Source organism: Rana temporaria, chromosome 13, assembly GCF_905171775.1.
Source record: "Rana temporaria chromosome 13, aRanTem1.1, whole genome shotgun sequence".
Classification (NCBI taxonomy): domain Eukaryota; kingdom Metazoa; phylum Chordata; class Amphibia; order Anura; family Ranidae; genus Rana; species Rana temporaria.
Genome location: NC_053501.1, coordinates 43,630,088 through 43,702,176, shown reverse-complemented (window position 1 = coordinate 43,702,176; position 72,089 = coordinate 43,630,088).

Genomic DNA, 72,089 nt, shown 5'->3' with positions numbered 1-72,089 from the left:
ACGGGTGTCATCATTTTAAGTACACGCCCCATTGTGATTGACTAAATAGTCACTTCACCGACGGACGAATAAGAAGAACCATACACATATACAGCTATACAGGTATATTGACAAATTTATCTTTTATAGATAATCTTCATAAATATAACAAATAATATATTGTAATTAAAATTTGGTATTCTAATTCATCAAATATTTTATTTAAACTTTTTAAATCTTTATTTTAAATTTTCCCAAAATATATATCTAATCTAAAACTTTTAATAATATATATTTTTATACATCTATCTTTAAATAATATATATATATATATATATATATATATATATATATATATATATATATTAGTGCTGTATATCGTCTCCTGGGATATATCTGTATATCGTCTCCTGGGAATCATGACTCATAACTCCCAGGAGACACTGCGGACAGGTCCCAGCACACACTGGGGCGTCGGGGAAAGGGAGACATACGCCCACTCCCGCGGGGAAGAATACCTGGAAGTCAGATGTGGCCCTTTGCTAGCCTTTATCCGGCCCTTGGGGGCACAATTCCTCCCACTGACATGAGGCACTTTTCCTCCCATTGACACCAACAATGGGGCACTATATTATCCACTGATACCAATGATGGGATACTATTCCTCCTACTAACAGGGGGAATACTCCTCTTCCTTTTGACCACCAACCCTGAGGCCATATATGTTCTCACTGATGCCGGGCCCGTGACTTTTTCTTCCCTTGCTGGCCCCAATCCGGCCCTCCTAAAGTCTGAAGGGCAATAAAGTGGCCCTTTGTTTATAAAGTTTGGAGACCCCTGGTCTAGAGCAATAATATACACCTGATGCTGAAGTGAGAACATGTAGACAGGAATTGGCTGACAGAGCCTGAAAAAGATCAGCAGCAGTAAGACGAAAAAGGTAAGAAAAAAATAAATGATAAATAGTATTTTATGGAATAAAAAAACATGGCAACCTTTTATGATGCACGGTGCTGTGGCGAATAAAGCCTCGTACACACGTCCGAGGAACTCGACGGGCGAAACACATCGTTTTGCTTGACGAGTTCCTTGTGAAGCCGCCGAGGATCTCGGCGAGCCAAATTTTCCCATTCCCGTCGAGGAAAAAGAAGACATGCTTTCTTTTTGGCCCGACGAGATCCTCGACGGTTTCCTCGTCGAAAAGTGTACACACGACCGGTTTGCTCGGCAAAAAAAAAAAACCCAGCAAGCTTCTTGCTGGTTTTTGCAGAGAAACTCGGTCGTGTGTACAAGGCCTTAAATGTCTTCCACATATAGTTCAGATCCACAGCACAGCATCATCTTTAAACCACATGTCCAGTATTTCCTCCTGCACTAGGTAACAGGAATCACATCTCCAGATAGTCTAAAAGTTTCACAATGATGTGTTTTTAACAGTATTTGATGTAGTATCGCATATGGTGATCAGAAGTGGTGTTAAAGATCAATTTTAAGCAACATGTATTAGCATTCATTGAGCTAATAATGTTATCCAGTAAACTGTGCCTAAGTCCATAAAGTCACTCAGTTTAGCGGTATCTGAATTCTGTGTAATTTAATGCAGAGCACACAGCTCCATAAAAGCTCACTAGGAGGGCAGTAGGAATGTTTCTCCCGAGCCTTCCCTATATTCATCTTATCCCTTGCCTTCTGCATTGCCAATCATGTTCTTACTTTCAAAACAGAATTGAAACTGATTGGTGGCTAAGAGAAACTCCTTAAAGTGGCTGTAAACACTCATAAGCCCAATGAAGTAAGTGTCCTCAGATGATACACAGAGATGAAAAAAATCCTTCTACAAAAGTTTTACTTGAAAATCTGCTGTCTTCCTCTTTTTACGCTCTTTAGAAAGTGCAGATTGTGTTAAAAATCTTTCTTCCTCTTTCAGCAGTATGTAGGGAGGGTGGGGAGTCTGCACTTACACTGTGTGAGAGCTTATTGGAGGAAAGGCAGAGGAACGAAAGAACATGCAGAGCTGTAGTCTGAATAGACAAGCTCCCTGCTAATCTCCTTCTAAGCTCCCCCCTGACACAAATATTTAGCTACTGTTATTTCATGTGTCAGAAAACGTGTCAGAAATGAGAAACGCCACTTAGAGCTTTGGAGAGAGATAAGTAAACACTACAGATATACATGCTTAGATCACATTTTATGAATGTGGTTTACAACCATTTAAAGGCTTTTTTACATAAAGCATAGTCTGTGTGTGAGGCATCAGGAAGAGAGCGCCAGCAGATGTAGTCAGCAAGTTACAGGCAAAAGGGAGTAGGTTGGACGCATACAGTACATTTATGCTTGGTGCCACAAGATCTCGCCTACAGTGACTTGCTAACCATAGCAAGATCATTGTTTGGTGGAGGGGGAATGAGGAGAAAAAGCCTTGCAAAGGTAAAACAGGGCTGTGAAACAGCCTGCAATACTGCTACTTAACACTAGTGGGAGACTCACCCAAAATCGAGCTGGCTGTACATGGAGCTGGATACAAATCTTGCATTCAGTCTGGTGCACTCCAAAGCCCTGTACACACGGGCCGAATGCCAGGCGACATCGACCGGTTCAATAAATCCAAGCATGCTGGAAAATCAGCAACCAGACCAGGTCCCGATCAGCGTCTCAGCCAATGGCAGAGAGTGCTGATCGGAGTGTTCTGCAGGTGGGGGGGGGCACTCCCCTTGTCAAAACACAACAGCTCATTGGGGGAGATCGTGGTACTAATGTCAGATTGTTAGTACAGCGGCTCCGATAGGAGCTGATAGTTTTTTTTCGCTCAAACCTGCTGGAATATTCACAAAGAAATAATTGAAATTACAATTTGGGAATGAATATATGATTTTACATTTTGACCATAGATACTGTATGCTTTAAATTGCTACTATTAAAAATAGTACATGTTATAACGTATTAATGAGTGAAAAATTAAAAGATTAACCACTTCCCGCCCGGCCTATAGCCGATTTACGTCCGGGAAGTGGTTGTGAAATCCTGACAGGACGTTCACGAACGTCCTGCAGGATTTCATGCCGCGCGCGCCCGTGGGGGCGCGCAGCGCGGCGATCGGTGATGCGGGGTGTCAGTCTGACACCCTGCATCTCCGATCTCGGTAAAGAGCCTCCGGCGGAGACTCTTTACCACGTGATCAGCCGTGTCCAATCACGGCTGATCACAATGTAAACAGGAAGAGCCGTCGATGGCTCTTCCTCACTCGCGTCTGACAGACGCGAGTAGAGGAGAGCCGATCGGCGGCTCTCCTGACAGGGGGGGTTCGCGCTGATTGTTTATCAGTGCAGCCCCCCTCGGATCGCCACATGGACCACCAGGGAAGCCCACCCTGGACCACCAGGGTGGGCCAAAAAAAAAAAAAAAAAATGAAAAAAAAAAAAAAAATGAAAAAAAAAAATGAAGCATTAAAAAAAAAAGATGCCAATCAGTGCCCACAAATGGGCACTAACTGGCAACCTGGGTAAATCACCTGTGCTGCCCCACAGTGTCCATCAGTGCCACTCCAGTGTCCAGTGCCACCCCACAGTGCCCATCCATGCCCAGTGCCCACCTATCAGTGCCCATCTGTGCCACCCATAAGTATCCATCAGTGCCACCCATAAGTGCTGCCCATGAGTGCCCATCTGTGACGCCTATGAGTGCCCAGTGCCGCCCAAGAGTGCCCATCAGTGCCGCCTATGTGTGCCCATCAGTGCCGCCTATGAGTGCCCATCAGTGCTGCATACCAGCGCCGCCAATCAGTGCCACCTCATCTGTGCCCGTCAGTACTACCTCATCGATGTCTATCAGTGCCAATTCATCGGTGCCCATCAGTGCCACCATATCAGTGCCCGTAATTGAAAGAGAAAAACGTATTTACAAAAAAATTAACAGAAAAAAATAAAAACATCATTTTTTTTTCAAAATTTTCAGTCTTTTTTTAGTTGTTGCGCAATAAAAAAAAATCGCAGAGGTGATCAAATACCACCAAAAGAAATCTCTATTTGTGGGTAAAAAAGGACGCCAATTTTGTTTGGGTACAATGTAGCACGACCGCGCAATTGTCATTCAAAGTGCGACAGTGCTGAAAGCTGAAAATTGGCTTGGGCAGGAAGGTGCGTAAGTGCATGGTATGGAAGTGGTTAAAAACGAAAAAGTTTAAAAATTGGGTCATTTATATTTGCCTTGAGTTCAGCTTTAAAGGGTTAGTACACTTTTTCAGAAAAATAAAAGGTAAATTAACACCCTACTACCTTTTCACCCCCCTGGTCCCTTCTATACTTACCTCTGTGGGTGATGTGCTGTCAGTGCCTGGTATACTGGCCTGGGAATTTAAAAACCCCTCTCTTCTCTGTCTTCTTTCTGCAGCACTTTCAGGATGGATCAAAGCGATTTTTCTGTGATGGAGCTGACCAATCAGAACCTCTCTTATCCATCCTGGAAGCCCTGGAGAGAAAAGGGGTAGAAAATAGACATGTGCTTTAGTTTTCATCCGAATGCATTTCTGCCCGAATTTCTGGTATTTTCATTACCATTTTAACAAACGAACACGCAGAATCCGAAATCCGAAAGATCTTTATTTTATTTTTTGTTGCTACAACAGTTCAATATAGGTAGGAGATTCGACATGACAGTGACAATAGCGATCTGTGTCTATCGAACCTGTGGTCTAATGTGCCTATAGTCCAAGATTATTCTACATAGAGAGGAAAGATTAGACATTGAGAGAAAAGATTCGACATAGAGACAGTGTTGAGGTAGACCATTCGACATGAACGACGAAGATTCGACGAAGCAGCGAAAAACATACAAACGTTGAATCTTTCATTGAAGGCATATGGTGTCTGTCAAAAGTTCTAAGAAGATTCGGCGAAGCAGCTAAACTGTATGATGCTGTATTCGTACATTTCCGGTCAAATGCTTAGCCCATAAGCTATAGAAGAATTTGAATGTTGGTTGACCAGTAATAATAATTTATAAATATAATTATTACTAGTGTCATACAACATTAGAATTCTTCTATAGCTTGTAGGCGGAACATTCGACCGGAAATGTACGATTGCGGCATCGCACAGTTTAGCTGCTCCGTCGAATCCTCTTAAAACATTCGACAGACACCTTAAGCCTTCAATAACAGATTCGACCTTATTAATTCAGACGAATGCATTTTTTAACGAAACAAAATAAATAAAAACGAATATCGGGAGTAACTAAAAAAATTATTTTTTCTGACCAAAACGAAATTCCGAAACAAAATATTTCAGTGTGCACATGTCTAGTAGAAAATAGGGGATTTCAAATTCTCAGACCAGCATACCAGCTACGTTGGTGTAAAGGGTGCAGGTTCACCTTTATTTTTTTCTTAAGAGGTGAATTTACACTTTAAGTAAAAAGTGAATGCTTTGGCCGCTGGGACATAGAAGGTTCATAAGCCTAGAAATGACAGTCATGAGCGTACAACAATAATGCTATTGCAGATGTGTGCAATAAAATGTTAAATTGAATGCATAGGTATGTATACAGTGTTGTCTATAGTGCCAGAGGGCAAAAGCTGTTATTATGCTTCCCATAACTGTTCTGCAAGACTTCCTTTTAAGTGTTCACTTCCCTTCAAAAGAGGATTTTAATCAGTTAAGAGCCACTGAAATAAACCTCAATTTTAGGCTTTGTACGAGCGTTTTATCTCCAGTTTGTTTACAGGTCCAGCTTTATGGGAAAACAGAAACACCTTTCAGGATACTAAACATGGCTGAGATGGTATGGATGCTAAGGATGAAAATATATCAAATATTAAAACAACCCACATATGAGTTCATGTTTCATTCATATATACATAAGGAACCTCTCATATTCCATCTGATTATGGCGTGGAATTTTACTTATGTCACCGATTGTAATCTGTTCTGTGGTATGTTTTACAAAATACCCTCAGTCAAAAAGTATATATGTGGTGTTTTATAGAAAAACATAAGAAAAGGGTAACAGGATGGGAACAATAATATATAATATAAACCTACATAGGGATATACAGGAAAAACTGCCAAGGGCTTAAAGAAAAACTCTAGGCAACAAGTAAAAATAATTATGAATAAATCTAATCAAAAATCATGCTGAGTGTGCAAAAGTCAGAACGTCTACACAGTTTACCTGTTATTTAATTTTTTCATAATATTCTGCAGCAATTTTCTTGTTCAGTACAGGTATTTGGATTGGTATTTGGATAAGTATTCATATAAGTACTGTATTTATCGGCGTATAACACGCACAGGCGTATGACACGCACCCCAACTTTAAGAGGGAAGTTTCAGGAAAAACCTTTCCACAGCCCCCTGCGTATAACACGCAGGCACAGTTTACCCTCTATTTTCAGGGTAAAAAAGTGAGTGTTATACGCCAATAAATACAGTAAATGACAGGGTCATACTGGTGTAGCGGTACCCAGTGGGGCTGCTGAAAGTTGTAGTCCACCCGTCACTCTGCCCAGCCCTGCATTCACTTCCCAATTTCCTTGGAGACAAAGAACTGTCCATATGCTTCTTTTTGTTGCATTTATTGAGGGATGGGAATATATGGATGCCCAGTTGAATTTCTAAACAGTCAATTTAGGACAGAACTATGCACACTCTTTGTACAAGACACTTCTCCTGACTACTCCTGCACAACACTTGCTTGCAGACTATCTCTCCCTCTCTCCTACACAACACTTCACTTGCAGGCACAGCTAGCACATGGTTAGGAACAATTCTGACTCAGTCAGGCCACAGCAACTACATTTTGCAGGCAGGAACCATGGGTCCCTTTTCGTGTTGCAAAAGTGGAATAGGAAATCTTTAATGCTAGAGTGAGTGAATAATTTGTATAGCGCTACACATGCAAACTTAATCGCCTCAAGGCGCTTGTGCCATCCGTTGTCTTTCTTATGCTTCAGAAGAGGTGGGTCTTGATTTTTTTCCTGAAGGCCCGATGGTTTTCTTCCAAGCGGATATCTGTTGGTAGAGCGTTCCATAGCCGTGGTCCTTGGACTGCAAATCTTCGCTCTCCCTTTGATTTGTAATTGGACTTGGGGATGTAGAGGAGGTTTTGGTTTGAGGAATGGAGAGTGCGGTGGGGGGTGTAATGTTTTATTTTCTCACATAAGTATTGAGGAGCCTTTCCCTGTGTGCATTTGTGGGTGAGGCAGAGGGTCTTGAATGTGACCCGATTCTTTACTGTCAGCCAATGAAGGGCTCTCAGGGACATGGTGATGGATTCCCAGGGTTTCTTTCCTGTTACCAACCTGGCGGCTGTGTTCTGAACGACTTGTAGGCGTGAGATCTGGTATTTTGGTAATCCTAAATAGAGGGAGTTTGCATAATTGATGATTGTTCCGACTTCTACCGCTGTATCCTCTTTCGGGATGAAGGGGATGAGTTTACGAAGCTGTCCTATGGTGGACTACTGCTCTCAGCAATCCCTTTTGAGGCCCTGCCAGCCCTTCTGGCTGCAGCTGCCCGACTCCACTGCCCGTGACATCACAGTCCTGTCCCAGACTGCACACTCCCAGTCCTCTCAGACAAACGTCCCCAGTTCTCCCGACTGTGCCTGCCACTCACCAGCCCTCCAGGCCTCACGCACACCGGTGGATCCCTCCTGAAGACTTGCCCGGCAGTACTAGCTCCAGCTGTCCTCCTTGACTCCTCTCTGCGCCTCCTGTGCAGATCCTTTATGCATTCTTGAATGAATCCTTCCTGCACCCAAGCACCAGGCCCAAGATCACCCCCCCCCCCCAAATTGGGGAGTGGCCTCAATGGCCCCGGACAGCCTAGCACTCTATTCTCAGTTTTTCCACCCGACTAAAACCCCCCCAGCTCGGCTGACCTTGGGTATATCAAGGAGGCCTGCCCCCTGCCAATCCTAATCCTCTAGAAGCCTGAGGGAGGTAACCGAGAAGTGATGATAGCTATGAGTCACCAGCCTACTTTGAGTCACTCCCAGCCAACACAGTTCATAACAAACAGGCCTAGCTTTTAGCCAGGCCTGCCTAAATTTACCTGCCCTCTCACAAAAATCCTAACTTTAGCATCTATCTAAATAGTGGATGCTACACTGGTTACAATGGCACAAGACTTTTCCCAATGTTTTTTACAAGAGGGGAAATAGAGAAAATTGCGCTAAAAGAATAAAAAGGTTAGCAGCTGACACCTCACAGACATAGATAGTGACATTTTATTATATAAACCATGGTGTAACGCTAAGGGATTACAATATAAAATAGGGCTGAGGAAGAAGCAAGGTTACAATGAAATGCATTCTTGTTCCAGTTCCAGCATTTTCCTACTACATAAGGTGGCTTCATATCCAGGACCTTATGTTCCATCCATGGTGCTGGCTCTCCAGTGACAGTGGTTCCCTGCTTCCATTCCATCTTCACTCCCTTGCCAGCGGCCAAGGCAAGGCATCCTGGTTGCGTGTCTGATCTATGTCCCAGAGGCTACCTGACTGTCATGCTGAGCTTTATTTTATCTTTCGCAACATCAAACTGAGCTCAGGAGAATGAAGATAGTGAGGCCAATCCCTCAAAACCACTAAAACCAAGTCAGAGGCAGCGGCGCACTCTGCAACCATGAGATGGGAAGTTGACCTGTGAGTGCGGTGCTCATCCATTCCTGTCTTGGAGTGCAGAGAGACCTGTGTACATCTCTTACGGTTGAATTGAGCCTGTCCTCAATGGCAATGGTATATGAGTCCACTAGTTCTAGTAAGCGTTTGGCTATACATTCGGTAATGGATCACTGACCAGTTGTTGATCTTTGGAAGCATTACTTGTACACGTAGATATTCACCTAGTATTTCTCATTGGACTCACTTTATATAACTGTTATCACATGACTACATATATTTGTTTTTTGACATCTTGGATTATTTAATTGTTGTTGGTGTTCACTCACCCCACCTATTAATTTTCACTATTCACTTATGGTTGACTACATTAGCAATATATGTGTGTATTTTATATTGTAATCTCATAGAGCTACACCAGTTTATACAATATTGTTTACAACTTTACAAAATGTCTTCCTCCAGCCAATCAGTACTCATTTCATCTAACTGAACATATTCTTTGTTGATACCACTGGAAACAAGGGACATACACTTCATTTTTAGGAACTTTTACTGAATGTTTTTGAAATGCAGAACACAGCATTTTTATTAGGCACTCATTTCAACAGTAATAATGGGGTCCGTGGTAAGTGAGGCATATTTTAGGGGTCAATAGTAAGTATGTGGGGGGGGGGGAATTATTGAGAATTTTTGTGGTTAGGCAGGAATTCTACTTTAAAGTGGTGTTCTGGCTGAAATTATACTTTTATATAAAAATACCCCTATAATACACAAGCTTAATGTATTCTAGTAAAGTTAGTCTTTAAACTAAGGTCAGTTTTTAGGTTATTACTGCATTTTGTTACTTTATAAATTTGCAGCAGACCGTGGCCATCTTAAGTGTGGGTATTTGAAGCCATACTGTATTTCTTCCTGGATCTCATCCTTGCAGATCTCGCACATGCTCAGTGCAGCACAAGTAGTGTAATAGGTTTCAAGTCAGGTTTCCATAGCAATGGCAGTGTCAGAGGAAGTTGCCGCCCCTTAGCTATGCAAACCTCTCCTCCCCTCCTCCCTTAGGGAACCAGTAAATATACTGCATGTACAACAAGGAATATTATTAGCACATCGCATCGCCTCCAACACATCGCATAGCCACATTGCATTGCATCATCCCCAGCACATCGAATCGAATCAACCCTAGCACATTGCATTGCATCGCCCCCCCAGCACATTGCAGCGCATCGCCCCAAGCACATTGCATCATTGATGTTGCTGTAAAACTGCTCTGATATGGACACTTCCTGGTTGCCTGTTTCCTTATAACCATCATACTGGGAGCTTTTCACGATGGTCTAAGCTGTCATTACTGTGTGTCTAAAACTTAACAGAACCAATCAGATTCATTTTAAAAACAAAACACTGCCCTGGATTTGTTTGTTTTTGTTCTGTGGGTCTCTTTACTTCACAGAAATATGAAACCAGTTTAAAAACGAAAGTGAAACTGTAGGCACATTATATGATTGAATTTAATCTATTTTTAATCATTTTTAAAAGGAATCAGTTAACTTGTATGTCTCTATACCCTGTAAACAGTCATTTCAGCAAAAAAAAAAAATTTCCTTTAGTGACCCTTTAAGACAATACAGACAAATTATACAAACAAAATCACATTAAACAAAACACAACCCAAAAAAATGATCTGTGCCAGTCTGTGTGATGGAGAAAGAGACACCCGGGGCGAGGACCGAATAATATCATCACCTCCTCTGGGATAGAACCGATTTCTTTTTCCCAGCCAGACCTAGAGTGAATGGGAAAGTTCGGTAAAAACCTATCTAACAATACCCTATATGTAGCAGAGGTGAGACCTTTTGTTGACCCTGCCTGTACTATCTTATCAAGAACAAGGATAGGGTGAAAAAATATCCTAGCAGAAGAGAATTGGGCATGTAAAGCATGTCTTAGTTGGAGGAATTGATACAACCAATTAGATTGTAAAGAGAACTCTCCCCTTAGATCTTCAAAGGATTTAAGTATATAGTTTTCGTATAACTGAGCTATAGTTGTTATTCCGAATTTCCCCCATCTCTAAAAGCCCCTAAGGGAGAAAAATTTGAATAAATCTATGATTTCCCCATATGGGGGTGAATCTAGTAGGATAAGACACCCAGTATTTTTTTAACTGTATCCTATATTTTACATATTAACGTGCAGGTAGGCATATCGACAAACGAGGCACCCCCCTGTTGCACCATCTAGGACAAAGAGTGGTAACCGACCCTTAAATGCATAAGAAAATAGTCGTTGAGCAGGAAGAAGTGTCTGCTCAGACTCCCATCCAGCAAAGTGCTGTAGTTGGAATGCAAGTTTTTAATTGCAGTTGCAACCAATTTTGACCTCTTCTGTGTTGGCTCATACCTTATTTAAAAAGAGATAGGAACTCCTAAAACTTCTGTCTTGAAAGACAATGATATATGAAGATCCATTTCACCAGAGGACCATGCTGTCTTCGGGGGGCAAATGACAATGGTCAAATAATCAACGGTCATTGGTGTTTTGTCATTGCCAAAACTTCTCTTCCAGATCACCTTAGTACCATTGTGACATTTTTTTTTTACTTTTTTTCACACCATACACCAGCAGATTGTTTTACATCTATGCTGATATGTATTAATACTGTGACTATGTGAGTCTCTCAGAGTTATTTTTTGCAATTATTTGTGTCCTATACATTGTCAAATTGTGAAATGTTGCTGTTTGCATCAGGAGACTCCCAATGGCCTTTTAAAAGTATTTTCCTCTCTCTGTAAAACAGTGGAATGTTCCTCCATGTGTCTCCCTGATGCAAAGTAATATGGACCCTCCTGCTTGGGGACTCTCAGTTTAGCTGTCTGTAGAATGTAATAAAACGGTTTTTGTATATGTATAGTGGCTGGACCCGCTCATCCTCTTTCTGCACAACATAGCAGTTTCTTAAAAACAACTAGAATCTAGCTGCTATTTCTAGGCTTATGCCGCGTACACACGATCGGTCAAACCGATGAGAACGGTCTGATGGATCGTTTTCATCGGACCAAACCGATCGTGTGTGGGCCCCATCGGTTAATTATCCATAGGTTAAATAAAAGCAATCTTGTTTTAAATTTAACCGATGGATACCTAACCGATAGAAAAAAAACTATCGTTAGTAGGCACGTCCATCGGTTAAAAATCCACGCATGCTCAGAATCAAGTTGACGCATGCTTGGAAGCCTTGAACTTCGTTTTTTCAGCACGTCGTTGTGTTTTACGTCACCGTGTTCTGACATGATCGTTTTTTTAACTGATGGTGTGTAGGCACGACTGACCATCAGTCAGCTTCATCGGTTAACTGATGAAAACGGTCCATTAGACCGTTTTTATCAGATGGACCGATCGTGTGTACAGGGCTTAATAGAAAGATCATTTCTAGGGTGACATAATTTTATTATACCCAAAAAAAGCAGGTAGAGGAAAAAGGACTAGTCACCAGCATAGTCCGTTGCCTCACTGAAACTGATTTTACCCCAATTACTGACTTATCATGCCTTGATCTGCATTGTGTCTCTGTGTTTAGTTGACACTCATGGAAGAGTCAGAGGCTTTGCTTCTTCATGTCAGAGAAAACATCAATGAGCGGGAGTGGAGTATCTAGCATGGTTGACTTCCAGAGCAGATTATTTTTAGCATTCACCTTCACAAGGTACTCTACTGAATATATTAAAATTATTTTCTGTAAAAACATTCTTTAATCTAAATTGTCTGTATATAATCATGTTAGTAAAAAATAAATAAAGGTTGAAAAAGCAATGCGAATCATACAGATAACAACAGCATGCAAAATAAAATAAAACTCAAGGGCATACAGTGGTAGTGGCGCACATAGTGCCCCATGGCAAAACTTAACAATAATAGTGGAATGCGTTGATTGTGAAATGCCTATAGGGAATTAAATTATAGTAAAATGATCCTCTAATCAAAAAGGAGTTCACATAAGGGACATTCAGTCAGGGGAGGCAGAACCTCACCTACCATGAACATAAAAAATGTAGCTAAAGTCCTACCCCCCCCCCCCCCAACTGGTCAAATTTGGGGCTCCTAGGTTCTATGGTTCAGGAGATACAGGGCCTCTTGCGCAGCCTGTCAGTAGCTATACATACAGTTTAAATACAAACTGACACAAGCTGTTTGCAGCAGACTGAGAGGATGAGCTCATAGTGCCTCTAACTTCTTGTCAGAGGCACTGAGGTCAATGGACAGCTTGGAGCCTTGGACCAATAGTAAAGCACCATTGGTCCAAGCTGTCCAAAAAAATGCTGCAGTGGAGGCTGGCCTCTGAATTCAGTGTCATAGAAGGGGGCATGTGTCTAAAAGACACATTCTCCCTTCCAGCCCTTCCAGGGTATTTGGCTTACTCATAATCCCATGTTTTTCTCACACAGTTTAGAGCAAGTGTGGCAAACTCAATTTTATTGTGGGCCGCATCAGCATTATGATTGCCCTCAAAAGGGCGGGTTGTATCTCTTGCATCCCCCCCCCCTTTACATTAGATGTCAAGAGCCACCCCACCATCAGAAGGGATGTAAGGGAGAGTCCCCTACTCTCCCTTACATCACAGTGCACCCCCCTTTCCTTATGCTGTTGCTGGGAAGAAGCTGGATGCATTGCTTGAAAGCTCAAATGACAGGGTCTGGAGTAGGACCAGATGAGGGCTGGAGCTCTCCTGCAGCTACAGGAGAGGCGCGAGGGCCACATGAAATGGCCTGGAGGGCCGGATTCGGCCCACGGGCCATGTGTTTGACACCTGTGGTTTAGAGGGACAATCTACTGCTGCTGAAAAGGTACTTTTTTAACAAAGCTAAATATAATATTATTATGCTATATGCTATAAAATAATAATTAATGATTTATCTATTTACTGTGAAATTACTGGCTGGAAGTTATAACTTCAAACTTTAGTAATTTGTCCGTTAAAGCGGTAGTTCACCCCCCCCGACACGATTTTACCATCGAGACAGGCATTGTAGCGCGAGCTACAGTATGCCTGTCCCGATTTTTTTAACCCCGGACTCACCTTGTAATCGGAGATCATAGATTTCGGCTCCCGCGGGGAATGGGCGTGCCTATGGAGAGGGAGGATGATTGACGGCCGGCCCTGGCACGTCACTCTCCCCGAAGACAGCCGGAGTAGGTCTCGGCTCTTCACGGCGCCTGCGCACAGGCTATGCGCACGCGTCGTGAAGAGCCAAGCCTATTTCGGCTATTTCCGGAGAAGCGTGACGCGCCAGAGCCGGCCGTCAATCATCCTCCGTCTCCATAGGCACGCCCATTCCCCGGTATCTTCGATCTACGCGTACAAGGTGAGTACGGGGGTAAAAAATTCGGGACAGGCATACTGTAGCTCGCGCTACAATGCCTGATTTTATGGTAAAAGAAAAAAAAAATGTTTTTTCGTTGATAGGGTGAACCCCCGCTTTAAGCCACCTGCTTGAGTAAAGTTTTTGAAAATATTGTAAATTACCTTAAAAACTATATATAATAATTATTATTATTACTTACTTATGGTAATTAACCACTTGCCAACCAGGCCAATTCTGACACTTCTCTCCTACATGTAAAAATCAGCATTTTTTTTGCTAGAAAATTACTCAGAACCCCCCAAACATTATATATATATATATATATATATATATATATATATATATATATATTAGCAGACACCCTAGGGAATAAAAAGGTGGTCATTACAACTTTTTATGTCACACGGTATTTGCACAGCAATTTTTCAAACAAGTTTTTATTTGGAAAACAACTGTAAGCTGTCCTTAACCCCTATAATTAAAACATGTGTTGTTGTTTTTTTTACTCTCATCTGTTATGTGTCTCTTGTGGTCTTAGTTGCCCTGATAATGCTCTTACATTTCTCATTGCATTCCTTGTAGTGCTGGAATGCTGACGGTGACACTTCGGTCTTATTTTTTTTAAAGGACAGTTTATTTTCTCATTAATATGGCTTTTTTATGCTAGAGTATGCCCTTTTTAAAGAAACCTTTATATCACTTTTTGACTGTGTCTATAAGCAAAAAAAAAACGTCAACCTCTTAAATTCTGTTCAATCTGTTTACATATGAATATAATCACTACCTCTTTTATTAAGACCTTCCTCCTGAAGGGTTTGGAAATTGACAGGTCCCACTGAAACTCTCATATGAGAGAAAATACTCCAGATACATTAAACAAAGAAACATTTTTTTTTTGTAAATATGCTATTTTATATTTACTAATCATCCTTGTGCTAATCTCAAATTTTGTACTCCTGCTTCTTTCCACATTGTACACTCCCCAAAATTGGTCACCAAACTTTTCACATTTGTGGACAATTACAGAAGAGAACAAGAAAAAAAAAGCCATTATTCCACAAAGGCAGTTTTTTTATTATGCTCAGTCACATGAAATGAAAACAGTGACTGTTATACTATTGCATTTTATTTATTACACTTTTCAGATGCTGCTGGGTGGATTTGCATGTCTACGCAATGAACTAATGAAAAGCACAAAAGACCTTCAAGACTGAAAAGTAATTAGCATTTTCTGATTAATAACAGTCTATTCAGACTTTGAACCTCACAAACACAATGTTATAAAAACCAACCACACCACAAAAACCCACATCCTACTATTATGTCTGCAGCTTTTATACAGAAATCACAGAGGTTACAGTGGAGGAATGCTTTAAAGCTGTGTCCTACTACAGGCAACATTTCAAGAGGGTACAGAGAGTAAAGTCATGGGGATCTACAGCAAGAACCAGTGGGGACCACAGAGATTGACACTACTGGAAGTGTCAGCTTTACAGTGGACTTCAAGGTATCAGTTCTCTGCAACAGAGCAGCAATGAGTGAAAGGAGAGGTAAGTAGACAGACTCTTCCTTACAGCTATATAAATCAACTGTGTTTACTATTTTAAATCACAATGACAACAAAAACTGCCCAAATGACCCTGATCAAAAATGTACATACCCTGGTGATTTTGGCCTGATAACATGCACACAAGCTGACACAAATGGGTTTGAATGGCTGTTAAAGGTTTGCTTGTAATTAGTGTGTGTATAAAAGGTCAATGAGTTTCTGGACTCCTGACAGACCCTTGCATCTTTCATCCAGTGCTGCACTGACATTTCTGGATTCTGAGTCATGGGAAAAGCAAAAGAATTGTCAAAGGATATGTGGGAAAAGGTAGTTGAACTGTTTAAAACGGGAAAGGGATATAAAAAGATATCCAAGAAATTGAGAATGCCAATCAGCAGTGTTCAAACTATAATCAAAAAAGTGGAAAGTGGGGGGTTCTGTTGAAACCAAACCACGGTCAGGTAGAAAAACTAAAATTTCAGCCACAACTGCCAGGAAAATTGTTCAGGATGCAAAGAAAAACCCACAAATAACTTCAGGTGAAATACAGGACTCATGAAATCATGTCGTGTGGCTGTTTAAAGATGCACAATAAGGAGGCACTTGATGAAAGATGGGCTGCATGGTCGAAGAAGAAAGACATTATAATGCAAATGCGACAAAGTATCCCGCTTAAGATATTCCAAACAGCACAGAGACAAGCCTCAAACCTTCTGGCAAAAAGTCATCTGGAGTGATGAGACCAAAATTTAGATTTTTTGCCAAAACCATAAACGCTACATTTGGAGAGGAGTCAACAAGGCCTATGATGAAAGGTACACCATTCCTACTGTGAAACATGGAGGTGGATCGCTGATGTTTTGGGGATGTGTGAGCTACAAAGGCACAGACAAGATGAATGCAGCATGTTATCAAAAAATACCGGAGGAACATTTTCATTCATCAGCCAGGAAGCTGTACATGGGATGTACTTGGACATTCCAACATGACAATGATCCAAAACACAAGGCCAAGTCGACCTTTCATTGGCTACAGCAGAATAAAGTTAAGGTTCTGGAGTGGCCATCTCAGTCTTCTGACCTTAATATCATTGAGCCAATCTGGGGAGATCTCAAACGTGCAGTTCATGCAAGACAGCCCAAGAATTTACAGGAACTGGAGGCTTTTTGACAAGAGAAATTGTCAGCTTTACTATCTGATAAGATAAAGAGCCTCATCCACAAATACCACAAAGACTTCAAGCTGTCATTGATGTTAAAGGGGGCAATGCACAGTATTAAGAACTGGGGTACGTAAACTTTTGATCAGGGTCTTTTGGGTAGTTTCTGTTGGGACTATGACTTAAAAAGAGTAAACACAGTTGATTGATAATAAATGGCTTCAGCCAAACACTAACCATGAGTTTTTGTGTTATCATTCATATTCTCTGAAAAATATCCAAGAAATCATAAATTCTGCCAGGGTATGTAAACTTATGAGCATAACTGTGTATTGTATAAGCATAGTAACATTGCTTGCTTGTTTTTAGATGCAGTCTTTAGCAAAACAAAAGTGCTACAAAAAGTTTACAGACTGTAACAGCAAAAAACATTACATATTCTAGAGACTTATTTTTCTGTGGGCCTCCAGATGAAGCCTCGAGGCAGGTGGCGTAACTAGTAGAGGTGGAGCCTGACGGTGGAATCCTTTGCAACAAGTGAGATCTGTAATGGAATATTTATCAATGCTTTTATCTTCTTAATATATGTGAGTTTAACCGCTTGCCGACCAGCCGCCGCAGTTTTACGGCGGCAGGTCGGCTCGGCTGCGCGAGATCACGTAATATTACATCATCTCGCGAATCAGCCAATAGGGGCGCGTGCGAGCCGCCAGAGGCGTGCGCGCGCCCCCTGCTCGCCCCGACGGGCGCGATCACCTCCAGGCATTCGCGTTTGCTCGTTACAGTGTGTAAACACACAGCTCCCGGTCCTGTCAAGGGGAGAAATGCCTGACCGTCTGTTCATACAATGTATGAACAGCCATCAGTAATTTCCCCAAGTCAGTCCCACCCCCCCTTTAGTTAGAACACACACAGGGAACATAATTAACCCCTTCCTCGCCCCCTAGTGTTAACCCCTTACCTGCCAGTTGCATTTTTATAGTAATCAATGCATTTTTATAGCACTGATCGCTATAAAAATTCCAATGGTCCCAAAAATGTGTCAAAAGTGTCCCAACTGTCCGCCATAAGGACGCAGTACCGATAAAAATTGCTGATCGCCGCCATTACTAGTAAAAAAAATATATTAATAAAAATGCCATAAAACTATGCCCTATTTTGTAGACGCTATAACCTTTGCGCAAACCAATCAATAAACGCTTAAGAGGTGATGAAATACCACCAAAAGAAAGCTCTATTTGTGGGAAAAAAAGGACGCCAATTTTGTTTGGGAGCCACGACGCACGACCGCGCAATTGTCAGTTAAAGCGACGCAGTGCCGAATCGCAAAAAGTGGCCCGGTCATTGACCAGCAATATGGTCCGAGGGTTGAAGTGGTTAACATTAGCTGGGGTGGTGAGGTTCTGTCCATGTAATACCCTGGATATTCCACTATTGGAGGCACTTTTGTTTTCTATGTCAGTGTGGAACTATCGGAAAGCAATGTGGGTGTATTAGGAGGATTCTGCACTCTTTGCAGGGGTTTTATTACCCTAAAGAGCTTACTAGGAATTGTTGAGGACCGGTGTGGAGCATTTCCTAAAGGACAGTTGCACTGTGTGCAAGGTGTGTTTGACCCCCTGCTGGGTCTTACAAGGAGGTGAACAAGCATTGCACGCGGTGGTGGGAGCACTCTAATGATTGATGCAGATTTTCAGTGAAGCACGTTGAAAAACCTCAGTTTTTTTGCACTTTAGAAGAAGATTCATTACTTATATGTCACTATTGAACTTGGTTTGGAATTTTGTGCACTTTATAATTCTTTGTCAATAATTTATTTATTAGTTTATCAGCAGCGATGTTTCATACACCACCTAATTACTATTACTATTACAGTATTATTTTTTTATCCTTTATTTCCTTTTGTCCCTATTGGAGATTATTACCCTAACTTTGTGAACTTTTTACATATATGTATTTGATATACAGGCCGTCCCCTAGTTACAAACATCCGACTTACAAACAACTCCTACTTACAACAGAGGGAGGCAACAGGAAGTGAGAGGAAATCTACCCCTAGGAAGAGAAATTCACTCCTATAAGAGTTATTATGGGAAAAGGGTACCTCCACTGATGCTTTACCTCCATATAATGTGAGGTGAAATTTTCTGAACAGGGGCACAGATTCAACTTAAGAACAAAATATTAGAGCAAGGAAAAACTGAGTGGGTGTTGAGGCCACACCAGTGTTATAGGACTTTGTGGTGCGTGGTGTCAGGGATAGGTGAGCTAATAATTCAATGTAGAAAATTTGTATAGTAAAAATAAAAATGTTATTATAAATATATTAGAATAAAACACAATGAATAAAATCGATTGTTGCCCTGTTACAGAAGAGATGCTAATGGTTAGATGAACTTGATGCTAGTCGCCGACATGTTTTGCAAGGAATTGTGTCTTCTGGGCGCCGCATTCATCTATATTACACCCTCATCTATTAATATGTAAGAGAAACAAATTAGTTACATATAATGTTTCCGGGCATGAAACATAAATAATAATCAATAACTAATACTCAAGTTAATACATCATTAATGAATATATACGTGCAACTTAAGAACAAACCTACAGACTCTATCTTGTTTGTAACCCGGGGACCACCTGTATATTGATTTTTCTCTTGTGTTTTTTTATAGTCAGAGCTATGTGTATTTAGATGATATTTGTGGTTCTATGTATTTAGTTGATATATATAGTCCTGATAAAACAGGCGTTCCGGCGAACGTGTACACCAATGATCCATTGAATCATAGATCAGCGGAAAGTAAACCACATGTAGTATAAAAAATCAATGTTTGGTGTTGCGTTCCTAAAATAGATGATAAGTGCTAGCGAAGTCACACTGACATATGTATCAAATATATATAAATAGATGAAATATATTAAAATCCATAACAAAAATTGAAAGAAATCAAAAGAATATATAAATATATATATATATATATATATATATATATAAATAAACTGATCAAATCAATAAAAGTCCATATAGTGAATTAAACAAATAATGGAGCAGTAAACAATTCCTACAGAAGACATTAAGTGCAGATGTGATAATAAGGGGCTGTGTAGCATCAATAAGTGATGTTGTGACTTCAATGGAATGAAATCTTCAGTGACTTCCGTGAATGAAATCTTCAGTGTGTGTCACCCCCTTGTGCTACCTTCGGACCTTATTATTGTATGGTAATCAGCGTGTCAGAGTGTAGGGGCTAGATGATTGCTCAAGAAGGAGGGTCCTCTCCACGTTCCTTTCCAGGGGGTTTCGGTGTCTCTAGCCTTATACCTGCTTCCTCTAAAATCCCATCTACTAGGGCTAGGTCAATCAGTGTGGATCTGCTCAGGTAAATAGACCTGGCATGTATAGGAAAATTCAGAAAGGAAGGGAACGCTATAGTGTAGTAGGTTAAGACTATTTATTTGAAACCACAGTAAAAAAACATTTAACATAATAAAAGCATGCACATAGTAAACGAGCACCGAGCTCATGACCAGACGTCACTTCCGGGTTCCGTCTATCCGACGCGTGTCATCACGAATCACGTGACTTCATCAGGGATAAGATGTGATACACGGAAGTGTCTTTATATAGGTTATACTGGGTTCAAATGTCGGTCGGCCATTTTCTTGAAGCCCTTACCTTGAAAGTAATGGGGCGGCCATTTTCCAGAGGATAAATTTAGGAGGCTACGATCGTGGCCATTTTGTTGTAGCCCGTATCATGACAACCACAATTGCACTCGGTGTATTAGGAGAAAAGGATACATGGGAATCGAGATTAGATGGTAAACAATAAGTGTGGTTGGCCTGATGGAAGCAGTGTCAATTCCTAAACAGTTGGGAATGAATGTTAGCACACACACAGGCAAAAGGGGGGTGTAGCGCACGAGTGCTCATAAGGGGCAACACGGAGAAAGGGGAAAAAAAGGAATTGCAATCCCATAATAAGAAAGAATAAATGGACAACAGCAATGGTGGTTCATACTTGCAAATAACCATCTAAAATTATGATTTATATAAATTAAAAATTAAAATAAATTATAAGGACCATAAGAATACAATAAACGGGGAGAAAATTAAGTTAAAATATAGGTAAAAGAGATAAAAAATAATAATTATATATATATATATATATATATATATATATATATATATATATATATATAGGTAGATTATGATAGGTATTAAAAATCACTAATAAAACAGTTTAAGTCAAATTCTATGTTTAGATCCCGGGGTGTGAATGTATCAAGAACAAATATCCATTTAGATTCTAGCTGACTAAGGGTTCTGACTCTGTGTCCACCTCTCCAATGCTTTTTGTAAGGTTCGATGCCCCAAAACTTCAAATGGGAGGGGTCTTGTTTGTGATGTGTGGCAAAGTGTTTGGAGACACTGGGGCAGATCCACAAAGCACTTAAGCCGGCGTATCTCGAGATGCGCGGCGTAAGTGTAAATACGCGCCGTCGTATCTATGCGCCGTATCCCCAAAACGAGATACGCCTGAAAAACAGGTTTTTCCGACCGACGTAATTTTTCTACACCGGCGCATCGTGGGCGCAAAAATACGCTGGACGCACCATTGTTTTGCTATGCAAATATGCAAATGAGGGAGATACGGCGACCCACGAAAGTACGTTTGTCCGGCGCAGGCTACGCGCTGTGCGCGTAAGCTGTACGTCCGGTCTAAAGTTACCCCTCAAAAAAGCAGCTTTAACTTTGCACCAGACGTGTGCAGGTCAGCTTCAGCAGCACCGTTAGGGACGAGCTGAGCAGCCACACTTGCAGGACAACAATCTGTATGCCAACATGCCAGGGGCATCCATGGTTATAGCTATACTACTGGCTTTAGATGCGCGTAGAAGGAGGAGGGCACGGGAGAGGATATACCGACCGTGCATAAACTTCTTTGGCATGGGTGATTCGGAGGTGTATCGCATCTTCAGATTCACCCCTACTGCCATCCTGGAATTAACCACAACCCTGCAAGATAACATCACCAGCCAGACACGACGCTTACATGCAGTGCAGCCACTGGTCAAGGTACTGGCAATACTCCATTTCCTTGCCAGTGGTTCGTTTCAGCGTACAAGTGGAGTCGTGGCTGGGATGGCACAATCCTCCATTAGCAGATGTGTGCACAAGGTTGTCCCCGCAATCCTCAGACACATGGCCAACCAAATCATCAGACCCACCCATGAGGACCTGCGGGTGAAGGCAATGCATGATTTCTACAGAATTGCAGAATTCCCACGCACCGTGGGGGCCATTGATTGCACACAGGTGGCACTACGGCCCCCCCATGACACAGAGCACCTATACCGCAATCGGAAGCATTGGCATTCCATCAACATACAGGTGATAGCCGATGCCCAATGCCTCATATGGCACGTCCGTGCCAAACACCCAGGGTCCAGCCACGACAGCTACATATACCGTCAAAGCCCCATCCCAACGGAATTTGAACAGAACGTGTATGGGGACAGCTGGCTGGTTGGTGAGTGACATGGGTGTCAGGCATGTCTGTCCCCCCCATGATGCAGACATCACGAGGGGCACATGCACGACTAACATCCTCCTGTCTTTTACCTTCCAGGTGACTCTGCATATACACTTGGGCCCCATCTCATGACTCCATTCTGGAATCCCCAAACCCCAGGAGAGCAAAGATACAATGAGGCAGACGCACGTACCCGTGGAGTGGTGGAACGCACCTTTGGCCTCCTGAAGTCCCGTTTCCGATGCCTGAATAAGCCGGGGGGAACCTGTTGTATTCCCCAAACTTTGTGTGCCAGATCATCGGTGCATGTTGCATGCTGCACAACTTCGCCGTGAGAAAGGGCCTGGAGATTGACATACGTGATGACCTCACCCCCGAACCAGACAATCCCCCCATAACCAAGGCTACCCCGTCTTCTGAGGGAGCAGCAGTCAGGAGATGCCTCGCAGTAGGCATCTTTGCACGTTAAACACACACATTAATCATGGCACAAGGAGAATGCACGCATGCACACCACTGTGGTCCCTAGCACACACACACATCACATCCTCATCAAATTGGATTAGCCCAAGTCCACCATTCAGAACTTGGGAGCAGCAACGCCACGCCAAGGCTCCAATTATGTTACTGGACATTCATACACCATTCACACAGACCTGGGGATCACTTCTCCCTGGTTCTGGGCATCCCTTCTCCCCAACAACCGAGGGTGACACCCCTTTTCCGGCAGGAATGTCACCCCCACATTCAAACATCATTCACACTGTAGCCTGCTTGGGCTACACAAAAATAAAACAACTCATAACATGAGTAAAATAAAAAACAAACATAAAACACTCATCACCTGAGTAAAAAAACTACCGGCACTGCCGTGCCCCACGCCTGCGGCGGCCACGGCCACGGCCCCGGCTACTCAGGGGAGACTCATGGGGGGGGAAATCAGGAGAAGGAGGAGCATCCCCTGGTCTCTGCTCACCTGGTGGCCTGCCTTCCAATGCCAGGGCGATGCGGGTGAGGACCACACTGGTGTTCTCCTGCAGCCTCACCCCCGCCTGGATGGCTGCCGTGTTGGCCCAGATAGCCTCGGTCAGGGCGCGCACCTCCTGACCCACGCCTGCTGTGGTGGTCTGCAGGTCATTCATGCAGGTTGTCACAGCCAAGGAGTTGCATGCCACGTCCTGCACAGACTCCTTTATGGAGGCCATGCTGTCTTCCATGCGCTCCATACTCTGGCCAACCTGACCCAGATGGCGGGTCTGCCGGGCCTGGTCCCTCCGCAGATTTTCAGGCAGAACGTCTGCCACCCCCTTGTCTTCCTGGTGGCCTTCCTGGCTCCTGATGAGGCTTGGGGCCTAGGAGTAGGGGAGACCCTTGGGGGGTAAGCCCTGTTGGGGGAGGAGTGGGAGGGGCTACCCCTGATGGAGGCCTGACTGGTGCCAGCCCTAGGGAAAGACTTCTCCAAATGACCTCATTGCCACTCAGCACCTCCTCCTCCTCAACCTCCTCCTGAGGAGAGGTGTGGCCACTCCCCTCCACAGATGACTCCTGACTTGCCTGGGGGTCTGCCTCAGATTCATGTCCGGGGGAGGTTGTGGACTGGCCAGATGGCCCAGCACCCTCCTGCACATCTGTGGATGACACAAAACATTCACAGGTTGAAGGATCCACACACTTGTCACATATTCCCTCCCCCCCCCCCACACATGCTACACACCAGATAGGAAATAAAACACACTTACCTGTCCTCAAGGCCTCCTCAACTGAGTCAAATCCTGGAACTCCCTCCACTTGATGCCTGTGGAGGCACTGGGCAACCACACGCTCCTCAGCAGTGAGCCTGAGAGTAGTTGCTGGTCCCACTCCAGTGCCCCTGGCATTAGTGGTAATCTTAGCCAGCTTACCTCGGACGACGCGCCTGAGATCATTGATCTTTTTCAAGATCTCATTGGGGGTCCTGGTCTCACTCCCCAATGCATTGACATCGTCTGCTATCTGTTGCAGGATCTCCCTCCTCCTGGCCGCGGTGGTATTCACACTCTCAGGCCCATGGAGAAACTTATCATACAGGGTCATGGCCCTGACAATGATGGCCTTCTCCTGTGGGGAGCAATTCAGCTTCCTCTTCTTCGCTGACATGGCTCCAAAAAACATACACCGACAAAAACCTACAAATACCAACAAACAACGGAACAAAAGCACCTTGCTTCAGGGGGAGAAACAAATGGATGTTCTTTTGCACTGGACGGGCGCATGTTTGGGCATATTTATGCCCTGGGCGTATATCACTAATTACGCCGGGCCTAGTTCATATCTCACTGATTACGCCGGGCCGAGTTCTAAGCATGCGCAGAGAGGCGCTGAACAGAGTCAGCGTCATTGCGCATGCGCCGTCCGGTCGGCCCTTCATTTGCATGGGGTCACGGCTCATTTCAATGGAACACGCCCACTTCCTTCCCACTTTCAATTACGCCAGCTTACGCCTCGGAATTTACGATGCGCCGGCGCATCGTCGGGCGCAAATACTATGAGGATACGGTACTTGCCTCTCTAAGTTGAGCCGGCATAACGGAAATGAGATGCGCTACGCCGGTCTATATATGTGCCAATGTACGTGGATCTGCCCCAGTATGTTTATCAAAACCTTTGATTATATTTTGTACGTGTCCTTTAATGCAAACTTTAAATGGTCTCTTTGTGCGGCCAAAGCATTTTTATAAATAAATAAAAATAAATAAATATTGTTTTATGCTATGTATACTGTATGTTTACATTTATTAGAATAACAGTAAGGGAGTGTAGCACCCTCTAGCTTGTGTGCTAGGTGTACATAGCTTTAGTTGGTAGTGTAGGTAAATTGGCTTGGCTGAGTGCCAGGCCTTGGTTGTGAATCTGGGTCAGGGTTTAGTGACTCAGGGGCTGAATGACTCACCTGACAGCTCTCTCTGGCACTACCCCTTTGTCTGGAAGTTGGTAGAAACTTCCAGACATGGAGGGTGGGAATAAGGAGGGGCTGCTATGAATATTTATGAGGTCCTCGACCAATTCCTAGCAAAAAGCAGGCCACCTCATAAATAGGTATAAGTCATGGCAGCAGGGACAGTTGGGCCGAAGATGGAGATTGAGTGCGGAGAAGGCTGTTGGTGGCCCTTGGGATTTCCCCCTAGTCTGGGGGGGGACCTAGGGCCCGGGGCTCGGGCGCTGGAAAATTTTTCCTAAAACACACAAAGGAAACCCTTTGTGTGTTTCCTTTGTGTGTTTTAGGGAATATCAAGGACAGATTATGAATGAATGGGGTATCTCAGCCAATGGGCAGGGATTTTCTTGGTTCCCTTGGCCAGCTGAGAGAGCCTATTTATTTGGGTGGAGTCAGGTAATCGGGTTTCTGTGCCAACCGGACAGCTGTCTGGATGGACGTGTGTCATAATGCCCCGGGCTGATAGACCCAGAACCTAAGGCCTATCCCAGGGACATCTGGCTGCTAGGCTGTCTGAGGGCCTATCCGGAAGCAGGAAAAGTAGTGTAGGGTTCAGACTGCGGGCTTGTAGTCCAACCAAAAGTAACGTTTCCGCCGGCCGGGGAACCTATTGTGGTCGGAGGTAGAGGGGAAGCTGTCGCCACAAAGGGGCCATCCACCTTGATACTGAAGACTACTGTGAGGAAGCTGAGGCCAGTACCAGAGCAGACTTCTCGCTGGCCGGGGACGGTAAAGAATTGAGAAAACTTCAGCAAGTGCCAAGTCAGGGACCCAGCGGGACAGTAGAGGTTATGCTTGTGGAGCATCAGTGAGTGCCAAGCCAGGGACCTAGTGTGTTCGCAGGGGTGAAGCTTGAAGAGTATCTGTGAGTGCAAAGCCAGGGACCCAGCAGGGAAGCGGGGGTGACGCTTGACGAAGATACTGAGTGCTACCAGTGGAAGAGCTCAGAGGATCTAGTGGCTAGTGCATCTGAAGTCTAGAGGGAGAGACTGGGAGCTCGTTGAGTGAAGACCCACACGGAGTGATGGTGAGCTAAACTAAGAACTGTTTGTGTTGCAAAAAGTTGACTTCAATTGCTGTTAGTAACTACTACAAGCTTGTTGCCATAGGAGACAGCAGTCCTACCTATACAGAAGTGCAGCTGGAGGCCTTCACCTATATAGCTGTCTACCTATAGAAGTCTCAGAGTCTGCCAATTAACATTGCATCTACTTAAGGGTGTCCTGGCCCTAACCCTCTCTCCTACAGTTATGTTTAAGAGACAATAAATCTTGCACTCTAAAAGTGTCTGGCGCCCACCCTTTCATCTTGCATTACACCCACCATGCCTTGCAACCCACTCTACATGAAAGGATGTCAGCTGCCCCTAACTTTGGAGGTCACTATTAGGCCTTGAGGGGTCTGGGACTTTGCTACATTCGACATACACTTCCCTACATTATTGTTTATGGAGAAGCACAACTACCATTTGAAAGTGGGGCATGGGTGTAGTGGATCCATGCCAACCACACTTTGCGAATTTTTTTGTGGGTATCTATGAGTAGACTAGTTAGTTTTTCATTGACAAAGAATGAGTCCATGCATCTTTTTACTTCTGTAAAGTATACAAGTATCCAAATTGTTTTCTCCATGCTATAGAGATAGTTTGGTTGCTTAAAAGTATGAATTTTATTAACTTAAAGCAGAGGTCTGTCTAAAAAAAATATTAAAAGCCAGCAGCTACAAATACTTCAGCTGCTGACTTTTAATAAATGGACACTTACCTGTCCAGGGTGCCCGCGATGTCGGCACCCGAGGCCGACCCGTTCCTCGGGCCTCGGATGCTGCAGCCACCATCCTCGGTGAGGGAATCAGGAAGTGAAGCGCATGCACGAGTCACGCTGTGCATTGTCACTGGTCCCCGCTGTCTTCTGGGACACGTGTGTTTCCCAGAAGACAGCAGGGGGGAGTGACGTAGACCCCTGCAGATCCTGCAGGGTCCATGCCCAGAAGTGGGTGCAAATGCCTGTATTATACAGGTATCTGCACCCCCCTGAAAGGTGCCAAATGTGACACCGGAGGGGGGAGGGTTCCGAAAAGCGGAGGTTCCATTTTTGTGTGGACCTCCACTTTAAATTGAAATTGGTGAGAGAGAAAGTTATGAGGCGAAGAAGCAGAAGCCAAGGGTAGGAATTTAAGAATATGATATTTGAATAGGGTGTGTAAAAGTTTGAATGTTTTGTTCACATCACAACATGTTCCAAGTTATAGACCAGTACTGAGGATCTTGTTGATGAAAAATTAGAAAACACAATAATCAGACTTAACTGATTATTGTCACTTTTGATCAGATAAAGACCCAATTGACATACAATACAAACAAGAAAACATAACAGGAATATGGACATTTTCCTCCGAGCCAAATGTTATGCTATTAATTACACCATCGTGCACAGATTTGCTCTGTTAATGACCATCCGAACGGTGAGATTTACTCGCCTGTTTCGGTGCATTCTGCACATTTTACGAGCGTAGTTCACAGAAAACCCACTGAAAGGCTGCTCGACGCTTTCATGAATCAGTCCTTTTGCATGCCATTGAAGCCCTCATAAAATTAGTGCGCTTCATATGCTAGCAATTATTGGGCCGCTTTAGAAAAGCATTACACACTGTTTGCATTGGGGTTTTTTAGAGGCACGTTACCCATAAAAAAGTGTGGAATTCACCCAAGCCCTGTGCCACAGCTTGAAACTCATTAAACCGTTCTGAACAGGGGCTGACGTCAAAATTATGCATCTCAGCAAGGGAGAGCTGGAAGACAGGCCTTTCCTGCTTGATGGCTGGGCACCTCAGACTTACTCTACATTTACAGGGCACTAGGGTATAGCTCCTTATATATATATATATGTATATGTTTTATACCTATACAGTACATATTATTTACTACCTCGCTTTATAGAGGAAACTTTAAGCCACTCCTGTTTGTTACCTAATTCTATTTCCAGATGCTCTCCAGTTTTGATTTGGCAGAACACAAAGCATTTTGAGTCATAGTTTTATTTTTGTTTCCATTTAAACTGTTAGCAGCACAATACATGATGTAGCTAATAGATGTACATGGTGCCCTTTAACTAGTGAGGCTTCCTATGTGAGGCCAGTGTTGTATGTATTAAAAATTATAATGTTTGAACTGAAAAATTACTGCACGTAATTGAAATGTTGGAGTTGATTTCCTTTTTTTTTCAAAGATTTTATTGAATGGATATGACATTACAAGATATAGCATAAAAGAAGATATACAATTTTCATGCAACGTTTGTGATAAGCAACGCCATGTAACCTGTGCAAAGTGTGCCTAGATGGGATGTATGGCTATGACACTGCTAATAAAACAATATACAACATAAATGAAACAAAAGAAAGAAAAGAAAACCCTCTTGCAGACTTAAAGGGGTTGTAAAGGAAATTTTTTTTCATAATAAGCATCCTTTACCTACAGACATTCCTCTTTTCACTTCCTCATTGTTTGTTTTTGCTCAGAAGTCACTCTATTTCTTCTCTGTTCTGTTCACTTCCTGCTTGTCTGATTTGACTCACCACCGTGATGGGAGACTTTACTGCGGTGGTGAATAACGTGCTCACCCCCTCCTGGGAACTACATCTGTGCGGCAGGGCGCTCTCTACATGTTAGAGACTTCAAGGAGTAGTTCTTACATGAACAAATAATGCAAACCAGGAATCACTTCCTGAGAGAACAGAAACTAGAATGCCGGAGGTGATATAGATGAAGGAATTTAATAGGTATTTACTAGTTTTTTAACAGAATCATTACACTATTCTGTCTGTCTACCTTGCAGACATTCATTTTAGGCAAAACATTTTTTTCCTTTAGTGACCCTTTAACTGGATGAGTCAAGTATGGACGAACCTTGAGATTCAGGGGGTGGGAATGCAGAAAAATAAGAAGAAGAAGGAGGGGAGTCGGGGAAGGAGGGGGGTTACACCACTTTGATATATCCTCTTGCCCCAAAGTTGAGTGGGGAGTCCCGTAACATGAAAAAGTCTTTATGCGTTAGGTAGGTAGGTGTTGGATGACCAGGTAAGTAAGTGTTCATCCCAATAGCCAAAGATGAGGAGTAGGAGGTCTTTTGGTATTTTCACTAGGGTTAGACCGTATATAAATGAAATGACTTGATCCCAGAAGATGATGATGAAAGTGCATGACCGAAAACAGTGGTTTAGAGGAGGTTTGGCTTGATGGCACTGGGGGCAGGTGGCAGGACCTTGGCTGTTTTTGTCTGAGAGAAAGGGGATATTAAGTTGGGTTTCTCTCCAGGATTCGATAGGTATCAACTGTAGGATTTTGTTATGTCCCTTGAGAAGTTTGTCCACTATGTCTGTGTCCTGAAAGTCTTTGCCCCAATTTGCAGCTGAAGAGGATGTTAGTACAGGAGGTTGAAGGTTTTGCCATGAGAGTGAGTGTCCATTGCAATAGGTGAAAAGAAGAGGTTAGGAGTTGAGCAATAGTTGGCGAGTTGAGAGGAGTTGAGAGATAGTTGACGATTTAGCATTAACAGGAATGTTAATGTCACCTTAACTGTTAGGCCTCGTACACACGACAGAGATTCTCGGCAGAATTCGCCGAGAAACTCGGTCAAAACCCGGATTCTGCCGAGAATCTCTGTCGTCTGTACAGTTTTGGCTCGATGGAGCCGCCGAGGAACTCGACGAGAAAATAGAGAACATGTTCTCTATTTTCTCGTTGTCCTCGTTCTTCTATGGGAGAAGCCGGCCCGCCGAGCTCCTCGGCGGCTTCATCCCAAAACTCGACGAGGAACTCGACGTGCCAAGCACGTCGAGTTCCTCTGTCGTGTGTACGGGGCCTTAGTGGGTATTCCAGAGGGGAGAAATAGGGTAACTAGGCAAAGAAGTCATCAGGCAAGTCTGGTGCTGCTCCAGAAGGCTGAGAGATTACAGCAATCCTCAGTGAAACTGTAGAAAAGAGACACATACAGCAAGCTTCAAAATAAAAGCAAGTAAGCTAAAAGAGTTTGATATAAATAGGTCCTGGTAAGAGGTCAGCACTTGTTTTGGACAAAGAGGGCATTTCAGTGGGCACATGAGAAGGGGGAGGCTTTTTTTCAATGGGGAATAGAAATTGAGAGTGTGGATTGTAGCTGCTATCAGAGAAAGCATGGTACAGGGTTGTGGGGGGCAAAGGTGGAGGACCAGGATTAGGGAATATTATCTCAGATGTTAGGAGAAGCAGGAGGGTGAAAGAGGAAAGATGTGAGTGTAATTTTACTATTTCTTCTGCAACAGACAGCCAAAAAAACAGTATAAATAAGAGCGCCGGCTCAGTAAAGATATAGAGAAATCAAATTTTTTCCCTAGTTTAGAGGGTTTTTTTGTTTTTTGGGGATGGGACGATTTGGGGTGTTTATTCGATTTCATTCTTCTTTGTATTTGGGTTTTACCATTTTTTTTGTGTGTGTGCATTTGATTGTCGTTTTTTTTTTTCTTATACAGTTACTTTAAACCAATAGCAAGTGAAGGTGGAAGGGTGGAAAAAACACACCCAATTATAACTAGGTTACAAGGGTCACATGTGAATGCAAGGAAATTTACTTCAAAGACAGATTCAGATATAAATGCACATCAAATTAATTGCTTACATAGTATAAGTACTTGAAAAAATAGAGCATAAGAACATATATAGGAATTTCATTAATATGATATATATATATACTAAACATACATAAAAAAAGAAAGAACAGATTCTCTGAATGCAGATATATATGTGTATACCCTCTGAAAAAATAATAATGATGTGTGGATTTGTGTAAAGGCCTAAAAGTGTTTCCTCTATATCTGTACGTGTGAGATAAACCCTAACCCTGACCTCGTCCTCCTAGGTCAAGATTTTTTTTTTTTATGATATTTTAAGTTATTTCCCTATCCATTTATTTGCAGTGTACTTGCCATTCTCTTACCAACATTTCGTTTTTTAGAGACATTTTAGTAGTCAAAATGTCTCTAAAATCCTAGGGCCCTCTTATCTTAATTATTTAACACCACACAGTTACAACAGGTCCACCCCCACAGCTGTCCCCCTTGGCCGCCATGGGAGAGCATTCTCCGCGGTTGGCTGCAACTTCAGAGCTAGTGGGTGTTCTCTATAGAATTCTCCTGACGAAGCAACTCTGTTGAGAAACTAGTTGAGATCCCGCCTTGAGTGACCTCCTCTCTTCACCGTGATCCTTGTTGAGGGTCTATTCTAGCTCGGTGACCTGTATGGTTGGTCCCGCAATGTGTTCACTGTTTTATATTATTGCTTTGATGTATTTTATGACTATGTTTGTCTTTTTTGATACCATGTTAATAAATTGATATATATCTTTTATCTCTACTACCCTGCAAATTTATTTTTTCTCTATCCAGTACCGATATAGTCCTCCTGCCCCCTCTTTTTCTATGGTCTTTTGGGCCTTTGGGGGCCCTAGCTCTATTCTAACTGACTTCTAGGATGATGGTACCACTATTACTTTATTGTTTGTATTAAGAGGCTCTTTTTGAAATCATTTGTAGCACTTTGAAATCTTTTGATGAAAAGGGCATTATAAATAAAATGTATTATTATTATTATTATTATAATTATTATTATTATTATTATTATAGAAAGTACAATCCTGGAGAAAAGTGAATAATATAAAGAGGTATTAAAGGAAAACTTCACCTTTTTTTCTTCTAAAATCCAGCTCCTCTATGCACCAATATACCATTATTGGGTAAAGTACTTATTCCTGCACTACAGTGGAAACTATGGGCTAGATTCACGTACCTCGGCACATAGTTTTGCCGGCGCGCAGAGAGCCCAGAGCAGTATTCACAAAGCACTCTCCCCGTACGTTGCGGCGGCGTAGCGTAATATGGTCGGCGTAAGCCCGCCTAATTCAAAGTAGGCAGGTAGTGGGCGTGCTACATTTAAATTAACCGTGACCCCATGTAAATGAAGGGCCGATCGAATGGCACATGCGCTCGCATGCTCAGAATCACGTCGCCTATACTCCATAAGATACGACGGCTCAATGCGAACGACGTGAACGTTACCTACGCACAGCCCCATTCACGTACGACTTACGTAAACGACGTAAAATTTGACGGCTGTTCCGACGTCCATACCTTTGCATGGGTAGCGCCACCTATAGCAGGGATAACTTTACGACAGACGTACACCTTACGTAAACGGCATAGATTACAGCGACGGGCGCAAGTACGTTCGTGAATAGGCGTATCTAGGTCATTTACATATTCGACGCGTACATCAATGGAAGCGCCCCTTGCGGCGAGAGTAAATATGCGCCCAAGATCCGATGGCGTAGGAGAATTACGACGGTCGGATGGAGGCCAAATTCAGGCGTATTTAGTTAAGAGAATAGGGCGCATAGATACGACAGCGCATTTGTTCACTTACGCTGCGTATCTGTAGATACGCCAGCGTAAGTGTTCTGTGAATCTAGCCCTATGTGTGCAGAGGGTAAAGGTGCGGCAACTACCGTATGGGCCAACCACTACCCACAGTGAGACATGGAAAAAATCAAGAGATGGTGTTACGCTCCAATAGCATAGAATGGTGTAATTGGTAAAAATGTATAAAAATGTATAAATAACCGAAATAGTAAAATTGATAAATAAATGTGCAAATAGACTGACTAAAAGATAAATATCGCTATAAATGCAAAGATAAGGTGCATCCAAAGGTGTACTAAATGAATGTGCAAACAGTGCCGATAAGGTGACTCATGACGCATAAATAAAATTACAACGTAAAGATATTAGTATATGCAGTCGCAGAGAAAATCGCAGGATGGTGTTATGCTCTAATCAAAATGAATGACTGGACATAACTGATATACAACAATGATGGATGAATAAAACAGTGAACCGAATAAGAGTGCAAATACATACAAATAGGTGACTGTATAATGTAAGTAAAATCACATCATATGAATGGTGGATGGACCTGCAAGATTGTCCAATTGTTACAAAGTGTAAATGGTGCAACTTCGACTCAGTCCAAGAGGTGAAGAAATTGCAAGGTGCAAGTAGAGTCCTGGGTGCAGAAATAGAATCGCAGCATAAAGATAATATATGCAGTCGCAGAGGAAATCGCAGGATGGTGTTATGCTCCTATCAACATGAATGACTGAACATAACTGATATACACCAATGATGGATGATGCAACTGCGACTCAGTCCAGAAGGTAATGCAATTTATTCAAAAAGAAATTGCAAAATGCGAGTGAAGTGCTGGGTGCTAAATGACATCAGCAGATGGCAAGATGACTTGTTGGTGAATCTTCGGTGTATGGTGACACCCGAAGTCAAAAATGCGGTGACGTACAACACTACGACGAGCCGAGAAAAATTAAGTTCAATGATTCCGAGCATGCGTAGGATTTTTGTGCGTCGGAATTGCATACAGAGGATCGGAAATTTCCGACAAGAACTTTTCCCGTCGGAAAATTTGGGAACCAGCTCTCAAATTTCTGCTGTCGGACATCCGACAGAAAATGTCCGATGGGGCCTACACACGGTCGGAATTTCCGACCAAAAGCTCACATCAAACTTTTCTTGTCGGAAATTCCGATCGTGTATATGCAGCATTAGAGTCCTCTTTCCTCTATTTTCCGAAAACGTAAATCTTGGAGTGGATAAGTGGCTGTCCTGGATCAATTGGGGAAAAAAGACCTTACTCTTCAAAAAAAAATAAAAAAAATAAGACCTTATGCCTCGTACACACAAATGTTTTTTCCGACTGGTTTTTCTGAAGGAATTTCTGCTCAAGCTGTCTTGCATACACACGGACATACCAAATTCCTACCGTCAAAAACGCGGTGACGTAAAACACTACGACGAGCCTAGAAAAATGAAGTTCAGTGCTTCCTAACATGCGTCAAATTGTTTCCGAGAATGCGTGTTTTTTTCTCCATTGAAATTCCATACAGACTAATGAAATTTCCGTCGAAAAACAAAGAGAACATGTTCTCTTTCTGAGTCCGTCGGAATTTCAGAGGGATAAAGTCAGATGGAGCATGCACACGGTCAGAATATCCAATTAAAAAATGTCATCTGACTTTTTTCATCGAAAATTTTGACCGTGTGTACGCGGCATTACTCTTCAAAGAGGGGGTCATGGCTATCTGGTAAATTCTGGAGAGTGGTGGTGATGCAATGTTGAGGATTAGAAGCATATAATAATGAATTTATGCACAGTCCACTTTCATTAGGGACTAGCACCTATTTTAATTGTATACAGACAGAACAGGAAAGGATTTGGACATTTGGTAGTTAAAGCGGGGGTTCACCCTAAAAAAAAAAATTCTTGGTCTACCATGCCATCCAGCATACTAGCGTCAGCTACAGTATGCCTTTATTTTATTTTTTTGCGCTGTACTTACAGTTTAATCCTTTAGTTTAGTTTCAGACTCCGGCGGGGAAATAGGCATTCCTATGAAGAGGGGAACATGATTGACGGCCGACTATGGCGCGTCACGCGTTCCGAAAATAGCCGAAATAGGACTCGGATCTATACCGCGCCTGCGCAGTCAGCTCCTAGTCTGTGCGCAGGCGCCGAATAGCGCCGCGAAAAGCCGAGTCCTACTCCGGCTATTTTCGGAACTCGTGACGCGCCATAGCCGGCTGTCAATCATGTTCCCCTCTTCATAAGAACGCCTACTCCCCGCGGGAGTCTGAAACAAAACTAAAGGATTAAACTGTAAGTACAGCCCAAAAAAATAAAAATAAAGGCATACTGTAGCTGACGCTAGTATGCTGGATGGCATGGTACATAGTTGTTTTTTAGGGTGAACCTCCGCTTTAAGCATGAGCATGGTATGTCTGTAGCAGTATTAGTGGGTAGCAATACCTTGAATTTTAAGATGGATATAAAATGATAAATCAAGGAAAGCGAGGGAAACCAATTGTCAGTGTAGCATTAGTGAGAATGATATTAAAAAAAGGAGAACATAAATGCACTCACGTTCAAGAACTGGAGCAATGGCATTACCACTAGAATCCAGCAGATGGCAACCTCTTATCCATCCATGATGTTGGTAGCCTAGGGAGGCGAGTAGAGCAGGGTTCCTGGTAAAAGTCTCCATCAGCCAGTGGAGATACAGCATATCCCAAGTATAGAACAGTTATAAGGCAGAGAGAGGTTTTTTTCACAGTAAATGTTGTATTTATTCCTTTAAATACAAACAAAATTAAAAACATTATTGCATTCATTCACATTGGTAATAAAAAGATAAGCATTATGCACAAATACCTGCAGCTAGTGCTATTTCATAGGACCACATGAAGGCACGTGGGAGGGAAATGTCCAATAACCATAAGTGTATGGGTCAATCAGAGAGTGGTGTACTCCAACCATAGGCTGGAAATCAGGAAGAGCCAGCACTGGTAGTGTGTAATGAGCTTTTTTTTTTTTTTTTCTTCTTCTTCTTCTTATTATTAATATTATTATTATTATTATTATTATTATTATTATTATTATTATTATTAGGAGGTTACAAGGGCATGTGAGACTGTAACTAATATAATGTAAAAAAGGAAGTGCTGTCCAATCAAATACAGAAACTGCAGCACCTGAGGCTCCCTGAAGACCGGGAGAAAAAGTTAGTAGATATAAGTGAAGTATTTTACACTGACACGCTAACCAGATCGAATGATTATGGAAAAAGTATATAAAAAATGATCTGTCAATATGAAAATGTTTGAGCCTTTAAAAGGGACATACAAAACATTCAATATTGCATGTCAAAAAGTGTTACAAATATAAACATCAAAAAATTGTAAGCAACACCACCTTGCAAAAGCATCTATATAACAAAAATTTCAATGATTCATACCTATAAGGTCAGGTGAAAAAATAAACAACAACAAATGATAATAAGTGAGAAGTCCCAATGTGAAAAGTATTAGTGACTGGATAAAAAAAACAATCAGAAAAAACTGTCCCAAATCCTGTAGATTAGTGCTGATATTATGACATTCCGTAGTCTCTAAAGCGCTGCATGCATCACCACTGTGCACAAGTAATGAAATGACCGTTTACCGGCCCAAAAGGGTCAATGGGCATATACTGTACGCTATTCACAGCTTAACCGCTTGCTACCTGCCCACCGTCAAATAAAGGAGGAGCGGTGCGCCTCGCGTTCTGGGACGATATCATATGACGTAGTTTGAAAATGGCGCGGGGGCGCGTTGCATTGCAAGGACACTGCGTGACTATGATCTCTGTAAAGAGCCGCAACTCTTTTACCATGTGATCGGCTGTGTCCAATCACAGCCGGTCACATGTAAACACGGAGATTCCGGTAATCGGCTCTCATCGCCTCACACTGACAGAGTGTGTGTTGAGGAGAGCAGATCAGCGACATCTCCTCACAGGGGACATCCAGACAAGTAATCAGGGCACTGATCATCAGTGCCCTGATTAAAATACAACGCCTCCAGTGCCAGCAATCAGTGCCCATCAATGCCTATCATTGCTGCCTATCAATGCCCATCATTGCTGCCTATCAGTGCTACTCATCAATGCCCATCAGTGCCCTTCAGTGCCACCCATCGGTGCCGCCTATCAATGCTCATCAGTGCCACATATCAATGCACCTAAGTGCTCCCTCATCCGTGCCCATCAGGGCAACCTTTTTTTTTTAAACAAAAAACCCAGCAGTGATTAATACCACCGAAAGAAAGCTCTATTTGTGTGAAGAAAATTATAAAAAATTCACTTGGTTTAGCATGGTGTAGCATGACCATGCAATTGTCATTTAAAGTGTAAGAGCGCTGAAAGCTGAAAATTGGTCTGGGCAGGAAGGGGGTATAAGTGCACAGTATTGAGGTGGTTAAACAACATCAGTCTGTGTTACCGCCTCTCTGGGACTCCAGAAACCTCACAGGCTTCCAGCTCACAAGGCGATATAAACAGGGACTGCAGTATTGTAAAAGATCGGGTGTTTGAGATTTCCACTAATTGGACACATTTCACAAAATAGCCAGATGCCAGTAAATGTATTGTACAATAACTAAAAAGTATAGTGTGACAATTCTCTAAATCAGTATCAAGCTACAAGGATGGACAAAAATAGCCAAATGAGCTACTTAAAGGGAAGTATTATGTTTTTTTTATGTTTATTAAAAGTCAGCAGCTGCAAAAAGTGTAGCTGCTGGCTCTTAATAAGCAGGCACTTACCTGCTCCACATTCCTGCGTCGCGCCGCCCGGAGCTCCGCTCCTCTCCCACCCTCTCCGACCGGAGCCTCCATTCATAGTGTGGGCACCCAGCAGTGACTGCTTTGGGCTTCACGGCCCGGCACTCACTGCGCATGCGCGAGCGGCGCTGCGCTCTATGAGTGGTCAGGCGATTGCCTGGGACCTGTCACTTGTCCCAGGCGATCCCCTACAGGGAGGGGCCGCCGTAGGCGATATGACGTATCGCTTAAGCGGTCCCTGGGCGGAAGGAGGAAGTGGGACAGGAAGTCCCTCTCCTCCTGAAGACCCCACTCCCCCCCCCCAAGAAAGTTACATGCCAAATGTGGCATGTAAGCGGGCAAGGAGTGGTTTAAGTGGAAGTTCTACTTTTGGGTGGAACTCCGCTTTAAAAAAACAAAAATATTTCATCTTATAAAAGCATTTATTATGTTCAAACCCAAAAATATTTTTTACTCAGATACATTTGGAATGTTTTATAAAGATACTTTATAATTTCCAATGGACCTCTAGGGTATTTTTTATATGTTTACCGGTCTAGTTCTAAGTGATTTACAAAATAATTCTTAGAATCTGCAAAGCCTAAACTACACACACAAATCATCAATACACAAAAAAATTAGGCATTCTCCTTTCTCATCTCATCATACTCTGTTTAGCTCTATACAGACTTTCAGTCACCGAGAAATAATATGAAAGCAAACAGTTACTGCTGCGCAATTTCCTAAATGTGTTGTCAGACCAGTGTAAGTCAAAAACAGTGTTCCTGAATGCTGTCACACCAGTGGCAGTATCGCTAGACCTGTGCAGCCAGCATCAGTGTTCCTGATCGCTGCTATACCAGTGACAGTGTCACTAGAATAGTGCAGCCAGAAACAATGGGCCAGATCCACAGCCATCCGCCGTAACTTAAATATTGCCATTTTAGTTACACTGCCGCAAAATTTCTACCTAAGTGCCCGATCCACAAAGCACTTACCTAGAAATTTTCGGCTGTGTAACTTAAATCCGGCCGGCGCAAGACGTTCCTATTCAAATGGGGCGAGTCCCATTTAAATTAGGCGCGCTCCCGCGCCGGCCGTACTGCGCATGCTCACGACGTCATTTTCCCGTGCTTAGCGCGGTTTTACGTTGCGCCGGGTTTTGAGAATCGCGACGGGCGAAAAAAAAAAAATACGAGTTGCGGCGGGCAAAATAAAAATTTGAAAAAAAAAAGACGGCGACGCGGGATAGAAGGGTCTACTTTTACAAGGCCTAAACAGTTTAGGCCTTGTAAAAGCAGCCCTAATATTGCGTTTGCAAACTAATACTTACGGAGAAAAAACAAAGCGTAAAAGCTTTGTGGATCTCCGTAAGTGCTAATTTGCATACCCGAAGCGGCATTTCGACGAGAAATGCCCCCAGCGGCGGCCGAGGTACTGCATCCTAAGATCCGACAGTGTAAGTCCCTTACACGTGTCGGATCTTCTCCCTATCTTTTGGAAACTGATTCTGTGGATCAGTTCCAAAGATAGAAACAGGGATACGACGGCGTATGAGTAGATACGCCGCAGTATCCCTTTTGTGGATCTGGCCCAAAGTTCCTAGTTCCAATAGTGCCAGTGTCATCAATGCCAGTATAGCTATCAACAGTGAACCTAATTGCCACCACATCAATACAGTGTCACCTGAGTCAGTTCAGCCAGCAACAGTGTTCTTCATCACCGCCACACCAGTGCAGTGTTGCCTTTGCCTTGCAACTTTCTTGGTCTTGATCATATCTCTGCCTGTTGCTGTCAAGTATGTCACATCTACCCCAACGCAGGTGGTCAGACACTATAGCTGGCTACTGTGTGCTTCACCTATAGCAGCCCCCTTTCCCTTAAGGCAAGCAGGTCTACCGGTACTTGTTTGCCCCCAGGATTTAAACACAATGCTATAGTGTCTGGCCAGCCCACCTGGGTAGACTCGAACAGAGCAAACAACAGATTACTTGCAGTTTAGCAAATAGCGTGGTTCTAAGACGGTCCAGGTAAAAAGGCAGGCGGAGTTCTGGGGTGGTCCGATCTGGGTCATACACAGGGAAATCTAACAGCAAAGTAGTGCAGGCAAACAGAAGGCTTGATCAGAAAAATGCAGGTCTCTGTCTCTATCACAAGCGAGGGATAGAGTGTTCAGTTTGCTTATATCAGGTGACTGACCAGAACAATCAGTCAACAGGTGAACAGAGACAGGGAGAATGCAAGAGCCAACACCCGGACACTGGAATAGGATACAGGAGCACTTAAGTGATCCTGACAGTTGCCTGAACCAATCCTATGCCTGTTTATTGACTACGTCTCTGTCTGCCACCTGAATAGGGATGAGCTTTGTATTCGAGTCGAACTCTTGTTCGACTCGAACATCGTATGTTCGATCGTTCGTCGAATTACGAACGTTTTGGGCCGTTCGCGCCAAATTCGATTGGCGTGTCACGGCCCATAATTCACTGCGGCATCGCAGTGGATTGCTGGCTGATGATTGGCCAAGCATGCACTATGACCCGCATGCTTGCCAATCACAGCTTGCAAAAAATGGAGAGCCATAATTGGCCAAGGCCAGGGTGGCTTTGGCCAATTATGGCTCAGGGGGTTTAGTACACGCCCCACACTATAAAAGGCCGCCTGCAGGTCGGCCTTGTGTAGTGTGTTGCGGTGGTTAAGAGAGAGAAGACAGAGAGAGGGAGAGAGAGTGTCATTTTTCATGTAGGTAGATAGAGCAGGCAGGCAGGCAGGCTAGTCAGTTAAAGTTACAGTGTGTAGAGGATATATATGCATTCCAGGTGTTGTATATATATTTATACACTGTATAGTTTAGCTATATCCGCTCTTCCTAATTTACTGACAGGCAGGCATGTGATTGTGCTAGCAGCAGTATTCTCACGTGGTGTACTGCCTGTGTCCTCTGCAGTGTGCACCTAAAGCTACATGGTGTGTGTACTGTCTGTGTCCTCTGCAGTGTGCACCTAAAGCTACGTGGTGTGTACTGCCCGTGTCCTCTGCAGTGTGCACCGAAAGCTATGTGGTGTGTGTACTGCCTGTGTCCTCTGCAGTGTGCACCTAAAGCTACGTGGTGTGTGTACTGCCTGTGTCCTCTGCAGTGTGCACCTAAAGCTATGTGGTGTGTGTACTGCCTGTGTCCTCTGCAGTGTGCACCTAAAGCTACGTGGTGTGTGTACTGCCTGTATCCTCTGCAGTGTGCACCTAAAGCTACATGGTGTCTGTACTGCCTGTGTCCTCTGCAGTGTGCACCTAAAGCTATGTGGCTTGTACTGCCCGTGTCCCCTGCAGTGTGCACCTAAAGCTACGTGGTGTGTGTACTGCCCGTGTCCTCTGCAGTGTGCACCTAAAGCTACGTGGTGTGTGTACTGTCTGTGTCTGTGCTATTTTTCTCAAAGATTTTCATCCATATTGCAGGGACCAGACATTACATTAAAGCCGCAAGCAGTTTTGAATTACTTTTTTCTTATAGTAATCTCATTTTGTGCAGGGACAGTTCTAAACACGTGCCACTTCACATGCATACTATAGACACCCAGCAGGTACGATATTTAAAGGAATTTTTATTTTTATTTTTTTCACTTTAGGCATCATTAAAAACACTGCTCCAGAAAAAACGACCGTTTTTAAAACTTTTCTTTCCATTGATACATGTTCCCTGGGGCAAGACCCAGGTTCTCAAAGACGATTTACGACAATAACTTGCATATTAGGCTTTAAAATTAGCACTTTTGAATTTGAATGTTCGAGTCCCATAGACGTCAATGGGGTTCTAAATGTTCGCGCGAACGGTCCGTCTGTTCTAAGGTTCTGGTGCGAACCGAACGGGGGGGTGTTTGGCTCATCCCTACACCTGAACTGTCCCATCTCCATGTCCCACTGGCTATATTCCTGAGAGACACCGGTCCCAGGCATCTCCTGCAGACAACTTCACTCCTGGAACTACATGGACTAATTTTTTTCACCCTTTGTTGTACAGCCTCCCGTACTTGCTGACTAGTGAAGACAAAGTTTCTGGGGACAGACCACGTACTAGTAACCTAATCTTTCTTGGCCTACGGGTAGGTGACGCTACACTAAGCTATATTCCCTGACCACTCTTACAGAGGCAATCATTACAGTACACTGCTTTTGATACAATGTTGCTTGATTTTTGAGATACACAAAATACAGTTTCTGGCACATGATCAGTCCAAACATTCCTGCTTGTTTTGATCTGGGGGCAGGGAGTAGTTAGTGTAGCAGTGGGTGTGACAACCTGTGCTTCAGTTCTTGGGCGCCTCCCCTGCTTCTAGGGAGAATGTTCTGGAGGAGGGACAGAGCTGAGGACTGAAGTGACAGGGAGCTTATGTGAGGAGCCCTGACCAATCCCCAACTGGAATTGGCAGGGGGCAAGTGTCCTTCTTAAGCTCAGGTCCAGCCCACTGGAGGGAGTTGTCGGCTGGGAGACATGAAGAATGGAGTGCTAGATCACAGCAGGAGGCCCACCCCCATCTGGGAGGGGTGTACGCCTCGGCGGAGGAGCCTGGGAGATGGGAGGGTGCCTCGCCCTTACACGGTCATGGAAGAGGTGTCCTGGAAGAGAGGGGCTGGAGGAGTGATTGGAATGGTTAAGTTCTTCTCCACGGAATTAGGGCAGGAGAAGGTCAGTGAGTGAGGCACAGTGGATATCTGGAGGAGGCATGCCAGGGGAGCTGGGTGCAAGGCCAGAGGAGAGACTGTGGGGTTTTGTGTCAAATTGATGTGGCCTGCGGGCACAGGATTTGCAAGTCGAGCTAGCTGGGATCTGTACTCCACCAACTAATACAAGCTGCTAAAATACTAGGCCGCATGAAGGGGTACTGCAGGCCCCTGGCCTATCAACAGTTCAGTGAGTCAGCAAGCATCTAGGATAAGGTGACCAGATTTTTAAAATGAAATCCAGGGACATATTATTATTTTTTTACTAGTAATGGCGGCAACCAGCAACTCTCTGCCCGTCGCCGCCACCAACCGCCTCACAGCCTGTCAAGTCTTACTCTCCAGGCTCCGGCAACTACTGGGTGGGGAGTGGAGGAAAATCACTCCGCCAGGGAAGGAAAGGACATAAACAGGCAGGGGGCTGGCCGGGACTTGAGCCAGGAAAGAAGAACATGCGAGAGGAGCTGAAAGGACATGCACCGAAACTGAAGAAATATTCCCTCTGCTCCGACCAGCCCATGATCATTAGAAAGGGGCACAGATAATGGAAAAAAATACACCCCCTAAGCCAGTAGGAGTGGCAGAGGTGGGGGGGTGTAATTCAGTTTTTTTTTCCATTCTGCACTGTCTTTGAAATTGCCCCAGCCCCTGTTCAAATCCAATCCAGGGACAAAACCGGGAACAGACTTGGTCCGGGGACAGTTTCCTCAGTCCGGGAAGTGTCCCCGGAAACCGGGGATGTCTGATCACCCTAATCTATGACTATTCAGAGTAATCCTTTATGTAGTGAATATGATGAGGCGGAAAGACTTAGACCCCTTTCACACTGAAGCATTTTTACAGCGTTTTAGTGTTAAAAATAGCGCTATTAAAACGCTGATAAAACGCTCACCATGCATCTCAATGGACCCTTTCGCACTGAGTCCTGCAAGCAGCATCTTTGGAGCAGCTTTTGGGCGCTGAAAAAAAAACGCTTCAAAAAACACCCCCCTCCATTGAAATGCATTGAAAGCGTTGTAAAAACGCCTTGCCCTTTCACACTGAGGCACTGCGCAAAAACGCCATAAAACGTTGCTGGGGCCTCAAGTAAAAATAAAATAAAAGAAATGCCATGAGCCGCCCCCCCCCCCCCCCCCAAAAAAAAAAATCCACATCTGAATATTGCAAAGACAAACATCATAAAATGTATCAAACCTTCACCTGTCACCAAAGGTCACCAGGGTATGTAAACTTTTGATCAGGGTTGTTTTGGAAGTTTCTGATTTGATTATGATTATTTAAAAAGAGTAAACACAGTTGATTGATAATAAATGGCTTTAGCCAAACACTAACCATGAGTGAAAGAAAAGTTTTTGTGTTATCATTCATATTCTCAGAAAAATGGTCAAGAAATCATGAATGTAAACTTATGAGCACAACTGTAGTCAGTCTGGTTGAAAAAAGACACAGGTTCATCTAGCTCAACCAATAAAAGGGGAAAAACATTATGCAATCCAAAACAGGCAGCCCCGACTTAAGAACGCCCGACTTGTGAACGACTCCTACTTATGAATGGGCCCTGATGCCAGCTGCTTGTGCACCACAATGGTCCTGGATACCTCCGAGCAGCTATCTTGCCACATTCCACACATTCTACACTGCAGTACTTTATGTACTGCATTGCCAGAAGAGCCCCAGAAGCGCCCTGGAAAAATGCCACATCCCTGCACAGGCGGAAGCCGGAACATCCCACATCCCTGCACAGGCGGAAGTTACACTTACAAGCAGTGTTTTGACTTACAAACAGATTCCACTTACGAACAAACCTACAGTCCTTATTGCGTTCGTAAGTCGGGGACTGCCTGTATACACGATCCTATACCAACAGTTGATCCAGAGGAAGGCAAAAAAAAACAGCAAAGCATGATGTAATTTGGACCTCAATATTAATAGTGAAAGTCAAAATGTATAAAATAAAGTTAAGAACCATTTACAAGAACTCAGTACTTATAATTTACTATGTTACAGACTAGAATGGTAGATACCAAGAAGGTAAGATTAAATGATCAGAAGAGGAGAATATTAAAACTAGAATGCTGTTCCTCAAGGGACATTAAGAAATTAGCTTAAAAACTCATGGCTAGATGGTATGTGACCCCGATGAGGGCGCTGAGTTTCGGGGCGGACGTATCCCCTCTATGCTCTCCTTATCTGTGTGCTGGTACGAGCATTTGTTTCTGACATTTAGACAGACTCGGTCACGTGGTAGGATCCTGATCAACTCTGACTCAGAACAGGTGCCAAAAATATACAAATTACTTAACTCCAAATTCGTTGCCTCTATTACCCCTATGAAATGTATTAGGGCCAGTATCGATGGGTTTTTGTTCCTTTTCAGAACTGCTTTTCTTCCCATACAAGTTGTTGAAAATGTAAAAGCAGTTAAAGTAAGGCCCCGTACACACGACAGAGGAACTCGACGTGCCAAACACATCGAGTTCCTGGTCGAGTTCAGGGATGAAGCCGCCGAGGAGCCTTCTCCCATAGAACAACGAGAAAATAGAGAACATGTTCTCTATTTTCTCGACGAGTTCCTCGGCGGCTCCATCGGGCCAAAAGTGTACAGACGACAGAGTTTCTCGGCAGAATCCGGCTCTGACCGAGTTTCTCGCCGAATTCTGCCGAGAAACTCTGTCGTGTGTACGAGGCCTAATTGTTATACAATGTTTATGGTTCTTGCATCATGCTTTTTTATGCTCATTGCTATGTATGTTTACTATTATGTATACATTCGAAATCGCATGCTCTGCTATGTGTTTTAGACAAATAAACACATCCATATCACACTGTCCTATCTTTGAGTCTTCTCATGCATACCTCATTCAAAGTCCCAATCCTTCTGTTTTCTACGTATAACAGGGACAGAGATATATGTTTACATATTTCTCATTCAAAGTCCCAAAAGCCCCTTTTTTTTCCCGAATAGGTATGTGCAAATTTTTGCAGCCAATAGCATAATACAAACCTGTACCTTATGTGCTTATCGACAATGATCTGATTGTTGTGGTTAGGGTGGATTTGCTTTATAGAATGGAAATAACTTTGTTAGGCGTGGGCCTAGTTGACATGAAACCGGTTAGCAAAGTTAAAATTAAAGTAAAAATAAACCCTAAATCTGTGGCTGTGCGGGCCAAGGACGTCAATCTCCAACTCCAAAATGTTCCGATATTTACAGTTGGATCCTTGTAAATTTAAACTAGGCCCTCTGAACACACTGGCTCCAGACTCCCTGGAAGCCTTCACCTAACAGGTGACAAAGCCAACAGCTATTTCTCCATTCTTCGCTATATGTGATTTTCATTGATTCCATCAAAGTAGCACTTGTGTGTCTAGTTCAGTCAATAAATGAAGTCTGTTTAGGCAAACTGCCTGGCCTATTTATGAATCAACATCAGCTTCAGTTTTTATAAAACTCACTCTCTGCATATGTATTAAGTGGATCCCCTGAGCTCTTTAAAATATAATTTAGCTGCTTATTACAGTGGCAATGCCAGCTTGGCAGTTCTTTACACAAACTCTTCAACTAGTTCAAGTTGAGTTACACATTTTTTATTTTTTTATTTTTTATTTTTATCTGGGGAAAGAAGATTTTATCTTGCATTCCAATAAGATGCATTAAATACATCTAAAAAATATTTAGTAATTAAATGAAGTAAGCTTTCTTTATGTAAGGAGACTGTTTCCTGCAATATTTATCCAACTTTGTTTCTTTTACTCTTTGTGGTGACTTGGCAAGCAAAACTCCTTTGGTCTTTATATGATGATGAGACAAGTAATGGTTTGGAGTCAATGGGGAAAATTCGGCTTGAGTTTGACTTCAGTTTGGGAGATCATTCGGAATTTTTTGCAGGCACGTTTCATCTGCAGTTGTTCTGCATTTGACTTACTTTAACTGCTTTTACATTTCCAACAACTTGTATGGGAATAAAAGCAGTTCTGAAAAGCAACAAAAACCCATCGATACTGGCCCTAATCCATTTCATAGGGGTAATAGAGTCAACGAATTTGGAGTTAAGTAATTTGTATATTTTTGGCACCTGTTCTGAGTCAGAGTTGATCAGGATCCTACCACGTGACCCGAGTCTGTCTAAATGTCAGAAACGAATGCTCGTGCACATGTACCAGCACACAGATAAGCTCGGGACAGCATCCAAACTGTTTATTTAAAGGAGATCCTGGCGTGTGCTAATTGCTGGATGTCCTTCATCTTTCCCGTGATCTGTGTTCCTGCTTTTTCTAATTTATCTTCCATTGCTGATTCCTGACCTTTCTCTGTGGATTTTGGATAATTACCTCGGTTTGCCTCTGACTATGCTCTGCTGCCTCCCTGGTACTGACCTTGGCCTGCTACTGGACCTTGCTTTGCCTGCTTCCCTTTTACTAACCTCGACCTGCTACTGAACTTTGCTCTGCCTGCTTCCCTGGTACTGACCTTGGCATGCTACTGGACCTTGCCCTGCCTGCTTCCCCATTATTGACCTCGGCCTGCTACTGGACCTTGATCTGCCTGCTTCTCTAGTACTGACCTTGGTCTGCTACTGGACCTTACTCTGCCTGCTTCCCCTGTACTGTCTTCAACCTGCTTCCTGACCACGCTGCTGCCATACCCTGTATTACCCTGGCTCACATTGACTACATCTTTGACCATGGTAATCACTTGTGCTTCTTTCAGCCTTGTACCTCTGTCACCACGTTCAGAGGTGCCCAGACAAGAGCCACAAGGGAAGCCTTCTTTCAACTTAATAAGAGACACTAAATCAAGAACTTACAAGGCATCTTGTTGGAGTATGCATAACTGTGGTCTATATATCTACATGTACAATGTTTCCATGGTGCTAGTATCAATGCTAATAATCCAGAATGTTTTTACAGGTTCATATGAAGGGGCAGGACTCCAGAAACTCGCCAGCCACTATCTGACATGGCTACATGCAAGCTGTATTTGTGCTGGACTTCTTGATTCATCCTAAAACACTCATGTGAAATTTCAAACCATTTGAGAAGACCTTTGATTTGTTGATGTAGTATTTGTCTTTGTATCTATTAATAAATAATTATATTAATAAATGACTGAGCACTCCTTCTGATGTTACATAGTTACATAGTTACATAGTAGGTGAGGTTGAAAAAAGACACAAGTCCAACCTATGTGTGTGATTATATGTCATTATTACCATGTATATATCCATGTATGTTGTGGTCCTGCAAGTGCTAATCTAATAGCTTCTTGAAACCCTCCCCCACGCTGAGACCACCACCACATCTATGCCACTCTTACAGTAAAGAACCCTCTATGTAGTTTAAGGTTAAACCTCTTTTCTTCTAATTAAAATGAGTGGCCACATGTCTTGTTAGACTCTCTTCTGCAAAAGTTGTATCCCTATTGTGGGGTCACCAGTACGGTATTTGTAAATTGAAATCATATCCCCTCTCAAGCGTCTCTTCTCCAGAGAGAATAAGTTCAGTACTCGCAACCTTTCCTCATAACTAATATCCTCCAGATGTCTAGGATATGATATGATTCTGAGGGTGGAAAACAGTAAAAATCAAATTTCGGGTGAAAAAATGTAAAGAGATGTCTGAATGTTTTTGGGCGATTTCTTTAACTTTTAGATGTTTACATATTTATAAACTGAACTTTTATGTCACCCTTTGTATAACTTGTAACAAATCCTAACTTTTGAAAATGCACATTCAATTTCCATGTCAGCACATTCTGGGAAGTTAAAGGGGTTATAAAGGTAAAAAATGTTCCTAAATAGCTTCCTTTATCTTAGTGCAGTCCTTCTTCACTTACCTCATCCTTCCATTTTGTTTTTAAATGTCCTTATTTCTTCTGAGAAATTCTCACTTCCTGTTCTTCTGTCTGTAACTTCACAGTAATGCAAGACTTTCTCCCCGGTGTGGAGAAAGCCTCTTGAGGGGGGAGGGGGCGAGCAGGAGTGTCAGGACACCCACTAACACACAGCTCCTTTCTCTATCTGCAAATTAGAGAGCATGCTGACCCTTCTGTTTGCCCCCTCCCCCCTCAAGAGGCTTTCTCCACACCAGGGAGAAAGCCTTGCATTACTGTGTGGAGTTACAGACAGAAGAACAGGAAGTGAGGATTTCTCAGAAGAAATAAGGACATTTAAAAGCAAAATGGAAGGATGAGGTAAGTGAAGGAGGACTGCACTAAGGTATAGGAAGCTATTTAGGGAATTTTTTTTACCTTTACAACCCCTTTAAGGCCCTTTTCACACAAGCTTTCCGATCAGGTCCACCTGTCAGTTTTTCAGGCAGACCTGACACTGGACCCTCCATTCACCCCTATGGAGTGACAAATGTCAGTGGTGACATGTCTGCTGACACCCGCTGCTATCCAATCGGGTCCTGTCCAACAAATCCAGACGGGTGGTGACCCTATTTTTCATCCGTCTGACAGATCGGATGGGATTTGATGAAAAAGGACAGTCCGTCCATTTTCATCCAATCTTTCCTTCGTGTAGAGAGGGACCCTGACAGGTCCATCTCAGCACAGTGACCTGCCATGCGCCTGCCCAGCGGGGATCAGTGGACTGAAAGAAGACAGACAGCTCGTTCTAGTCACAGGCCCGGATTCAGATAGAGATACGATAGAGATACGTCGTATCTCTAAGTTCCGTCCGTCGTATCTATGCGCCTGATTCATAGAATCAGGTTCCGCATAGATCTCTCTAAGATCCGACAGGTGTAAGTGACTTACACCGTCTGATCTTAGGCTGCAATTCCAGGGGGGCCGCTAGGTGGCGTTTTGTTTTTTGTACGCGAGGAATATGCAAATGAGGAGTTCTGCCGATTCAGAAACGAAGGCATTCCCCTATTCTGCCTAGTGACACTGTCACTGATGACCGGTCTCTGTGATCGGGAACGGTCATTAGTGACGTGTCACTTGTAGCCACGCCCCCTAACAGTAAGAATCACTCCCTAGTACTGACTTCACCCCTAAGGCGCGACCTAGTGGTTAACCCCTTCACTGCCAGTGTCATTTTTACAGTAATCAGTGCATTTTTATAGCACTGATCGCTGTAAAAATGACAATAGTCCCAAAAATGTGTCAAAAGTGTCCGAGTGTCCGATATAAAGTCACAGTCACAGATCGCCGCCATTACTAGTAAAAAAAATAATAATAATTTAATAATAAAAATGGCACAAAACTATCCCCTATTTTGTAAATGCTATAACTTTTGCGCCAAACCAATCAATAAACGCTACCAAAAATATATAGAAGAATACGTATCAGCCTAAACTGAGGAAAAAATATATTTTTTTATATATTTTTGGGGGATATTTATTATAGCAAAAAGTCAAAAAATATAGATTTTTTTTCAAAATTGTCCCTCTATTTTTGTTTATAGCGCAAACAATAAAAACCGCGGAGGTGATCAAATACCACCAAAAGAAAGCTCTATTTGTGGGGAGAAAACATTTTGTTTGGGTACAACATCGCACGACCGCACAATTGTCAGTTAAAGCGACGCAGTGCCGAATCGCAAAAAGTGGCCCAGTCATTGACCAGCAAGGAATAAAGTCACTTTGTAGACTACATAACAAAAATAGATATTTCTTTAACCACTTGCCACCCGCCAATGACATATTGACGTCGGCAAAGTGGTTGTAGAATCCTGAGTGGACGTCATATGGATGCCAATCAGTGCCGCAATGGATGCCAATCAGTGCCCACAATGGGCATCACTGATTGGCAGGCATTGTTTGGCACTGATTGGCATCCATTAGTACAACACATATGATAGTGCCCATCCATGCCACCTATCAGTGCCCATCCATGCCACCTATCAGTGCCCATCCAGGCCGCCTATCAGTGCCCATCCGTGCCACCTATCAGTGCCCATCCGTGCCGCCTATCCGTGCCACCTATCCGTGCCCATCCGTGCCACCTATCCATGCTGCCTATCTGTGCTCATCTGTGCCACCTATCCGTGGCCATCCGTGTCGCCTATCAAAGTCCATCCATGCCGCCTATCCGTTCCGCCTATCAGTGCCCATTCGTGCCGCCCATCAGTGCCGCATATTAGTGCCCATCAATGCCACCACATCAGTGCCACCTCATCGGTGCCCATCAGTGCCGCCTTATCAGTGCCCGTCAGTGCAGTACCATTAGTGCCCATCAGTGAAGGAGAAAACGTACTTATTTACAATGTTTTATAACAGAAACAAAAAAAACTTTTTTTTTCTACATTTTCGGTCATTTTTTTTTGCAGAAAATAAATATCGCAGAGGTGATCAAATACCACCAAAAGAAAGCTCTATTTGTGGGTACAAAATGATAAAAATTTAGTTTGGGTACAGTGTAGCATGACAGCGCAATTGTCATCCAAAGTGCAACAGCGCTGAAAGCTAAAAATTGGTCTGGGCGGGAAGGTATATAAGTGCCCTGTATGGAAGTGGTTAAATATGAAAAAAGGGACAATGTGCCAGAGACAGAAGAACAGAGAAAAAAAAATAAGGCAGTCAGCTAAATTGGTAAAAACAGATACGTTTTTTTCACTGTATTTACCATGAAAAATTCACCTAAAGGTCCATGGAGAGTTCATGGCTGAGAGAAGGAAGTTCTCCACAAAAGTGAAAAATCCACAGTACCAGACAGATGTTTTTTTTTAATTTCTCAGAAAATAATGTATGAAACCTGAATGGCCAGTATGACTACATTCCACACTTATCTGAAGAACTTTTTTTTTTTCCTGGTTCTTTATTGATATACCTGTTTTCGTTTTGTGGTAAAGCAGTACTGTAGAATTGTTACTCCTCTGCCCTAGTCAAAATCCTGAATATCCCTGACAATAATCACTGGGATAGTATAGTAGTAAAAGATCATTAGCTAGATTCAGGTAGGAGAGCCTAACGTTAGCCAGGCGTAGCGTATCGCATATACGCTACGCCGCCTTAAGTTTGAGAGGCAAGTACTGTATTCACAAAGCACTTGCGTCCTAAGTTACGGCGCGGTAGCGTAAATGTGCCGGCCTTAGCGTGCCTAATTCAAATGAGGAACAGGGGGGCGTGTTTTTTATGTTAATGAATCGTGACCCGACGTGATTGACGTTTTTAACGAACGGCGCATACGCCGTCCGTGGACATATCCCAGTGCGCATGCTCCAAAGTATGCCGCAAGGACTTAGTGGTTTCGACGTGAACGTAAATTACGTCCAGCCCCATTCACGGACAACTTACGCTAACGATGTCAAATTTTCAAATTTCGACGCGGGACCGACGTCCATACTTAACATTGGCTAGGCCAGCTTTTTGATGGAATAACTTTACGCCTGAAAACGCTTTACGGAAACGGCGTATCTTTACTGTGACGGCAAGCGTACGTTCGTGAATCGGCGTATCTCGCTGATTTACGCATTCTAGGCGTAAATCAGCATTCACTCCCCTAGCGGCTGGCGGAACTAGACAGCTAAGATACGACGGCGCAGGCTGTCGTATCTTCGCTACATTTAAGTGTATCTCAATTTGAGAATACACTTAAATTTACGACGGCGTAGATTCAGAGTTGCGACTGTGTATCTACTGATACGCCAGCGTAACTCTCTCTGAATATGGCTACATATGTGTAAGTGATTGCCAAAAAAAAATAAAAAAAAATATATCTGCATTGTCTCTCAAAAGTCTTTCAGGGTTTGACCTAAGAATATGTTTTCCAGTACCTGTAATAACTTTCTGTGACACCACTAGATGGAGCTTCAGGCTAAACTTTCCATTCCTTGGTGTTTAGTCTTCTTGATCACACAAGTTAAAATGGTTTTGTGACAAAGACCAAAAATAAAGGGGGTTATTTACAAAAGGCAAATCCACTTTGCACTACAAGTGAAATTGCACTCTACAGTTGCTGTAGATCCGAGGGGGACATGCAAGGAAATAAAAAAACAGCATTTTAGGTTGCACATGAAGCAGAGCTTCCCCTCATTTCAGATCTACCCCTCAGATTTACAGCGACTGAACTTCCAAGTGCAATTTCAGTTCAATTTCAAGTGCACTTTGCACTTGTAGTTTGCATTTGTAGTGCAAAGTGGATTTGCATTTTGTAAATAACCTCCAAAGTGTTTTTGTACTACTTTTATAAGTTTCAATTTTTTTTCTTTGCTCATATTTTGTTCTGGAGCTTTTTTCTTGTTGAGCACCACTGTATTGTATTGCTTATTGCCTACATCCCATTTCCCCCATCCATGACTCTATAGTATACCTGGGAATATCTCTACCTCCTGTTCCTGACTCAGTATAGGAACCCTGGAATATTATTTCCGCCTATCCCTGATTAAGCAGTGTAGGGTCCCTGAAATATAATTTCCTCCCATTTCTAAGTCAGCATTGTACTGTCACTGGAAAAATCATTGTCCCTTATCCACATTCATAGGCGTGCGCACAGGGTGTGCCAGGTGTGCCCAGGCACACCCTAATCACCCTGTGCAGCAATGATTCCTCCTACTGCCCTAGCCCCCCTAACCCCGGCACCACTGCTGGCTTCCCTCCTCTCCTCTCCCAGCCAATGATGCTTCGGGGATGTTTTAGGATGAATGGGGGAAGGGGCTGGTAAATATGTAGTTTGCTGATCCCTTCCCTTTCTCAATGAACACAGTGAGCAATCGGTAGTGTGTGTTTGAACTTTGGGGTGCACACCCTAATGCAATAGGCTGCGCACACCTATGTCCACATTGGATGGTTAACCTGCACATACCACTGACGTCCATACTAATCTCAGCAGGAGCTTAAAAATGAATTAACTCTTTTAATGATCTGACTGCAATAAACTTTAATCGGATTGGATGCCCTTTACACATCTGTTTCATTCTTTGCATTGATTATTAAGTGAACCTTGGATATCAAGACTGGTAGCCAGATTCAGAGAGAGTTACTCCGGCGTATCAGTAGATACGCCGACGTAACTCGGAATCTGCGCCGTCGTAAGTTTAAGTGTATTCTCAAACTGAGATACACTTAAACCTAGCTAAGATACGACAGCCTGCGCCGTCGTATCTTAGGGTGCAATTTTTCAGCTGGCCGCTAGGGGGCGCTTCCGTTGAGTTCGGCGTAGAATATGTAAGTGCCTAGATACGCCGATTCACGAACGTACGTGCGCCTGTCGCAGTAAAGATACGCCGTTTACATAAGACGATTCCCGGCGTAAAGTTAGTCGAACAAATAGCTGGCCTAGTCAATGTTAAGTATGGCCATCGTTCCCGCGTCGAAATTTGAAAAATTTACGTCGTTTGCGTAAGTCGTCCGTGAATGGGGCTGGACGTAATTTACGTTCACGTCGAAACCAATACGTCCTTGCGGCGTACTTTGGAGCAATGCACACTGGGATATGTACACGGACGGCGCATGCGCCGTTCGTAAAAAACGTCAATCACGTCAGGTCACCAAACATTAACATAAAACACGCCCCCCCATCCTCATTAGAATTAGGCGCGCTTACGCCGGCCCCATTTACACTACGTCGCTGTAAGTTAGGAGGCAAGTGCTTTGTAAAAACAGGACTTGCCTCTCTGACTTAAGGCGGTGTAGCGTAAATACGATACGCTACGCCGCCTTAAAGATGTGCGCCCCTACCTGAATCTAGCTATTGATGTTCAGTTGATCCCAAAGAATGCCAGGGAAACTGACAGGCATTCAATCTAAAGGCAGATACAAACTATACAAAATCATCCCTAGCCACCCTAGGGTATGAGCAATACTAATTTACCAAGCATTATGATAATTGCTATAGTATTTAGGGAAGATTACCAAAATCAATGCCATATTTGCTCATTCTGTGCCAGGGGTATTGAATTAAAATTCATGGAGGTCCAATTAGTAAAATTTACTTCTAGCAGAGGTCCAATTCGCATGTTTGTCCAATGACCCAGATCCGTGACATCACAGGCCGTTCTTGCATCAGTTTCCTCAGTCCCCCCTGCATATCCCAATCCCCAAAGACACATGCTGCACTCATTTTAATATATCAAATAGAAAATGGGACTTAATTGGGATAACTAATTCAAACCAATTTGATCTTACAAAGATGAATATATTACATATAAAATCCAAAGAGCCTCAGAATACAGGTATCCTGAAGAAAGCTGGAAAAGGCCTCCACCAGAGAACACAGTGCCGGCTTACCAGATACCATGACCTTCTATCTAAAGAAAGGTCAAGGTGTGCATCAATATACAGGTTCCACGATAGTCTCCTCATGTATAATCCTCAGAATCTTAATTGTACTCTGATCACCAGCAACAATCCAGAACCTGTATCTCCTTTACTAACCCGCCATCAGTATTACCGTATTTATCGCGGTATAACGCGCTCCCGCGCACCCCTAATGTTGCCCCCGAAATTCCTGTAAAAAAAAAGTTATATGATTTTATTACTTACAGTTTTGGTGTCTTCCCAGCGTCCATCGTCCGGTCCGGCGTCCGTCTGCGGCCTCGATGGTGTCCTCCCGGCTTCTCCAGCGCGCTCCTCACGTCGAGTCCACACTTCCCGCGCTCAGTTTGAACGCCTCCGCCGACATATACCGAGTGCAGTACACTCGGGTACATTCGGCAAGGCTCGGCTTAGCTCGCGCTCACGCTCTGTGACGTTTATGCGTGAGCACGAGCGAAGCCGAGCCTGGCCGAATGTACCCGAGTGTACTGCACTCGGTATATGTCGGCGCAGGATTTCAAACTGAGCGCGGGAAGCGGCTATCGGCGTATATCGCGCACACCACGATTTTCCCCTTACTTTAAGGGGAAAATAGTGTGCGATATACGCCGATAAATACGGTACTCATACAGGAAATAGAAGTAAAAAGACCAACATATTGTAAAACCATTGAGACATCCTTTATTTTAAAAAAGTAATGCACTCACATTAATAATGTCGCAATTGCACTTTAAAACATAAATTTTGACTGGTAAGAAAATGGCTTCCCATGGACTTATGGTTATGCAATGAAGTTTCATCAGACTTCGCTCTACGCATTTCATCACACCTGACATTTTCCGGGGCACTTCAGGATACTTGTAGTCTGAGGCTCTTACGTTTGTGGATGTGGTGACAAATTCTGCACCTTTCTATTTTAGACACATATATTTTTTTCATATTTGGACTTTAAAGGGTCACTAAAGGAAAAACATTTTTTAGCTGAAATGACTGTTTACAGGGCATAGAGACATAATAGTTAACTGATTCCTTTTAAAAATGATTAAAAATAGATAAAAAAACAATCATATAATGTGCCTGCAGTGTAGTTTCGTTTTTGCTGTTGTTTGCTGGTTCTCTGATGTACAGAGAGCCACTAGAGGGCAGTCAGCCAATAGAGAGCAGTGATACTTTGTCTAAAACTCCTCAGCACCAATCCAGTTTCGTTTTACACACAGCTCCTTGATTAGTGACCACCGTGAGAAATCTCCCAGTACTGTGGTTATCAGGAAAAAGGCAACCAGGAAGTGTCCAGAACAGAGAGGATTTACAGCAACATCAAAGCAAAAACGAACAATGAGGACATGAAACCAGGACTGCAGCAAGGTAAAGGAAGCTATTTAGCTAAAAAAAAAAATTCCTTTAGTGACCCTTTAATATCTATAATATATGCATCTATGTAAGATCAATTTTGTTTGAATTGGTTATCTCAATCAGGTCACATTTTTCTATTTACCGTAAGCACTTCAGCCTCGGAAGGATTTATCCCTACCATGACCAGAGCACTTTTTGCGATACGGCACTGCGTCTCTTTAACTGACAATTACGCGGTCGTACGACGTTGCACCCAAACAATATTGACGTCTTTTTTTCCCACAAATAGAGCTTTCTTTTGGTGGTATTCGATCACCTTCTTTTATAGCGCAAAAAATAAAAACCGCAGAAGTGTTTAAAATACCACCAAAAGAAAGCTCTAAAAAAAATATTTGCGCAAAGCCTCGCACAGTGGTCAGTTAAAGCAATACAGTGCCGTGACGCAAAAAATGGCCTGGTCAGGAGGGGGGTAAAACCTTCCGGAACTGAAGTTGTTAAGACCAACTTTATTTGGACCACAGAGATTGTGTCTTGCGAAAGTGTCTTGCATGCATTCTAAAAGTGGTGTGCCAAATATACAAATTCTTGACAGGTACATGAATTTGGCGCACGCTGCGTTACTTTTAGACCGCACGCAAAACACTTTCACAAAATTTGTCTGCGTTAGTCTATATGAATTCCAGGGATTCTTTTCTGTTGTGACTCTGATGAGTGACAAGAGAGGAATAAGGGAGATTGCACAATAAAACAATGCTACTGTCAGCACCATGAACAGTAATTACACTGCATATGCACAATGTTCTCAGTTAATAATAACTTTACACACAAGGGTCCCTAATCAAGTTCTACCCAAAACTAAAGAATTTGTTTTGGGTGTGGCTTTAATTAATTAGTATTTGTGTCCTCTCCCAAATTTATTGCTGACAATTACTGAAAATAGCCATTAATTATAAGGACTGTAGACAAAGAAAGTGCAATAAATTACTACAAGCAGCAATCAGCTTTGAATTCACAACCACCAGCAATGAAAACCTTCTTTGGCAGGGAAAGACACAGCTTACATAGTTACTACTCATTCAGCTATCTTCTGCTACTTTCTGTCAGCTTCTCACTTTAATGTAAGATGTAATTTCCGACAGCAGAACACCCCCGCTTCTTAACTTTAATGTTTAAAGCGGAGTTCCGGCCACAATTTCACTTTTTAAATATAAATACCCCTGTAATACACAAGCTTAATGTATTCTAGTAAAGTTAGTCTGTAAACTAAGGTCCGTTTTGTTAGGTTGTTACAGCATTTGGACACTTTATAAAATAGAAATTGACTGGGGCCATCTTAAGTGTGGGCATCATGAAGCCAGACTGTATGACTTCCTGGATTTCAGCCTTGCACATGCTCAGTGCTGCACAAGCAGTTTCAGATCAGGTTTCAGCACCTGTGCTGTCCAAGTCACATGATTCTTTGAGACTGGGGAGTGCACAGACTCCTGGAAAGTTACACCCACTACATTCCCAGGAGTCTGTGCGGTGTAGGTTAGGAAGCATTAAGCACCTAGGTGCAGGAAGTGGAAAGATTAACTATTCTGCCTAGCAACAACACTTTGAAGGCATCTAAAAAAAAAAAAAATTTGTAAAGGACTAATGACATTTTTTTAAAACTACTGATGTAATGATATATTTATGGGTGGAACTCCACTTTAATGTGACATGACATTTTTCAACAGCCCCCCCGCTTCTCAACTTTAATGTCCCATGTCATTTTGCTTAGGGCCCCAGGGAGGTCAGGATCGGCACTGCTTTCTGTTACTACAAGGTGCTGCACATCCACAGTGTCCTATGATGGTAATGAGATAGGCAACCTCAACCTGGTCTCCCGCCATGGTTTGCGATTCAAACGCGTTTTTCTCCGCCCCTCCGGAGCTTAGTCATGGGGATGAAGATCCCATGCGTGTGGGGAGTATACAGTATAAACATCAGGTGTGTGCAGTTAATTGTTCTGACTGTGAGAAGTCTGACTGTGATGTAAAGGGAATGAAAGTGATGATTGAGAAAACATAGAGATGGATGTGAATAAATTAAATAGTGTGTGTGTAAAGTGATAATGATAGATGATAAAAGATGAATGAAAAGTGAAAAATAGGAAGGTGAAATTAAGAATGAAAAAAAAAATTATGCAAAAAAAAAAATATGCATATTTTTTTTAATGAAAATAAAGATAAAAACTGAATTAAAAATAAAAATGTATATGAATAGTATATGTATTTATATATAGTATGAATATATGTGTATATATATATATATATATACATATATATATATATATATATATATATATATATATATATATATATATATATATATATGTATATATATATATATATATATATGTATATATATATATATATATATATATATATATATATATATATATATATATATATATATATATATATATATATATATATATATATATTAAATGAAAAAGAAAAAAGAAAATGAAATATGAAAAATAATTAAAAGAAAATGAAATGGAATATAATGTGAATGAACATGAGAAGTGAGGAATTAGATGTACAGTGAATGGAAATGATAAAGTTTCTGTGAAATAAAAGAGTGAGATGGGAAACGATATGTAGATAAAAGATGCAAATATGTATGTGATGGAATGTATTAAGTAAGAGAATTAAATAAAGATGGTGAACTAAGAACAGCTATTCTGAATGAAATAAAATAGAAAAGAACAGACCTGCTCTTAATATTGAGAAAAGGTATAACAATGTATAGAAAACAAATTGAAATTGTTTATATATACAGTGGCGAAGTTACAGGGCCCAGTCGCAAGTGCGACTGTTGCGACCCGGATAATTCCGCCACTGCTGGCATCATCTGCAAAAGTTCATCCCTTAAATCTACAGATTTCTGTAGCATCTCAGCAAGTGTTTTTTATAAACACTCTCTGACTGCTTTTTTTTTATGAACAGCTGAAGTTGCCCACCTTCTCTGTGTACACAACTATGACAGCTTTGATTAGTGCCTCTTTTTTTGAACTGTAAGACTGGGTCAAGTTTGTTGTTTTGCAGGCTGCCTGGTAAGCGGGCTGGGAAATCCTTGTAAGCTGTAGTTTCTATCTTGGGACCAGCTGCAGGTACCCTTAGGTACTAAACCTGGAACTACGTACAGTATATACTTGAGTATAAGCCGAGTTTTTCAGCAAATTTATTTGTGCTGAAAATGCCCCCCTTGGCTTATACTCGAGTCACCTTTTTGCACCTGATCTCCTGGACTTTGGGGACCCGGTACCTGGCCACACATGTAGACCCACTCTTCCTCTACAAGTGTGCAAAGTTTGTTGTCCGGGAGACCTATGCCCGGGGAGCACCGATTTTTCAAAGCCGGACACCCCTTCCATAGACTCCCATGTTAAACTGTCATTTCTCCAGTGAGTTTGGGGACTAGGTACCGGCCGGTCGTAGGTCCTCTGGACCCAGAACTTGGCACACATGTAGCCACATTTCTCCTCTACAAGTGTGTAAAGTTTGTTGTCTGGGGGACCTACGGCTGGGGAGCACCGATTTTTCAAAGCCGGGCACCCCTTCTATAGACTCACATGTTAAACGTCAGTCTAGTCATGGACACAGTGAGGCATGGGCATAGTGAGGCATGGGCACAGTGAGGCATGGACACAGTGAGGCATGGGCACAGTGAGGCATGGACACAGTGAGGCATGGACACAGTGAGGCATGAGCACAGTGAGGCATGGACACAGTGAGGCATGCACATGGACACAGTAAGGCAAAGTGAGGCACAGTGAGGCATGCAGATGGGCACCCTAGGCTTGTACAAAGTTCGTATGGTCAGTGTGTAACATGTATCTGTTGAACATGCATGTTTGGCTTTTTGAGAGAACGGTCAAAAGGGGAATTCACATATTTAATTTGAGAGAATTCTTGTAATTTCCTCTTCTGTGTCTGGGAAGAAATTAAGTGAAAAAGGGAATTCTCACTATGGGGATACCGACACAAAAAACGTACAGGTTTACGGACCTTATGCAAAATGAACCAACTGGAGTCAAAATCCTACAGAGACAGAAAAATGGGATCAAAGAGATTAATAAAATAATGAATTCCTGTAAAGACTATAACATGTAGTGCATGACATTTGTGTATCCTTATATTAGAAAATGAATGGAGTATCACAATAAAGATTTCCATGAAAAACAAGTAATACTGTAGAAAAGAAGAAAATAAGTCTTTTAGCTGTACTATTTTGAAAAATGTTGCACTACCGGTGTGCTGTCATATCAGTTATCTTTGATTACATTCCTTAAATCATAAGCATACCTTTGATTTTGTAATGTTGGCAAAAGGCAAAAATCTCTCAGCCCAGTAAATATAGAAGTACATAAAATTGTGCAGTTACAAAGTTGTGCGATCGTCTGAGAGTCACAGAAAATAAACCCTCCAGAGCCTGTCACTGGTGGCAATCCACTAGCAAGAAGATCTTTGAGAGAGCACTAATCGGCTCCTATGGCATTTCTCCCTCACTGGTTTAACCAGAAAAGCACCTCTCCAACACTGGTGAGCAAGTTTCTGAACAGAAGAAAGCATTCATTACTCCCTTAGTGAATAAACCCCGAAATGTATCAGTGAACCATTATTACCTACACAGCTCAGATTCTTCAGATAACAAATGCAATAGAGCCAGCTAAATCCTGATACTTAGGTATGGAACTTTTTACATAGTTACGTTGATCCAGCCTGTAAATGTGTAATTAATTAGCATTTTCTCAATGAATACAAAGCATTCTCTGATTGGATGAGGTGGAGAGGAGAGGATGTGACATCATGATCTCTTCTCGTTCAATCAGAGAATACTTTACATTCAATGGAAAAATACAAATAGCCAGATTCACAAATAGTTACGCCGGCGTATCAGTAGATACACCGACGTAACTTGAAATCTGAGCCGTCGTAAGTTTAAGTGTATTCTCAAACTTAGATACACTTAGGCTGCATTCACACCTAAGCGACAGCCGCGTTCGCGTGTAGCGGCAGATTTGCCGCGATTACAAATGTTTCAATTTTTTTTTTTTTCCTAAAGTATTCCCATTGCTGTCTATGGGAAAACGCGCCTGTCGCGTGAAAAAAAGGGTCCGGGACTTTTTTTCAGGCGACAGGCGTTGCGCGTCTATGAGATGTGAACCATCTCCATAGACGGCAATGGGAATTCTCCCCTCTAGCGACAGAAGCGTCCCGCGTCGGGCGTTTTGTCGCTTAGGTGTGAATGGGGTCTTAAACCTAGCTAAGATACGACAGCCTGCGCCGTCGTATCTTAGGGTGCAATATTTAGGCTGGCCGCTATGTGGCACTTCCGTTGAGTTCGGCGTAGAATATGTAAATGCCTAGATACGCCGATTCACGAACGTACGTGCGCCCGTCGCAGTAAAGATACGCCGTTTACGTAAGGCATTTTCCGGCGTAAAGTTATTCCATCAAATAGCTGGCCTAGTCAATGTTAAGTATGGCCGTCGTCCCCGCGTCAAAATTTGACAATTTTACGTTGTTTGCGTAAGTCGTCCTTGAATAGGGCTGGACGTAATTTACGTTCACGTCGAAACCAATACGTCCTTGCGGCGTACTTTGGAGCAATGCACACTGGGATATGTACACGGACGGCGCATGCGCCGTTCCTAAAAAACGTCAATCACGTCGGGTCACCCCCTATTATCATAAAACACGCCCCATCATCCTCATTTCAATTAGGCGCGCTTACACCGGCCCCATTTACGCTACGCCGCCGTAAGTTAGGAGGCAAGTACTTTGTGAATACAGTACTTGCCTCTCTGACTTAAGGCGGCCTATCGTAAATACGGTACGCTACGCCGCCTTAAAGATGCGCGCCCCTACCTGAATCTGGCCAAAACAACCTCCTGTGTTCACAATGCTGGAGGGCAGTTGCTCAGTTCCACAAGCTAGTATAGACCACTGGAGTAGCAATGTAGCAACCAGAGGAAGTTGCCTCTGATGAATAGGTGCTGTCTTGAAATGCATTAGCCAGTATATTAAAGTATGGTCTTCAAATAAAGCAAGGAGTGCATTTGATGGTTGATAAAATGTTCCTTATGTGAGAAGCGTGCCTTTTTATCACTTTTGTGAGTACAATATGTTTATTTTATTCAAATAGAGTCTTTGAGGAACTTATGCCGCGTACACACGACCATTTTTAATGATCTAGAAAAAATGTTTTTTTCAACCCGATTATTGTTAAGCCTGCTTTGCCTACACACGATCGTGAAAAAAAAATGCTCTAGCAAAGCGCGGTGACGTACAACACGTACGACGGCACTATAAAGGGGAAGTTCCATTCGGATGGCGCCACCCTTGGGTCTGCTTTTGCTGATTTCATGTTAGTAAAAGACGATTCGCGCTTTTCAGTCTGTTAAAGCGTGATAAATGTGCTATCTCCATTACGAAAGCTAGTTTTACCAGAACCATTTTTTACGACGTTAAAAACGACGTGAAAATTTAGAGCATGCTCTAAATTTTTAATGGCCATTTTTTACGTTGTGAAAAATGCTCTGGAGCCCACACACGATAGTTTTTAATGAAATAAAAAAAATATTAAATTTTTTTACATCCCAAAAAAACGGTCGTGTGTACGCGACATTACACTATGCCAGTGCACTCTTTGCTTCATTTACAGTTTTTCTGAGGATTCTGTAGAGAGCTGCAAGGAAGCAGATGTTTTTTCTACAATATTAAGTTAAGAAAGAGACTGCGGCAATAATTAGAGCTTTGACAGACATATGCCACGTACACACGATCGGAAATTCCAACAAGAAAACTTATTTTTTTTCGACGGAATGTCGGCTCAAACTTGTGTTGCATACAGCGGTCACACAAATCTTGTCGGAAATTCCGACCGTCAAGAACACGGTGACGTACAAGACGTACGACGAGCCGAGATCAATGAAGTTCAATTGGCAGTTTGGCTCTTCTGCTTGATTCTGAGCATGCCTGTTTTTTTTTGCACGTCGGAATTGCATATAGACGAGCGGATTTTCCGATAGGAACCCCCAAACATTATATATATTTTTTTAGCAGACACCCTAGGGAATAAAGTGGCGGTCATTGCAACTTTTTATCTCACACGTTATTTGCGCAATCATTTTTCAAACGCCTTTTTCATGAATTAAAAAATTGCCCAATTTTTTGTATAATGTGAAAGATGATGTTACACCGGGTAAATATAACTTTGGTACTTAAAAATCTCCATAGGCGACGCTCTAATTTTTTTTACAGATTACCAGTTTAGAGTTACAGAGGAAGTCCAGTGCTAGAATTATTGCTCTCGCTCTAACGCACAAGACGATACCTCACATGTGTGGTTTGAACGGTGTATACATATGTGGGCGGGGCTTACATGCACGTTCACTTCTGAGTATGAGCTACTGGGGACAGGGGCGTTTTAAAAAAATTATATTTTATTTTTTATTTTACTTAATTTTTTTTTTTACACTTTTTTTTATTTTTTTATTTTTATCACTTTTATTCCTATTACAAGGAATGTAAACATCCCTTGTAATAGGAATAGTGTGTGACAGGCAATGCTGTATCCTGGCCTAGGCCAACAAGGCCCAGGCCTAGGGCAGCACTTTGCAGGGGGGCAGCACGGACAGTGTCCCTGCCGGCTTGCGCTACACTGTTGGGCAAATTAGTTTAGCGCCCCCATAAATCGGCCGCACTGCTTCCAGTATGTGGGCGGTTGGCATTCGCTTCTAATTTTTTACCATCCCTGCCCCATGCAGAGATTTCCCTTCACTTCATGTCCCATAGCCAAACAGGAAGTGAGAGGAAATCTATGCAAATTAAGGGAATCCATTGCCCCCCCCCCCCCGGCCATCAGAACTAGTGTCCCCACTTGAAAATGTCAGGGTGGGTCTTAAACCGCAAGGGGTGTGGCCTTGACAGGAAGGGGTGGGTCATATTTAAATTAGGGGGTGCACGAGTTTAGTCAGGCCTAGGGCAGAACAAAAGCATGAGATTGTGAAAAAAAATTCACTGATCTCATGCTTTCAGTCGCGATTGCGGCTTTGTTTACTTCCGGGTACCCAGGCGTGACGTCAAAACATCGCGCACGGGCCTCTGACGGTCATAGAGATGACCGGTGACCATCTGGTCACCGGAAATCTCTATGCTCTTCATTTGGCAGCGGCCGATTCATTCTTCCGGGCCTCTGATGGCACGGGAGAGCCCGGAGAAGCACCGGATGCCGGCGGGAGGGGGGATGTCCCCTCCCGCCGCCTGTAAGAATGATCTAGCGGCCGCTATGATTGTTCTTATGGTGCGCAGAATCGCAAAAAAAGGTTACCTAAATGATGCCTGTAGCTGCAGGCATCATTCAGATATCCCCCACGGAAATCCAGGACGTCATATGACGTCCTACGGTACGGAAGTGGCTAAATATGAATTCCAAGTATGGCAATTTTATTATAGTTAAAGTGATTCTATAGGTTATAATAAAGAACAAACAAAACAAGAAACATGTTTTTTTACCTACTCCATGCAATGATTTTACACAGAGCAGCCCTGATCCTTTTCTTTTTGGGTACCCTGCCAGCAATCCTTGCTATGGGGTGCTTGAGCAGGCTCATTTCCGAGATGTGCTCCTGTGAATAGACATTTTCCATTCACATGCAGAGCGGAGCTTGGCCCCGCTCCCTTCTATCTTCTCATTAGCTCACTGGCTGTGATTGACAGCAGTGGTAGCCAATTGCTCTGGCTGCTGTGTGAGCCAATGAGCAGGGAGAGACCTGGGAATATATGCTTTAATGCACATTGCTGAATCGAGATGGGGCTCAGGTAAGTATAAGAGGTGGCTGGAGGGGAACTGCACCAATATGTTTTTTTAGGTTAGGTAAAAACATTCTGCCTTTAGAACCACTTTAAATTGGTCCAGCTTGGACCAATGTAAGTATTTATGTGGCATACCAGTGGGATTCCCTTGTTAGCTTGAAATCATTGTAGTTTGCACCATTATTATAGTGATCTCGGGCCAGATTCTCGTAGACTGGCGTATCTTCGCGGCGACGTAACGTATTTGATTTACGTTACGCGGCCGCAACTAACAAGGGCAAGTGCTGTATTCTCAAAGCACTTGCTCCGTAAGTTGCAGCGGCGTAGCGTAAATCGTCCGCCGTAAGCCCGCCTAATTCAAATGTGGAAGGGGGGGCGTGTTTTATGTTAATCAACTGTGACCCGACGTGATTGACGTGGAAATCTCCCAGTGTGCATTGCTCCTAATACGCCGCAAGGACGTATTGGTTTTGACGTGGACGTAAATGACGTCCAGCCCCATTCACGGACGACTTACACAAACGACGTACATTTTTAAATTTTCGACGCGGGAACGACGGCCATACTTAACATTGGCTGCGCCTCATAGACCCCGGGGCAACTTTACTCCGGGAAAAGCCTAACGTAATTGTCGTAACTTTACTGCGTCGGCCGCGCGTACGTTCGGGAATTCGCGTATCTAGCTAATTTGCATACTCGATGGGGAAATCGACGGAAGCGCCACCTAGCGGGCAAAAAAAAATTGCAGTTAAGATCCGACGGCGTAAGAGACTTACGCCTGTCAGATCTAATGAATATCTATGCGTAACTGATTCTAAGAATCAGTCGCATAGATACGACGGCGCTAGGCAGAGATACGACGGCGTATCTGGGGATGCGCCGTCGTATCTCTTTTGAGAATCTGGGCTCTCGACTAGAATTTGGTTCTCATGCACTGCTGTTTAATAAACATAGGAGGTCACTTACTCGGCAGAGGCTCTATTCAGAGAACACTTTCCATTTTCTTAACTAATCAATAGTGTGCTCTGATTGGATAAGGTGGAGATTGTGGTGTCACTGTCCCACCTCTTCCACTCATCCAATCAGAATATGCTTTGCATTCACTGAGAAATTGGAAGGACCGTGCAGAGCAAGCAACCTCTCATGTTCAGAATGCAGCAGGGCAGCCACTCGGACAGGACCTGCAAGCTAGTGGGAATCAATGTACAGGTATTTGTGGTACCTACTCTAGGGATTTAATACTACCACAGGACTCCCACAGGTATGGCACAAGCTGGAACAATGTAATTATGTAATAATAATTGCCATACCTAGAATTCATCTTTAATTATATATATATTTTTTTTTTAACCTTGATTAATTAATAAAATTATAGATGTACAGTATATAGTCTACAATTTATCTGCTGCTGCATCTTAATTTTTCCTGGTTCAAACACATTTTTTAAATACTCCAACTACAACAAGGATGAATTCATTGCTTTTTTTCCTTTTTTACTATACGTAGACACTTGTCTTAGCTTTCTAGCACCTGGCAAGTTCCCAACAATCAAGAACTGGACTTGAAAAGTATTTATCTTGATATCTGATTAAGGTTAAGAGATGTGTGAAGGAAACAGGAAATAGGTAAAATGCTTAGCTGATATCAAAATGTTTAATGCAGAAGTACTTGAATATGTATAAAACATCTTTGACTGATTTGATAAAATATGTGCATGTTCATATATATATATACACTATATTGTCAAATGTATTGGGACACCAGGCTTTACACGCTGAACTTTAATGGCATGCCATAGTCCGTAGGGTTCAATATTGAGTTGGCCCACCCTATAACAGCTTCTGGTAAAGGCTTGCAAAGAATAACAATGAATTAAAAAAGTGCATGAAGTGACTTGAATCCAAACTAATGGAAATAAGGGTGACTTCACCACAAGAAAGTACATGAAGTGACTAGAGTCCAAATAAATGTGGATAAAGATGGCCATAAGGAGATCTTGAAGATGGAACAACAGCTTGACAGAAGTGCCATGACCAATGGTAGAAAAGGGGGCTTACCAAATCCAAATGACTAGGGAAGGTATGCACCGCCCAAGTCACCAAGGCTTGTATCGATCACCCTGATCTAAACAGCTGGTCCTGGATCCAAACGGCTAATCGACTTGATGATCTCAAATCACAGTGTTAATGATAACTTCGTAGAGGCTCGGTAACCACATGCCATGCAAGAAATATTGAAAATAACTCACATAGCGTGATACTGTTATGAAGACGAGGCTTGGCAACAGGACCAATAGATGTATCGATGTACATATCAAAGCCTCGTTATGAAAACGAAGCCTGGCACACATCCAAGCCTTGCTATAAAAACGAGGCTTGGAAACAAGGCCAATGGATGTATGGATGTATATATCCAAGCCTCGTTATAAAAACGAGGTCTGGCACTAGGTATTAACCATAAGGACGGCCAGACCAACACATCAGAATGATCCAAAAGTGGACTTATACGGCAGAGAGAATACAAAACTCCCTCTACAGGCCGAAAAGTATATGTGGTTCAAAGCCGTAATTAGATAATTTAGCTCCGTAAGGTCAAAATACACAGTCACAGTAACTAAATATGTAGCACCTGGTTACTTCTAAGTACCGGTGCTGAGTTAAATTTAGAGGGGGTCAGAGAGTTTATTGGCTCTGGCTCAGCTGATTTGTTAAAATTTGGATCTCTGTCTCAGCTTGGCTGACTGTAGGCTAATTCTGTCGTTTCTGGGGTGCTGTTCCCACTCCAGGACGACAGGTGGCAGCAGTGGAGTCGAGGTTTTGGGGGCTTTTCCCCAGCAGCCTATCAGGAGGGGTTTTCCTCGCTGTGCATGCTGGGGGGGGAGGGTATTTAAGAGACAGACGCCATTGGTCTGGGTTCTTCTTCGAGTTCTGATCACGGCGTGTACGTAACCTACGCCCAGCCAGACACGTCCAACGTAAAATACGCCGGCTTGTGTTCCCTGGTGCAGACCTTTGCATGTCTGCTGCAGGGGTACAATGTACCCCTTACCAATTCACATAGGGGGGGTCGGAATCTGGGGGTCCCCTTTGTTAAAGGGGGCTTCCAGATTTCAATAAGCCCCCCACCCTCAGACCCCCACAACCACCGGGCAAGGCGTCAAGGATAGGGACATCCTCGCCATGTTGAGGGCATGTTGCCTGGTACGGTTCAGGAGGGGGGGCGCTCCCTTGTCCCCCCTCTTTTCCTGTGGCCTGCCAGGTTGCGTACTCGCAAAAGGGTCTGGTGCAGGGTTCCCCTCAAAATCCATACCAGACCTGAAGGGTCTGGTATGGATTTTTGCAGGGAACCCCACGCCATTTTTTTTAAATGGCGCGGAGTTCCCCTTAATATCCATACCAGACCTGAAGGGCCTGGTAATGGACTGGGGTGGGGGGACCCCTGCTGTTTATTTCAATGACTTTGACCTGTATTGCCGGGACCTGACAATTCATGAATAGCCGCGAGTAGTTTTAAATTACTTTTTTTCCTTTAGAAATTACATTTTGTGACAGTTCTAAATACGGGAAACATGCGCTACTTTACAGGCAAACTATACACACACCCCAGGTATAACATTTTAAGGAATATTTCACTTTTATTGTTTCACTTTAAGCATGATTAAAATCACTGCTTTTAAGGGTTATTGTTTTTTTATTTGGCTATAGTTCTGCCTGAAATAGGTATCCTATTTAATGTTGCTTTCTACAATGTTTCTTGAGGAAGGATTCCAGGCAGCTGCTGATTTTCTCTTTATGGCTATTTAAATGTACTTTCAGTATAAAGTGAATTATAAAAAATAAATAAAAAAATATAAACGTATTAGTCATAAAAATATGCCATACAACATGAGAGGCCCAGATAGAAGAATGTACCATGAGTTCTGGAAGGCAAATGCTATACAGTGGAACCTTGGATTATGAGCATAATCCATTCCAGGAGAATGCTTGTAATCCAAAGAACTCACATATCAAAGCGAGTTTCCCCATAGAAGTCAATGGAAAAAATTATAATTTGTTCCGCATTGACTTCCATTGTATGCAATACCGGATGTGGCCAGAGGTGGAGGGTGCTGGAGAGCCTCGGAAATTGTCGGGGACAGCTTGGCTGAACTCGTAAAACCCTTGGAAACACTCGGGAACGGAGTATTTGCAAGGGTTTCTGAGTATTTCTGAGTATTTCCGAACCGTTCCGAGTGTCACCGTGCCCCCGCACCTCTGGCCAAATACGGTACTGCACAGCCTATTGGCTTGAATTCTGCTAGTTTTGCGAGACAACACTCGCAAACCGAGTCGGGTTTTAAAAAAAAAAGTTGCTTGTCTTTCAAAACGCTTGTTAACCGCGTTACTCATTAAGCAAGGTCCCACGGTACTTGTTTGCTAAGCTGCTGATCACAAAACAATATGCAATACATGAGTTGGGAATGGCAGGCTCTATTAGTGCTTTCTCACACAGGTATTGTGACAGAGTTCTTCTAAGTTCTTCTTAATTAGAAAATGATGTCTAAAAGTGCACTAACCTTTAACAGACAATTAACACAAAATTGATGAAACATTAAATAAAATGGGTTGATGGTAATTATCACCCCTTTTACATTGTCTTCGCTATGAAAAAATATAAATATAATCACTGAGTACAGCAAATACTATATAGAAAATGTATATAATCTGATAAAAGACTAGGAAAAAGCTGGAAAAACACAACATTGCTCCACAAGAAGTATTTGGAAAACGAAATAAAAGAGTGGATGTGCCGGCCCGTCATGTAATCAGAGATCAAATCCAATATAGGAAATCTCGTCATAATGTTTTTAAAACAATTTATTTCTTAATTCTTCATAAATATAATATATTATAAAGATAAATAAATATTATAATTTAGTATAATACTCTATAATGTAATAAGGTAAATATATTATAAGGAAAAATAATATAATATAATACAGTATAAGAAAATAATACAATATATTATAAAGAAAAATAATATAATATAATACTGTATAATAAAATAATACAATATATTATAAAGAAAAATAATATAATACAGTATAATAAAATAATACAATATATTATAAAGAAAAATAATATAATATATTACAGTATAATAAAATAATACAATATATTATAAAGAAAAATAATATAATATATTACAGTATAATAAAATAATACAGTATATTATAAAGAAAATTCTAAAACAAATAACATGTTATTTTAAAAGATTTTCTCTGACCTATAAAAATTCAAACAAATTAGCACTGCAAAAAGAATTTCACAGGAGAAGTGCAGATAAAGCTTTCCGGATAGTTAGTTGTTTCAGCTGATTTCTCTGCAAGGTTTAAAGGGCTGAAGGAAAATCTCCCTAAGAGCTAGAGCAAATATTTAATACTGGAGAGCTCTTGAGTGGCTAAGTGGACCCATTACCAAGGTCTGCTTGTATTTATGGGCACAGGATGTCAGCTAGATTAAAGGACTTGAGAAAGTCACCTATAAGAACGATTTTACGTTTACCGTCCAGATTTGATCCACTATTGGAATGTGACATCATTTTCAGCTTTAATGTGCAAGAAACATAACCCAGATTTTATCCCATCTACTGAAATGCTGTTAATTTCTTCCTGGTTTTTAGAATAACTGTAATAAAATGTATTGCTACATAAAAAGTTGTTTCTGTAATACCACTAATGATATTAAAAATGAAGTACGGACCGGTGTAAAACACACAAATTAATTAGAGAATACATCAATAAATATATTTATTATAATGCAAGCAGTATAGGTATCTTCATTTTACCAGGCTTCAACCTCTTGCAACATGTCTGGAGTGTGAGAGAAAGAAGCCGCACAAGAAGGCAAGACTGTCTGTCGAGCTGGGCCAAGTCTGGGATAACCTGGGCTCAGAGGAAGTGGGTTGAATGATACTAACCATCAGACTGAGGACCTCTAGTGACAGGAAATGTAATGAAATCTCTGGATTAAAGGTGAATATTGCAACAAATGGTGTTAGTTTGGCTAATTGTTTTTTTCCTGTTCTTTTTTTTTTTTGGTGGAGTTCTGCTTATATATGATGATAATAATGTTAATAATAATTTAGAAATGGGGGTTACTAATTCGCACACCAATATGGGTAACAACTAATCCTAGCCTCACATAAAGCAGCTGCCACGACAAAGAAAGTGTTCACACACTAAAATAAATGATTGTAAAAAGGGGGGTGGGGGTAATGGCGCTTGCTGATTAATTCATAAATATAACTAATAAATAAATATATAAAAACAGTAAAAAATAATTAAATTTCTTCTGTGCAACTAATCTTGTGCAAGTCTAAAACTCCACATATGTATGTTCCAAATACTAACCACTTGCCGACCGTATACTGTTTATATACATTGGCAAGGTGTCTCTGCTGTGCAGGATCACGTACCTGTACATGATCGTGCACTTCCGGGTCGGGGGCACGCACGCACGCCGCCGGCGAACCTGCTTCTACTATGATTGGACACAGCAAGAGCCAATCAGCGCCTCCGCAGACTCGATGTCCGCCAGGACCCACCGATCATTCAAGACAGAAACAGAATGGCGATCTGCCTATTTAAACAAGGCAGATCGCCATTCTGTCAGTAGGGAAGGTAGGGATCTTGTGTTTCTGCAAATCAGGAACACGGATCCCTGCCTTTTCATAGTACAACCACCTCCCCCACGGTTAGTAAGCACATTTTAGGCACACATTTAACCCTTTGATCTCCCCTGATGTTAACCCCTTCCCAGCCAGTGTCATTAGTACAGTGACAGTGCATATTTTGAGCGCTGTTAACTGTAATAATGTCAAATGTCAAAAGTGTCACTCAGTGTCCAATTTGTCCACCACAGTATCGCAGTCTCACTATAAGTCACTGATTGCCACCAATACTAGTGAAAAAAAAAAATCCATAAAAAAATCCCATAATTTGTAGATGCTTTACCTTTTGCGCAAACCAATCAATATAAACCTATTGGGATTTTTTTAACCAAAAATATGCAGCAGAATACACATTGGCCTAAATTTCTGTAGAAATGTGACTGTGTAAATGTTTTTATTGGATATGTTTTGTAGCAGAAAGTAAAAAAATATATATATTTATTTTTTCAAAATTGTCAGCCTTTTTTTGTTTATAGTGCAAAAAAAAAACCCCTGCAGAGGTGATCAAATACTACCATAAGACGCTCTATTTCTGGGAAAAGGGACATCTATTTTATTTGGGTACAGCATCGCACAGCTGCACAATTGTCGGTTAACCACTTCCATACCGGACATTTTCACCCCCTTCCTGTCCAGGCCAAATTTTCAGCTTTCAGCGCTGTCACACTTTGAATGAGAATTGTGCAGTCATACGACATTGTACCCAAATAAATTTTGATAATTTTTTTCCCCACAAGTAGAGCTTTCTTTTGGTGGTATTTGATCACCTCTGCGATTTTTATTTTTTGCGCTATAAACAAAAAAAGAGTGAAATTTTTGGGAAAAAAACACAATATTTA